The sequence below is a fragment of the Helianthus annuus genome, chromosome 3 (assembly GCF_002127325.2).
Source record: "Helianthus annuus cultivar XRQ/B chromosome 3, HanXRQr2.0-SUNRISE, whole genome shotgun sequence".
Lineage (NCBI taxonomy): Eukaryota > Viridiplantae > Streptophyta > Magnoliopsida > Asterales > Asteraceae > Helianthus > Helianthus annuus.
The window spans coordinates 173265038-173337126 of NC_035435.2; the positions used below are offsets into that span (position 1 = coordinate 173265038).

At 35.5% G+C, this 72089-nt stretch overlaps 4 protein-coding genes and 1 long non-coding RNA gene across 7 annotated transcripts; 3 read left to right on the plus strand and 2 right to left on the minus strand.

Annotated features, from left to right (window-relative positions):
• Positions 1-6359: 6359 nt before the first annotated feature.
• LOC110930954 (uncharacterized protein At4g14450, chloroplastic) lies at positions 6360-6982 on the plus strand. Its single transcript, XM_022174342.2, has one exon. The coding sequence runs from the start codon at positions 6471-6473 to the stop codon at positions 6771-6773; it is 303 nt and encodes a 100-aa protein (XP_022030034.1). The 5' UTR covers positions 6360-6470; the 3' UTR covers positions 6774-6982.
• An 11152-nt stretch (positions 6983-18134) lies between these two features.
• Positions 18135-20350, plus strand: LOC110930955. Its single transcript, XM_022174343.2, has one exon. The coding sequence runs from the start codon at positions 18416-18418 to the stop codon at positions 20105-20107; it is 1692 nt and encodes a 563-aa protein (XP_022030035.1). The 5' UTR covers positions 18135-18415; the 3' UTR covers positions 20108-20350.
• An 11185-nt stretch (positions 20351-31535) lies between these two features.
• LOC110930957 (UDP-glycosyltransferase 87A2) lies at positions 31536-33793 on the plus strand. Its single transcript, XM_022174345.2, has 2 exons — positions 31536-32082; positions 32928-33793. The coding sequence occupies exons 1-2, from the start codon at positions 31602-31604 to the stop codon at positions 33791-33793; spliced, it is 1347 nt and encodes a 448-aa protein (XP_022030037.1). The 5' UTR covers positions 31536-31601.
• A 7945-nt stretch (positions 33794-41738) lies between these two features.
• On the minus strand, positions 41739-46001 carry LOC110930956 (ethylene receptor 2). Its single transcript, XM_022174344.2, has 3 exons — positions 45644-46001; positions 43531-45302; positions 41739-42439 (listed from the first exon to the last, which is right to left on the minus strand). Exons 2-3 carry the CDS (start codon positions 45280-45282, stop codon positions 41894-41896), a joined length of 2298 nt encoding a protein of 765 aa, XP_022030036.1. The 5' UTR covers positions 45283-45302; positions 45644-46001; the 3' UTR covers positions 41739-41893.
• A 3232-nt stretch (positions 46002-49233) lies between these two features.
• LOC110930958 lies at positions 49234-51869 on the minus strand. Of its 3 annotated transcripts, none has more exons than XR_004888968.1 (4): positions 51552-51869; positions 51230-51471; positions 50134-51148; positions 49234-49424 (listed from the first exon to the last, which is right to left on the minus strand). It is a non-coding gene; the product is annotated as an uncharacterized LOC110930958 (long non-coding RNA). The 3 variants fall into 3 exon arrangements; XR_002588130.2 differs by having other exon boundaries at positions 49235-49424; positions 51035-51148; XR_002588131.2 differs by lacking the exon at positions 50134-51148 and having other exon boundaries at positions 49236-49424.
• Between the last annotated feature and the right edge of the window lie 20220 nt (positions 51870-72089).

A 72089-nucleotide genomic window follows, 5' to 3' on the forward strand; every position in this document is an offset into this window, starting at 1 on the left:
CGTGGCGGGGTGAACAAATGAGAGTCCGCCAGCTTGCTTGGCCAAACCGCCCCACGCCCGGCTTGAAAGCCAAGCCCCAAGGGGCCACGCCATAACCCAAGCTCACCCGGGGTGGTGACTTGGACGTTTTGCCCCAGCCCACGCTCAAACTCCCGCCCAATACCCCACGGCCTAAACAACTCCAAGCTGTTAATAATATTAATTAATAATTAATAATATCCAGCTGGCAGTCAAACCACGACTCCTTTTCCGTGTACCCAATATTATATCACCTTCTTTTCAAGCCGAGAGAATGAGCATGAGGATTTGAAAGGGAGAATGAGTGAGAGAGAGAGAGAGAGAGAGAGCGAGAGTGAGAGAGAGGAAGATCGAGAGTTTGAGAGAGATCGTGAGCAGGAGAGAAACCGAGAGAATGAGCATGAGGAAACAGGTGCTGGAGAAGGAGAAGAGGGCTGGGAGATTCCCCGGCGCCGCAAAAGACCTCAGCCGTGTATGCAACCAAACCAGTACATCGAGAATGAAAGAACAACCACCTTCTTTGTCACCAATCTTCCGGGCTGGTGCTCACGGGAAGACTTATGGAGAGTATTCAAAGACTTCGGTCTCATGGTTGACGCATATCTCACAAAGAGAAAGGATAAGTTGGGAAGATACTTTGCATTCATTAGATATGAAGATATAATCAACAGTGAAGAAACTGCAAATCTGTTGAGCCAAGTCATCCTTGGTAGAAATCGGGTAGTTGCTAATATAGCTAAGTTCCGGAAAACAGACAAGAAACCACCTCAGCCTCCGTTTGCCAACTTTGCCCACCATCCCTTCCAACCTGCTCCACCTCTCCGTCCCCCCCCTCCCCCTCCCCCTCCCAGCTCCGTCCACCCATCCTGGTCCCCCCATGTCGGCCCGTCGTTTCGCGCCGTTGTCTCTGGTATCCCTGACCATAACCCGGAAACCCTTTCGATCCATCTCCCTATTCGTCCCCCCCCCCCCGTTACCCTTTTCTTGGCACAAACGCTCCCTCATCGGTAAAGCCCTTGACCTCAACATGCTATCTTGCATGGAACAATTCTTGTCATTGTCCTGTTCGAGTGGTATCTCCCTCCGCTATGTGGGAGGCCTTTATGTTCTTCTGTCCTTCCAAAGCTCCTTCGAAGCAAAAGCGTTCCTTGCCACTAAAATGGAGCTGTATAAATCATGGTTCTCCTATCTAGAGATCTGGTCTGGCCAAACTATCGAATTTGAAAGAGTTGCATGGATTAAAATCATGGGCGTGCCGACACAATTCTGGGATAAACAAGTGTTGAATATGATCGGTGGAAAATTCGGTTCGGTGGTCTATGAATCCCAAGTGTCGACAAAAGATGGCAATCTATCGTTTGATAATGTGGGAATCCTGATCAATCATGGTAATACGGTCAAAGGAGAACTCCGAGTCACAGTTCAAGAACAAACGTTCACGGTCTGGATTCAGGAAGTAGATAAACTATGGGTACCGGACTTCTGTTTATCAAAGGAGAATACTGATAAATTAGTCTCCAGGGATCCTAACGATTCGGAACTAGAGATTGAAGAAGGCGAATTCATCACGGTAAATTCTGAAACAAAAGACCAGGAGGGTAACGATAACAACATGAACGTGGACAATCAGGTGATCGGTAACACTCCGGCAAAGTCGGTTCATATTCCGACAACATTAGAAACGGAGCAAAATATTACGATGGAGCAACTCAACAGTCCCACCTTGGAAGTCGGAACATCAAACTCATTGGAAAAAGAATCTCAAAAGTCGGCTGGCATGGGCTCGGATTCTCAAGTCAATAATGCATGCATGGAAAATACTCCAAACAAGGATCTGGATACTTCAATCTTTACGGCTGGGGTGTCCCCACCTAGGGCAAATGGATTTCCCCACAGGAAACGGCCCAGGTTAGCATCACCTAACTCTTTGGATTCGGATGACTGTTCTGATCTCCTTTTTGGGCCCAACATTCTTTCTTCAGCCCTCTCTACCCCTCCATTGGCCCCATTCATCCCACCTCCCCCCCCCACCTGTTTCTCATTCTCACCGACCTAAATCTGTTTCCCGTCGTCTCTCTTCTTCGCTTTGCTCCCCTGTTCCGCTTTCTTCTGCCCCCCCCCCCTGCTCCCTCCTCCCCCTCTCGTTGCTTTGCTTTTAATTTCTCTGCGGGCTCCGTCGCCCCTGTCGCATCATCCAGTATATCGAATCCAACCCCTGGGCCAGCGGTTCTTTCTGAAACCATCGAAACATCTAAGGTGGGTGAATCCGTTGGAATCCAAACAGCTAATTTCGAAGAATTAATCGCAAAAACCATCAGGGATGAAGGTGAATCCATTGTGCCCTAATGATTTTTCTATCTTACAATGTCCGTGGGGTGGGAGAGGACCACAAAATGCTCTCCATTGGTGAAACAATCAGAGATCACAAGGCAAATTTCGTTGCAATTTAGGAAACAATGCGCAGTGAAGGATCAAGAATCCCGGTCATCAAAATTTGGGGAAAAAGACCTATGCAGGCAGATTGGGTAAATGCTGAAGGTACATCAGGTGGAATTCTAAGCATCTGGGACCCAGGTTTTTTCCATTGTTCTAATTCTTTCAAACATCGAAATGTTTTGATTCTCTCCGGTACAATTACGCAATATGGGATACCTGTTCATATTGCTAATATATATGCGCCCCAAAGTTTAAATGCAAAAAAGGATCTTTGGAAATTAATTTCAGACCAGTTAGATGCCAATCCAGGGTTTTGGATATTAATGGGTGACTATAATGCGGTTCGACAACCAGACGAACGAATGAACTCAATTTTTAACCCGGCCTGTGCGGAGGCTCTTAACAGCTTCATTGAGGATAATGGTCTTTTTGAATACCCAATGGGGGGCCGTAAATACACAAGAGTCTCTGGCGGTGGTGAAAAATTCAGCAAAATTGATAGAATATTGGTATCGCAAGATTTTTGGGAGAAATGGCCGAGTGCCGCCTTGGTAGCTCACCCTAGGAGAGAATCCGATCACAGCCCCCTCACACTATCCACTGATGTGGTATCATTTGGCCCCTCGTCCTTTCATTTCTACAACTCATGGCTCACAGATCCGGGATTCGAAGAGTTGGTCAATAACGCATTTGGAAGCATAATTCAAACGGGCAGAAGTGATGAGATTCTGGGGAAAAAACTAAAAGCAATCAAAGAAGCAATCAAGAAATGGTTAGTAGTGGAAAGGGACAAGAAAAAACGAAGGCAATTGGAATGTATGAAAAGCCTGAATTTTTTTGATGAAACGGCAGAGCAAAGGACACTATCAGATCTGGAAAAGAACTCGTGGAGTGAAACAAAACGGGAATGGGAAGTTTTAAAAACTGAAGAAGCAAAAGATCTTAAACAAAAATCAAGAACAAAATGGGCGTTAGACGGTGATGAAAATTCCAGCTTCTTCCACGCCATGGTAAACTTCAATAACAGCAGCAAACGTATCAATGGTTTTTTGGTTAATGATGAATGGTGCTCCGATCCGACCAAACTGAAGCGGGAAGCAAGGAAATTTTTTGCTAAAAAGTTCAGTGAGCCTTTGCTGGTGCGGCCACCTTTTTTATGCCCCAACATTAACCAAATCGACTCGGTGAGTTCCAATACATTAATTGAACCTTTCACTTTGGCGGAAATCAAGTCTGCAATTTGGGACTGCGCGAGCGACAAAGCCCCCGGCCCGGATGGTTTCAACTTTGGCTTCTTTAAACATTTCTGGGACACACTCAAAGGTGACATTTTCAAGGTTATGCAAGACTTCCATGAATCCGGTCACATCAGTCAAAGCTGCGCGTCTTCATTCCTTGTCCTCATTCCAAAATGTGTCGATCCGGTCTCACTCAATGAATATCGGCCGATTAGCCTGCTTGGGAGCATTCCCAAGATCATCTCAAAAATCCTTGCGAACCGCTTAAGGCCTGTTCTGAAAAGTATTATATCGGAAAACCAGTCCGGCTTCCTTTCTCACCGTAACATCCTTGATGGCCCACTAATGGTGAACGAAGTCATTGGTTGGGCCAAGAAATACAAGAAGCCCATGTTCATGCTCAAAGTGGATCTGGAAAAGGCTTTCGATAGCATCAATTGGGGTTTCATCTTGGAAGTATTGTCTCAAATGGGATTTCCGGCCAAATGGAGACAATGGATTAAAGGTATTCTAACCTCCGCAAGGGCTTCAGTGCTTCTTAACGGCTCTCCAACTTGGGAATTTCAGTGCTACCGCGGGGTAAGACAAGGTGACCCCCTCTCACCTTACTTGTTCATTATTGCCATGGAGGCATTAACTTGCTTCTTGAAAAAAGCCGAATCAATGAATCTCATTAAAGGTGTAACACTTCCGCATTCGGGTCCCTCCATCTCACACTTAATATATGCGGATGATGTTATCATATTAGGCGATTGGGAGGAAACAAAGATAAGGAACGTGGTCCGCTTATTTAGATGCTTTCATCTAATCTCCGGACTTAAAATAAATCTCCACAAATCAGATCTTTATGGCTTCGGCATTGCCGAAGAATTAATTGAAGGGATGGCCGAGAGCATAAACGTGCATAAAGGGAACCTTCCTTGTAAGTACCTTGGGGTCCCTATCGGGGCAAATATGAACCAGGCAAAAAATTGGAAGTACGTAATAGACATTTGCAACTCAAGACTATCCAAATGGAAAGCCAAAAACCTTTCAATCGGTGGGCGTGTGGTGTTGCTAAAAGCAGTTTTGGATAGCCTCCCAATTTATCATTTCTCCCTATTTCGAGCTCCGAACGGTGTTATTGACCACCTAGAAAAACTGAGAAGGAGATTCTTTTGGGGGGGCTCGGACGAAAAAAACAAAACATCTTGGGTTTCGTGGGAAAGGGTAATCGGACCCAAAGACAAAGGTGGTATTGGACTCGGTTCTCTCCATCATATGAACATGAGCCTTCTTCTAAAGTGGTGGTGGCGGTATAAATGTGATGGCACTGGTTTATGGAAAAAAGTCATAGAATCAATTCATCACAATGAGAGAGCCTGGGCATTTTTGCCCATAAAAGCATCTATACCCGGTGTTTGGAACTCGATCAATAAAGTGGGGAAAGACTTTGAGAAGGTAAATATCAGGGTTGAAAACTTATTCAAAGGGGTTACTGGCAATGGTTTGCATACACGGTTCTGGCTCGACTGCTGGCTCGGGGAAACACCGCTCAGGTACACCTTTCCAAACCTGTTTGCCTTAGAATCTAACAAAGGCTGCACTGTTGCAGCCCGTTTATCTGTACCGGGTAATTTTCAGGGCGGGGGTTGGGCATGGAAAAGAGAACCTTTGCAGGTACTGGAACGAGACGAACTGGCAGCTTGTAATAACTTAATCCGGACGTGCACGTTATCATCAGCAAGAGACGAATGGAAGTGGCTGGCCGACTCATCTGGATCTTTCACAACAGCTTCATGTCGTGACTTGTTGGCTGCAAACGCAGCCCCGTTCTATCCATTCAAGTGGTCATCCTGGGTGCCAAAGAAAGTAAACATACTAGCTTGGCGAGCGGAACAAGATAGACTATCAACAATGGAAGGTCTCATCAAAAGAAACATCGTTCAATCCTCTCCATTATGCAGCCTTTGTGGAGACTATCCCGAAAACGCCGATCATCTACTAATTCATTGTTACGTGGCTTCAAACATATGGCAAAAGGTGGCGGAATGGTGCAACATCTCTCCAATATTCGCCTTCAACTTCCGAGAGCTCTTGGAAAGCAGCAACATAAATGGACTCAAAAAATCAAAGAAAAAAGCTCTATATGCAATCATTCTTACAACATGCTGGATCATCTGGAAAGGCAGAAATGACAAGATCTTTCGCGGGAAAAAAGTTAACTACGAAGAACTACTAAGTGAAATAAAGGCACAATCACACCTATGGATAACAAACAGAGCTAAAGAAATCACAAAAGACTGGGGGAAATGGCGCTCCTTTGACATTTGATCGAATAATTTTTGCGGACACTAAAAATGGGCAATCTGTAACATGGGTTGGGTTTAGATTTTGTAATCGAGTCTAATGTAATTTGGGCTGGAGCGATATGTGGGATTCTGATCAAATAAGCTCCTTGCTTATTGTTGTGTACTGTATGTATATTGGTTACGAAATGAAGTGTTGTTTGCCTTTCAAAAAAAAAAACCTTCTTTTCAAGCCGAGCCGAGCGCGTACCCAATATTATATCACCTAATCACCTACTTCTCAAGCCGAGCTGAGCTGAAACTTTAAACCACTCGTCATCGGCTCAGCGTGCTCACCACACGCATCTCTCTGTATCTATATATCACATATCGCCCACAGATCTTAACCATCAACATTCTCTCTCTCTAAGAAAACCTAATCATATCCTCTCTCATCCTTTCATCCTGTTACTGATTCAATCGATATTCAATCTCTGATTCTTTGTTAATAATGGCGGATCGATCGGCGAAATCGAGAACTCAACCGAGTCGTTTACAGCGGCGAGCTCCGGCGTCGATTCAGGTAACTCCGGTGAGTAACTGGAACGTTGCGATTCCGTTATTATCTCCGTTAGCTACGTCACCTGACGTGAAGAGAAATTGTGTTGATATTAGTGACGATAAAACCGTGGCGGAGCCGGAGAAGGCTCCGGTTGTGTGTAAACAGTGGCAACATCCGGCTGCTCCGTTTTATTATGAGCCGGCGCCGACGTTGTTGCAATCGATCTGTAGTGGTGGTGTTGATAGAAGTTGATTGTTGATTGATAGATTTAGTAGGTTTAGGTTTTGTGATTGCAACGTGTATTTTGATCTAGAAGTTAGATCTAACGGTGAATGATTATCAGTTTTCTCCTGTTTTTGATTGATTTGTTTTTAATAAGTTATGATGTGGAGGATATTGATGTCTGCACTGATGAACACTGGTTTGATTGTTTATTATGTGATTAGTATTACTAGTTAGCTTAATCTAGCAGTTGAACTTTTTGAATTGTTAAGTTAATTAGCAGTTGGAATTATTGAATTGTTAAGTGAATCTAGTAGTGGAAATTTTGTATGTGAGATGTTTTTGGCATGTGATTGCTGGTAGGGGTGAAAACGAGCTGAGTCGAGTCCGAGTTTGACCAAAGTCGAGCTTGAGTTCGTTTAACTTATGAAAGCTTGAACTCGGCTTGAAGGTAATTTTTCAAGCTCGAGATCGGGCTTGACTCGTTTAGTATTCGTTAATTAATTTACATTAATTATAATTATTATTATACATATAATTTAGTTTTTTTTATATTTATATAAACGGTAATTATTAATTATTAATATATAAATATATGTTTAATATATTAATAAAAAATATATAAACAAAAAGCTCGTTTAGGCTCGCGAGCCGGCTAGAGCTCGAGAAGCTCAGGCTCGGGCTCGTTTACTAAATGAGCTTATTTCTAGGCTCGAGCTCGAGCTCATTTAAGCTCGGCTCGTTCGAGCTTTTTTTCGAGCCGAGCTCGAGTAGCTCGCGAGTGGCTCGGCTCGTTTGCACCCCTAAAATTTGCTAGTTAACTCACTCCAGCAGATGTCCTAAGTGGGATGAATCGGGGCTTTAATCCCGAGCTCGAACTAGACAGGGGGGCGAAAGTTAACAGATTCCATCCGGTTTCCGCGCATCGTGGGCACGGTCTCATGAGGGTCCATGAGTCGACTTTTGACATAGCCCCAAGCAGGGTGGGGGTTTACACGTTAGATTCTTTACTTTTCAAAAAAAATGTTTTTGGCACTTAATTACATGATAAATGGAATCAACAATCAGACAAGCTGAAGTCAAGAATCCAAATAAAGGATGCATAGTAATCCTAAAGATTCCTTTTGGGGGCTGCACAAGAGGCATACTGTGTAATATAAGAATTAAGAACACTCATTTTCGCGTGCCGAGCCATGGCATTTATCAACTGAAGCTTGACTTGAATTTGTTACGAGCCAGCTCGGACCGGCTCGAAATATTTGAACGAGGTAAGAATTGAGCTTGAACTTGACTCGTCAACAAACCGAGTCATCTTGTGGCTCTATGAGCAGTGGCGGATCTTGCCCGTTGAACATGCCAGGGCCGAAAGACACGGGCACTAAAAAAAGCCCGATAGTATATATAAAAAATTTCGATCGAAATGCGAAAAATTAGCACTACGGCCGAAAAACTTGCCCGGGTCGTGGCCCTCCCACAACCCTATAAAGAACCGCCCCTGTCTATGAGGCGATTTGAAATGATCAAGCAGTGGTGAACGAAGGTGTTTTAGATCAGATCAAAGTTAGCACTGCCATTGGCGAAGCATAGTGGGGGCGGGAGCGGGCGGCCGACCCCCCGAACTTTTCGCTCAGTAGTGCAGAGTATGTAGTTTTCGTATAGAAAGTTTTGGGTATATACGTTTTCGACCCCCCATTTTATAGAAATTTTTGGGTATATACGTTTTCGACCCCCCGGTTGGAAATCTCAAGCTTCGCCACTGAGCAGTGCTATGATTGAAAACAAGTCGATGTTTCAGAGCGGATCGAAGAGGAGCGAGTTTGGGCTATTGTAGATCTGATTGAGCAGTGGTGGAGGATAAGGAAAGTTTTTTGGCTAAAACAAAAACATTTACTCAAATAAAAATATAAATATAAATCCAATTGAAAATTAGATAAACTCGGCTTGAGTTCGAATTCATCTTTTTTCCCATGGAGATATTTGATCATACTCACCTATAAACTTGAATACTCTAATTTATTGTTAAAGAGAGGCCTTGTGAGACTTGGGTTTGAGAGAACGTTTGTCTGAAATCATGAAATTTACATATAAGCTTGATGGTTTACAATCCTATTGTTGCTATTTGGTTCTAAGATAAAAACCTATATGAGTTTGTATGTTGGGTTTGGGCGGTTTGTCAAGATTTGGGCTAGTCATGAATCTCATGATTGTTACACATGGGAAGCTAAAGAGGGTTCTGTGTGTTTTAAATGGCTTACATGGGATGTATAATGTATTGGTGTCATGTGGGCTCTTGACTACCCGTTGGTATGGATAGGGTATACATTTTGAGTTTAATATTTGTACCTAATTTATACCCGAAAATATCTAGAACTGGTATACCTGAACCCAATTATATTCTATATCCGTTAAATTTTTTTATAATACCCGGATTTTTAAAGTATATGTTTATGTTTGTTTTACAACTTTATATTTAAGTTTTTTAAAAATGCATATTATAAAGCAAATAAGTTGTAGTTAAGTGAATTTATGTTATTGTAATTTATTATAAATATATTTCAAATTACAAACCAAATTTTATTTTTAAAAGAATTTATATTTGTGTAAAATAATTAAAAAAACTTATGTTTTATAACTAGGTATTAATGCCCGGACCCATACCCGGTTATACCCGAACCCGATCATACCCGGATACATTGGGTATGGTTTTTCTCCACAATACACGTACCCAGACCCTACCTCATTATCCAATACCAGATCATACCTAGAACTTGTTCCATACCCGGAACTGGGTATTAAAGAAAACCTGAATTGTGCACCTCTACTCCTTTTGAGTCTTTGGCTTGGCGATGGGTTGGTGTCATGCTCTATTGTGGAGTCGCAAATGCTATCAGCTCATCAAATAATGAGATGGGCAATCGAATGAAGATTCAGATGATTTTTTTTTTCGATTTTGTTACTTTTGTATGCACTCCTTGATGCCACAAGCATTATGCTTGGACTGAGCTGGGACTCGAGCAACAATGCAAGAAGAAGGCATGTTTGGTTTATGTATATCTCAAAGATGGTTTGGTGTTCTTTATCTTCCGACGTCGGAGTTGACTTACAAATACAAGCAACTCGTTCGATAGTCCAAGGGGATGAAACCCCATGGATGCTTTGACGTTCAAGTCAATCAATTGTTTCACATGTATGGACTTTTATGTGCATGTGTATGACAAGTATTTTATAACCCAGGATATATATATATATATATATATATATATATATATATATATATATATATATATATATATATATATATATATATATATATATATAGAGAGAGAGAGAGAGAGAGAGAGAGAGACTGGAGAAATCTCATAAATGGAAGTCCCTTCATAAAATGTTGGGCGTAACCCTAATAGGCCGATTCGAGACAGGTCTAGACTTACTGGGTGAGGCCTAAGTTGAGATAGTAGTTCCACTTTATAGGTTAGATCTTAGTCCAGACTTCGCTCGACTTTGTGGCCCGGACCTAAGTCCTCCTTCCCTGCGTTTAATAATTTTATTTTTAAACGCTTTGCCTTTGCCAATGGACCACCACCCCATTAATTTATTATTATTATCCTCTTGACAATACTTTAAATGACTGTAACTAAAACTAAAATATATAATGCGTCTGAAAGTTGATAAATATATATATATATATATATATATATATATATATATATATATATATATATAGAGAGAGAGGAAGGTTAACGTACATTACGGCTTAACGTACATCACGTACGACAGGTAATTACGCACGTTCATTTTAAAATCACGCACGTTATAACTTAAAAATCCAAAATCACGCATGTTGAAACACAATAATCACGCATATTGAAAACATTAATCACGCATGTTATATAACAAATCACGCACGTTGTTGTACGTGAAGTACGTTAAGCCGTAATGTACGATATACTTTTTCTATATATATATATATATATATATATATATATATATATATATAGGGGAGGGTTATCTTGAGAACGCTAAATATTGCGAGAACCGTGAGAACGAATGAAAAAACCAATTAAAACCAATTTTTTTAATACAAAACTCATTGTAATTAAGATACAACACCAAAAAAAGAATTTACAACATCAAATAATTCATTTCTCCTTTCAAAATCACTCTTTTTAGATTTTTTACACATGTGTAAATATAACAGATTTACACATGTGTAAATGGCAAACTTACACATGTGTAAATTTTTATTATTTATGAATTCACGTAAATTTAAACGTGTAAATTAAATTTCTAACATTGTATTCGAATAATAATGATAAGTGCAGAAATTTTTTTTGAATTTGAATTGTTTTTTACCAAGTTCTCGCGGTTTTTTCATTTGTTCTCATGGTTCTCACAATATTTAGCGTTCTCATTTAAACCCTCCCCTATATATATATATATATATATATATATATCAAATAAATCAATCGAATAACAAGAGGCTCAAATTATTAGTCGGGTTATGATGCATGATCTGCTACGGCTGCATTCACAGTTGCAAACGATAGTTGCCATATGGATTTCCCCGCCAAGATACAAATTGTGTCTACACAATCCGATCTTTTCAAAATCATCACACAGATCTACAGGCCTGGTCTGATTTATTCAAAATTATCATCATCTTGACAATAAAACATCAATAGTTCGTCCCAAATCTCACCCAGACTCGAAGATCAAACAACCACATATCCTAAAATCATAGTGCATCCAAAATGTGGTGCTCAAACAACCAAAAATCCAAAACCAATTCAAACAACATTTACAGCTTCGAAGATCAAACATTATTTACAACTCTAAAGATCAAACAACATTTACAGGTCTGAAGATCAAACAACGGATCACAAATCCATACGTGGCGTCCGAGGATGAGCTCACATGCAATGATAAATCTCACGAAGATTCAAAGACCGTTAAGATCCAAAGATCGGAATTCCGGACTAATTCTTTGGACTCTACCATTGGATGCCACCCACATCGTTACGGATGCACCCACAAGGCATACATTGTGGGTTCTATAACCCCACATTTATATATTTTTCAATCATTAGTACCTAGTAACTCTTAGGGTGGTGGAAGTGGTTAGACATTTGAAAGTGGTAAACTTCAAAATCAACCAATGAGAGTGTGCCGTGTCAAAGTGGTAAACTATACTCAAAAGTGTTGGCAATAGTTAGACATTTGATGAATTGGTAAACTATTTAAAAAAAGGAAAATATGTGATTGGTTGAGATGGCATGGACCCCACCCCACACACCCTTCTCTCTCTCCTCCCCTCCCTCTCCCCGCATCGGCAACCCCTCACCGATTTCTTCCCCAAAATCGGTAACACTTGTGCAGCAAAGGGGTTGGCATTGGTTGTCGCTCGGTGCCAAACCATTTTGCCGACTCCACTCCGGATCCCCTTAGATTATGTTATAGATTAGGCCATGTGTAGTCATAAAACCCATTTGGGGGCGTTGTGCGACAAATGGCGCATCACGTCATACAGAGGCTTTATGGGACGTTATATCACTAGAGCGCGATAAAGCCCTTACCCATCATTACCTAATTATTAATTTTCATTTTTATTAATTAATTAAAAAAACACTTAACTATTTTTTATTGGTCAAAATTTTGAAACTCTCCTTCACGCCGCTATCAACATACCGCCCCAACATTTTGAGTCCCCATAGCGCCGCCTGTTTTTGTGTGCCCATGCGCTATGGGGCGCTATGGGTGAGATTGGGGGTGATATACCGCCTCATTACACATGATCTTAGTAACGTAGATGATGCCAACCATTTAGATAATTCATTAGATCATAAAAAAATTAAGTTTTTTAACGATTTGTAAAAGTTATAGTACTCGCATCAAAATCACGAATTAAGTAAACTCAATTCTACCTAAGTACCTAACCATAAAATACAAAACTTAAATGACTCAATTTTGAACTTTCGACATGCTTGATACTAATTCTAACTTTTCTTTCAAATTTGATTTCATAAAAAGAGTATATTGCCAAAATAGTAAGCTAGTGAAAATGTACCATTTACAGTGTAAATATAGATAAGAAAACATCCACCGAATACATTTAAACAACATTACCAACATTTTTTTTTCTGAAACTGGATAAGAACATTCAGATCCTTTCTATTATTTTCTACCCTATAATTTAACTAAAAATTATATTTTTCAAAATTTATCATCATTTTAGAAAACCTCCTACACCCATCCACAATTTGTATCTTTATCTTACTTACCGACGTATTAGATTTCTCATTTTTATAAACTCGCAATAATTTGATGGCGGATAAATAGTTGCTTTTCATAGTGTAACAATTTTCAAAATATAGAGGTAGGGTAGAAGAATGGTGGATGAGACGTAGTGAGTTTCTAGTAGATTTTGTTAAGTTTTAAAGATTGGGAGGGGTTGATGGATGAAATGTGAATGCTCTAAGACACGATTATGTGAAACTAAATACGTTTTCATGTGATTCATTGTTGAAAATGGGTATGAAATTGGAAAACCATGTGAATTTTCTATACATGGTTGTAAAAAAATGAAACGAAGACGCATGATCCCAACTTCCCAAATCCCAAGTACGCAAACTGTAATTTTGAAATAAAGAAAATGACTATATGAATGGTTAAAAAAATTCAACTTTTACATAAAGTGTATGGCACAATCATGTAAAAACCCACACATATGTCAAGGGCTAGCTAAAAGATGAAATTTTTGCTTACCAAATGTATTGTTTAATCTCAATAAACTCCTACAACATGTTAGAAACATGCTAATATTCATCTTTCTATCTTAAAAATTGGCATTCAACTTTGATATAGAACTATCAACATAATCAATATCAGTATTTTCAACATAGAGCGAATGCCTCGTACAAGCAGATGGGTTGGTAAAAAGAATGATTTGTTTGCGTAGCAACTTAAGAATAAACCTTGGGGCTAAGAGAGTTTTTACTAACAAAAGTGTTAGATTGGACTTGTGAATTGAAAAAAAGATCCCTTGATTTACTTAATCTATGACTTTGATAGACTCTTGCTATTATTATTTAATTGGGTAAATTACTTTTTGAGTCGTTGTGTTTTATTGGTTTTAACTAGTTGAGTCCAAATGCAAAAAGTTTAACGACCGAGTCCCTATAAGCATTTTCCTTAACCATTTGAGTCCAAATTTCTAACACTGTTAGATTTTTTGATTAACTATTGTTAAATGACCAAAATACCCTTATAATTAAAAAATCAAGAAAATATTTCTCTGTATCTCTTATATCCTGTTATCTCTTTCTCTCTCTAAATTCTCATCCTCATCTCTCCCTCTCATCTTTCTTTCTCTCTCTAGACCACCATCAACACCACCACCGTCACCACCACAACCACAACCACCTCCGTCTCCAACCACCACCTCAACCATAAACCTCCAGACCACCATCTCTTTCTCTCTCTAAACATTCTCATCTCTCTCTCATCTTTCTTTCTCTCTCTCTCTCTCTCTACACCCCCTACATCCCCACCACCGTCACCACCACAACTACAAAATTCAAACAAAAAACATCCAGAAAGAAACACATATTTAAGTTTTGACACACCAAACACTCAGATAAAACATTAAACACTAAAAAGTAAAAACCCTAATCTTCTTTATTACCACAAACTGCAACCTTCAATCAGTAACGATTCACAGAAATCAAAACCCTCCCAATCTCAAAACTTACAAACGCATCAATAGCCGCTGCTACTGTTGCCATAAAATTGCTTGGCCCTTCTCCTTCCTCATCCGATCTTTCTCTCTCTAACCCTCTCTCTCTCATGCGCTTAACTGCCGCCGCACGCCACCAGCGGTTGGTGGTGGTTGGCCGTCTAACCGAGGGTAACAGGGAGGTGTTGGGGGTTTACAGAGGTGCGTGTGGAGTGTGGCTCACCGGAGAAGAAGAAGACGTCGGAGATCGCCATAGGTGCGACTCCGTTCGCCTGAGTTGCAACAGAGAAAAAGGGGGTTTAGGTGAACGGGTTGTAAGGGTGACGCTTGTCGGAGAAGATAGCCGGAGCTCCGATCTCCGGTGTGTACTCGAGAGAAAACAGAGAGTGGGTTTGTGTGCGGCTGTAAGTTTGGGAGAGATGTAGAACTTTTAGGTTTTTATAAGGGTAAAGAAGAAGATACAGGGGCATTTTAGTCTTTTAATAGAAAACTAACAGAAAATATGGATGGTGTTAGAAATTTGGACTCAAATGGTTAAGGAAAATACTTATAGGGACTCAGATCGTTAAATTTTTTACTTTTAGATTCAACTTGTTAAAACTCATAAAACATAGGGACTTAAAAAGTAATTTACCCTATTTAATTTGATTTTTTTATAAGATCTTTCTATTTTGTGTGTCATGTTAACTACAAGTGTTTTTAAACACACATATTTTATGTAATTAGACATCGGTGTGTATGCATAGTATGTGTATCAATGTGTTTTGACAATTTTACACACACATTGTGTGTGATGTCTATCATATGGATTTTGTTGATTGCATTTGGTGAAAAGACATATGGTGAAAAGAAAAAAAGTAGTCAACCATTTTGACATCTTCTGCTAATGGCAACCCCTCCATTAAGCCATAATCGACTTTTAATTTCCATATGTTTGACTTATAATTTAAATTTGTTTTTTATAATATATCATATTCTTTCAAACATTATACTCATAAACCTTTTTATATTTATTTTAGTTACCAAATTATGGGTTTTCATCTCTAATTTTTTATCACTAATTGTTGCCCTAAAACTAAGATGTTCTATGTAGACACTACTTGACTTTAACTTAGTATTTTATTTTAATATTATAGTTCTTTAAAAATTATTATGAGAAGTAAACCACTAAACCACTTGTTTACATACAAGAAAATATTAAGAATTACATCTGTCTTAACTTTTAATTTACACCAGAAATGGTAAGGGAATAAGGAATTGTTGGTTGACTTAAACCAAATTTTTATAATTAGGAAAAGATCAATACATTAAAAGGAAAGTCAACAATATTGACATTGCAAGTTGCTTAATAATCACAACCTCTCTAATTCTATTCTGTATTCCTGTATGCGAGATGGTGATGCTTGGACAGTCTTTATAGTTTATACCCACTTGCCCCATTCCAAAATTCCCTACTTTTAATTATTTTATTCTCCCATGGTTTTTATTTAATTTGATTATATTAACATAAATAACAAAAAATATATTGCAAATCTGTTTTTTCATTAATTACTCAAAGTTGATAAGAATGACTTCAATTAGAGGTGTGCACGGTTCGGTTTAGTTTTTGGGTAAAACCGAAACCGTAACCGAAAGTTCGGTTTTCGGTTTTCGAAAACCATTCGATTTCGGTTTCTTTCGGTTTTAGCAACGGTTCAGTTCAGTTTTTGAAACAAATTACGTAAAATTTAAAAATAAAAATATAATTCAAAGTTTAAGAATCTTTCTTAAATTTTTACATTTGCGTTAATATATTTAGTCTTTTTAATCAATTGTTGTTGACGATTTTTTATAATACTTTAAAAATCATTTAATTTTATATTAATTATTTCTTTTAAACAATGGATAAATCATTTCAATGATAAAGAAACATGCTATTATTCTTCTTATAAATATTTGACAATCAAGAATAAAATTAATAATTCTTAGTAGCGTGAGTAAAACACATAACTTAAAGTTAAACATAAAAATATATGGATTTGGCCTATTATTATAACTTATCGATTCGGTTCGGTTATTGAAAATGGCTATTCAAAAACCGAAACAAGATTTATGGTTATTAAAAATCCGAAAATCAAACTTTCGGTTTTTGTTTCGGTTCGGTTTGGATTTTTCGATTATTTCGATTTTCTGTTCACCCCTAACTTCAATAATATTTCAAATGTAAATTTATAGGCTCCCTCTAATATATTGGTAAAACTAATTATCAAATCCAATAAACCAAAATAATTATTAGAATTTCAAATTCAGATTTTAATAGTTCATTTTCCTCATATTTATTGGGTTTCCTCCTGAATTGATGTATAGGCATTATGTCTAGTGGAGATGGATATGATCAGGTGGTTCCGCTGGTAGCGCGATAATACTACAGTGGTCCGTCAGTGATCCAAATTTGCCGTTAAAAAATAGTTATTTTTTTTTTATTTGGAAAACCATTATCAAACCAAACTACACCCAAATTGTTAGTATGACTTCAATAATCACTTCTAATGTAAATTCAAAGTCACCCTCTAATATATTGATAAAACTAATTATCAGGGGTCGAGATTTTGTTTTTAGTAGATTAGGGTTTTCTATTCAGAAAGGGATGGCGGCGTAGTTTGTTGCTCGTCTACCTGCTATCCTTATGTAATTTGCCCTGGTGATTGAAATGAAATATTGGTTCTACTAAAAAAAATAGAAAGATTGAAAAAAAATTCAGATTTTAATATATGTTTTTTTATTTGGAAACACCATTATCAAACCATACAATAACTTAGATGTCTCAAAGAAAAGATACATACATATTACACCTTACATTGATTCATTATAGAATCCGAATACATATTTGTGGTTGCTATTAAACTACTCCAAATCAAACTGAATCGAATACCAAAATCTATGGTCGTATCGTTTCCCACATATACCACCATTAATTTATCAAAAAAGAAGTTCAATTACACAACCAGTGTCAACCACTAAAATACAAATACCATAACCCACAACAACAAAAAAACATAAATAAATCAAAGCATCATTCCATTTTACATAAAGCAATGAAAACACATAATCCAACATGGATTAGTTAGTTCTAAAGCATACAAATCCAAAACAACTTGAAACATTTTACAAAATACACACCACCTTTTTGCTAATTTAATAATAATATTAATAATATTAAAATTAATAATAATATATTAAGAGTTAATTACCATTTTAGGCCCTACGATTTGAACCATTTTGGCAGGTTAGTCCAAAGATTTTATTTTTCGCTTGTGGGTCCAAAAAGATTTCACCGTTGCCATTTTAATCCACTGAGTTAACTTAATCAATTTTTTCTGTTAACTAGAAAGACAATTCGGTCATTTTATATGTAGTTATGTTAACTAGAAAGAAAATTCAGTCATATAAAATGACCGAATCGCCCTTCTCGTTAACAAAAATAATGAATGAAGTTAACTTAGTGAACTAAAATGGCAACAGTGAAACCTTTTTAAACTCACAGGCGAAAAATGAAAATTAGGACTAAACTGACAAAATAGTACTAACCACAGACTAAAATGAAATTTAACTTTAATATTAATAATATTAAAATTAATAATATAATAATAATTATTATTATTATAATATTGCACAGAAAGACAGTGGTGCAGTTGAGTTAGCATTGTCTTCATTCAAACTGTCATTTCCCCTCTTCAAATATCCCCCAAATTCTCCCTCCATCTTCACCTCCAAAACCCTAATTTCACCATTCATTCTTCCAAATTCTCCATTTCTCAACACAATTCAATCACATATTTCTCAATTAAACCTCCAATTCCACCCCATTCACCCTCCAACACATCACAATCGCTCCAATTCTGACCAGATCTACTGCGTTTTTCTGTGTGTTGAACATCTCACAGATCTCTTACACTCAACAATGGTAGCTGAACCATGGCTAGTCAGATTAGGCAATCAAATGACTTCGAAACACTCGAATCAATCGAAACAATCGAAACAATCGAAGAACAACAAGCATGAAGCTAATCAAGCCGTTGAAACGATCGGAATCTTATCATTCGAAGTGGCGAACGTGTTGTCAAAAACCGTTCATCTCCACAAATCGTTAACAAACGCCGAAATCTACAAATTGAAAACCAAGATTATTAACACAGAGGGTGTAAAAACCCTAGTTTCGTCAGACGAAACGTATCTTCTAGAACTCGCGGTATCCGAGAAGCTAGAGGATTTGAATATCATTGCTGGAGTTGTATCCAGGCTTGGTAGGAAGTGTACGGTCACACAACTGCAAGGGTTTCAGCATGTGTATAATGATATTGTTACTGGAGTTATCGATGTTGGTGAATTAGGGTTTTTAGTGAAGGATATGGATGCAATGGTGAGGAAAATGGAGAGGTTTGTTAATACAACTGCTAGTTTGTATAGTGAAATGGAGGTGTTGAATCAGTTAGAGGTCGCGAAGAATAAGTTTCAGCAGAATCAGCACGAGGAAAGCCGGAAAGCGTTTGAGCAGAAAGTGGTGTGGCAGAAGCAGGATGTGAGGCAGTTGAAGGATGTTAGTTTGTGGAATCAGAGTTTTGATAAGATTGTAGAGATGCTTGCTAGAACGGTTTGTACGCTTTATGCGCGTATTTGTTTGGTTTTTGGTGAGACCATTGCGAGACGAGAGATGTTTTCGAATAGTTCGGGTTCGGTTTCGAGGGGAAATTTGGGAAGTTTACAGTCGCGCAGTGTGAAATCTGGTGGTGGTTTTAGTAAGGTTTCTAAGGCTCAGGCGGGATTGAAAAAGGGGGAAATGTCGTCGTTTAAAGGAGAAGATTTTAGTTTTGCTTGCGGGTTGGGACCGGGGAGATTGTTTATGGAATGTTTAAATAGGAACGCTTCGGTTTCAAAGTTGGATGATTTTGACGATGGTTCTGTTACAAAAGGTGATGATGTAAGCAGCCAGGTTTCCGGTTCTTGTAGTGTGGCAAGCAGCGTAAGAAAAGATATCACGAATCATCCGGATTTACAAACTCGGGTTCCAGGAGAACAAAGACGGGTTAAAACGAACGGGGTGAGCGGGTTTAAAACGGATCCGAAAAACCAGCTAGTGGTACAAGCTTCTCAAAACACTATTGGAGGGTCTGCGTTAGCGTTGCATTATGCTAATGTTATTATCGTGATCGAGAAATTACTTCAATACCCGCATTTAGTAGGTGAGGAAGCTAGAGATGATTTGTATCAAATGTTACCAACAAGCTTACGGTTGGCGTTGAAGACGAGTTTAAAGTCTTACGTGAAAGATCTAGCGATATACGATGCGCCCCTTGCCCATGATTGGAAAGATAGGCTTGACGGGATTCTCGCTTGGCTTGCACCTTTAGCACACAACATGATTCGGTGGCAAAACGAGAGAAATTTCGAGCAACAACAAATTGTTTCACGAACCAACGTTCTTCTTCTGCAAACGTTGTATTTTGCAGATAGAACGAAAACAGAGGCAGCCATTTGCGAGCTTCTTGTGGGGTTGAATTATATTTGTCGTTACGAGCATCAACAAAACGCGTTATTGGATTGCGCAAGCAGTTTTGACTTTGAAGACTGCGTGGAATGGCAAACGCAATATTGAGCTTCGTGGTGGATATATTGGATTTGTGTGAGTGACGTTTTCGCTTTCTCCCATTATATGTTGTGAATATTAGAAGTTTTGGCTTTGAATAGATTTTTAGCCATTGTAATTTGTATGCATGAGTTGTTTTATGTACTTTGTTACAAGGCATATCATATCTCTTTGCCTTTGAAGTACATAATTTAACTTGACAACAGTCTACCTTATTTAAACCTATAACATATTTAACTGTTTGTCAGTTTCTTCCGTTAAATCTTGTTTGTTTAATTTGATTAACAACTAGGGGTGCAAAACGAGCCGAGCCGAGCCCGAGTTCGGCCAGGCTCGAGCTCGAGCTCGATTAACTTATGAGAGTTCGACTCGATTCGAGCTTTGTTTTCAAAGCTCGAGCTCGGCTCGTTTGTATTTTATCAAGCTCGGGCTCAGCTCGTTTATTATCTATTAATTAGTATATTAAATAAAAATAATATAAATAATAGACTTTTTAGGCTTGCGAGCTCGATAAGTAAAGCTCGGGCTCGGGCTCGTTTACTAAATAAGCTTATTTTTAGGTTCGAGGTTGGCTTGTAAACAAGTTTAAATAAGCTCGACTCGACTTGGCTCGTTTACACTAAGGCTCGATGAGCCTAACGAGCTTCACATGTGAGGCTCGAGTTCGATAAACAAACGAGCTTTGTTTTGAGGCTCAAGCTCGGCTCGGGCTCGATAAGGCTCGGCTCGTTTCGAGCTTTTTCTCGAGCCGATCTCGAGTAGCTCGTGAGCCGTTCGGCTCGTTTGCACCCCTATTAACAACCTTACGCTTCATCACACGCGTCTCTCTTTGAATAAATGCGTTCGTTGTTCTGCGAAATGAGATACAGTTTGACTTTGCGAAATCATTTCGTTTGCGTAGATGTTTTAAAACTTATTCTGTTATGTTAGCTAAAAACATGTAATCATGATATGTTTGCACTTTTTTTTTTTTGAACGGCAAATTTGGATCACTGACGGACCACTGGAGTATCATCGTGCCACCAGCAGAACAACCCGATCATATCCATCTCCACTAGGCAATAATGCCTATACACCAATTCAGGAGGAAACCCAATAAATCTGGGAAAACCCCCTTTGTGGGAATCGAACCCATGACCTAATGGTCATAAGCCTTATCCCACCCCCAAGATACCACTAGGCTGATCGGGTGGTTCCTCTAGTGGCACGATGATACTCCAGTGGTCCGTCAGTGATCCAAATTTGCCGTTCAAAAAAAAATGATATGTTTGCACTATATCTATCACACTGATAACTCTTGTGAAGAACATGTAATCATGTGAAGTTATGATTCTGATACTTGAATTGCCTAACATGCTATACCAGCATCATTGAAGTGCTCACTGGACCATCTTTTGTAAGCTCGTAGATTCTCATTCTACTACTAGTTAGCATTTGATTGTACTGTACAACACGCCAATGCATACAACGCGTGATCGGGTCCGTGGGGTCCCCTGCAAAATGGATCAACTTTTAGTTGCTGATAATGGTGTGGCTGGTGGTGGTTTAGTTGAAAAGAAAAAGGTTAAAAATATCAAAGTAGGTGAAGCAAGCAAACAGCTTTAGAACCTTTATTGAACCATGGTGAGATCATATGTCTTATCCTATACACTTTTAAGTGGGTCCCAGATAATGTTACTAGAAGAATGAAATGAAATGAAATGAAGATGTAGGTGTGAATTTGATTTGCTAAACTCAAAGTGGACCAAAAGACAAGTAGACAACTATGAAGAGTGTTCCCATTTATAGGACTTTGAGTTTGAACCTTCATCATATTTCTCATGCTTGTTGCCTGCTCAAATTCCTGACCATTTTCCTTACTTTTTTCTTTACCATTGTATGATCTTCCCAACACAATGTACTACTTGTTACTTCATTTGAAAAGGGGTTGATTCTTTTGTGGAATTGGAGCTTGTCAAACAAGTAGGGATGGTACAATAACCCAAAACTCGATGAAAACCCGAAATCCAAAATTTGAGACAAGTATATGGAATTAGTTTCAATTTTTCTCGTGGGTTTGGGGCAGGTATGGTATCAGGTAATAGTTGATACCCGCTTGAATACTGCACCTTTTTTTCCTGTATTAAACCGAACATATTATTTTATAATATAATTTCAAAATAAATAACATGTTGAAGTTGGTAAAAGTTAAAAGTTATTATACGCGTAGTTGATTATATCATATTAAAGTCAGTTTTTGAAATGAGTTCAGATCAAGTCTCGGGCGATGAGCACCGAGTGATCTTTAACTGCATAAGATCATAAACAGGTATAATTGATAGACAGGTACCTGTTAATATGCTAGTATGTCCAAAAACCCGGTGGGTACTATTGTACTAATGGATATAGTGATGGATAGAAACATAATTGGGTATGAGATTGAAATTACATATTTCTAGATTTATTCTCATCGCTACAAACAAATTTAGGAAATAAAAACGTGACTTTAGTAGGCCACAACTTTCAAACAAAGGCACCATCATGTGAAATCAATAGGTTTTGACTTTTAATTTTCACTTGTTTATTTGGGTGATATTTTTACATTATTCAATGAGATTACCAATATTGAGGATTTAGACTCTACAGTCTACATACAATGGCTTATATAGGTGTTCTTTGTAATCTTGATAATTCATCAAGTCATATTACAAATATTTTCTGCACGAGTTCACACAAAGTTCGGTTAGAAAAAAAAAAAAAAAAAAAAAAAAACCATGCAGAAGGCCGTGTGAGATGTAACAAATCCATTTTGTTGCATAAATTTGTGAAAAAAATGGCAACAACTTTAAACATCAAGGCACTAAACAGTGAAATATCCACTTAGTTGTGTAAGTTGGTAAAAAAAGATATTAGATTAATTAACTTTCCTCAATTGATCAATAACACTCTCAACTTTCGATTTGTACTACACCACTTATAACTTTCAACCTATTTTTCTCTGACACTCTCAAACTAACTGAACCCTAACTTAGTTAGATTTTTGCTGACGTGTCACTTTGTTTAGTGATGTGACCTTTTTTTTTGCTAACGTGGCATTTGATGTGGCAATTATTTAGTGACTTGCATCTGACATGGATTTTTTGATGATGTGGCAGTGGCATCTGATGTGGCACTTGTTTTGCTGATGTGACATTTGATGTGACACTTGTTTTGATGACATGGCACTTGTTTTGCTGACATGGCATTTGATGTGGCAATTATTTATGGACATGGCATCTGATATGGATTTTTTTTTATAATGTTGGCTTTATTTTATGCATAGCGTGTATTTTTCCAGTGTCAAGGTTATTGAATCATTTCATTACTGTTCATGGCGTTTTTGTTGTTTTAGAAGAGAGTGTTGCGTTGAATGACAAAATTTGCTCAAAAACTGGTTCTACATTCAAGATTCCCGTCGGTAGAGACGATCTAAAACCAAAGTCAGGAATAATTTTCGGAAGCCTTGATGATTGCTATTCTTTGTATCTTAAGTATGCGACGGCTGGGGGGTTTGGTGTAAGGAAAGGGACTAGAATGATAACGTAAAAGGAGAAAAGCATATAAAGTATTACCTGTATACGGGATCTGGGCATTACAAGAATAAGAAGGTTGATACATTGAGAAAGGATGTAACACCCCGTGTTTTCCAAAGTCAAAGTCAAAGTCAAGTGTTGACTGTTATTGGAATTAAAGATTAATAAAGATTAATTTCATTTTAGTTTCATTTTGATTTTCATGTTATTTGGAGTAAGTGTTGTATAATCAAACTAATCGACCGATAATCGAACTGTGAATCAACGACCGACTGTGAATGATAGGAAGTAACAATGCAATAAAGCTAGTCAATTAATAATCAAGCTAATCAAATCAATCATCAAACTCAAGTGTGGGGATTTTAGTACTTTTTATACATGTGTGTGTGCCTTATGTGTTACTTGTGCATGTTTACTTTTATGTTAAAGTGTGTGGTGAATCAATCAAATCAATCAAGACTCAAAGGTGAATCAAACTCTATCGAACTCGAATCCAAATCGTGGTGTAAGGATGCTTGTATGTTAGATATAGTAGTTGGGACTAAAAGTAATTTGGTTAGGAAAATTCTATCATCCTCAAATCATCGTTCTAAGTCGAAATGTCAAAAATCGTCGCGAAATACTCAAAACCAGGCAAGCCGATCGAACAGGGCAACCTGATCGAACAGGCTAGCCGATCGAACAGGGCAACCTGATCGAACAGACTAGCCGATCGAACAGGGCAACCTGATCGAACAGGCTAGCCGATCGAACAGGCTGTTCGATCGGACAGCTGCTCGATCAGGAATGCTGTTCGATCAGCTGACCCTTTCCTCTTTTAGAAGCCTATAAATAGGGCTGTCCTTGTCAAACTTTCCACTTTTGGAAAAGCTCTGACCGACCAGCCTCTTCTTCTCACTAAATCTCAGATTTCTCTCAAACCGGTAAGTATTTCACTCTAATCCTTGTACGTTTTTGTTCATTAATCGATTCTCCACCTTTCTATCTTTCAAAACTTGGATTTCAACCATGAAATCACCAAGATCTAGGTGTTCTTGAGTGATGTCATCATGGTGCTCTTGGTGTTCATCAAGAACTTCATGTTCTTGACTTCATTCAACCATGAATAAGCTAGATCTAACCGATTTCCACATCAATAACTTAAAATCTACCAAAGATCTTAACATTTCACGGAGGAAAAGGATTGGAAGATGGGTTTTCATCTATCTTTCAACTCTTTTACACTCAAAAAGGTGAAAACGAGACTTGAACCGATTTACAATCAAACACATGGTTCAAGATTCGGGTTTTACCGAGAGATATACCGATTTCGGGTTAAACGTTAAACTTAGGTTCCAAACCGTCTCTGACTGAGTTTGGGTGATTCCTGCTCGAGTCAGTAGACTAAGTAGGGACTTCAGTTTTGTGGTTCAACTCGTAGTCAAAATATCTCTAAAACATCAACAATTAACGGGAATAACCAAGTGTTAAGTGAAAGGTTAACCGAATCGAGAAGCTGGCCGAACGGCTAGGCTGTTCGATCGAACAGCCCAACCGAACGACTATGCCAGCCGATCGACTAGGCTAACCGATCGACTAGCACTTAGACCCACCAACTCACAAAGTGTAGTATTGACGAGGTACTGTTCGATCGACTACGCCACTCGATTGTAATCATTACTACTCGAATCATGAGATACTACACTTCAACACTTAGACTTTTCGAAACATTGGAATGTCACCCGATCGAACATGCCAACCGATCGAGTGACATATTTGAAAACAATAAAGTGCTAGCCGATCGGTTGGGCTAACCGATCGAACAGCTGTTCGATCGGCCAACTTGAAAGGTAGTACAAACCATCATACACAAACACCTCCTTCACATCAAAGGAAGAAACAATCCACTTGAAGGAACCAGCCGATCGAGCCAGCCGGCCGATCGAATGGATGTTCGAACGGACTTTCAAACCAATCGAACAGCCCACTCGATCGAACTGCTGTTCGATCGAATGGCCTACTCGATCCAAGTACATTGTTTACTTTTTCCGCGTTACTCATCGTTGTGCTATCAAACTATTCAGGCTAACCTATTCTCAGTGCTCCCTTCAATCCACAACCAACCACTGTGAGTATACTCGATCCCTTTTTGCTTTCAGCACTTTTGGGTGTTACATACGTAATCTATCAAATTCACAAACAACACAAACTATTTGAACGCTAACCTACTTGCATGTATTACTTGTCTAAATGATTGCTGTTTATTATGTTTACACGTGGAGTGCTATCTGCCTGCTTTAGCAACGTAGTACTATAGTTTGGACTCAGCACCCGTTCACACGGGGGTTGCTAAGGACAATTACTTGCATGGATTACGGTGGTAATCATGTATTGCGAACTGTCTCGGACAGTCAACTTGAAGTCATTGGTATCGATGGTCCCATGTTGATAATTTACATGCATCGTTTGCCCTTGTGTACGTGCTTGGTTATGCGTAAACTATTCAAACTCTATATGCTATATCAAACTTGTGTACTCACCTTTACATTATATGTATTGACTTTTATTTTAACGTATGTGACAGGTGTTTAAGCTACTAGCGTGCTAGGGAAGCGAGGCAATAATAAGCTTCTAGGAGCCTGTGACCTTAGGACAGTGTCCATATACCTGCTCCAGGGCCATAATTATCTGTAGATCTTGTACTGGCACCTGTAGTCAGTAAGATCTATAGCTAGCCGTCTAGAAGTCTTAAAACAATATTTAAATTCGGTCTGTAATAATTAAGAACATGAGTTGTCGGAACAGTTCCCATATTGTTTGGTTGATTTCTATGATAACTTGTTATTATTTGGGACACGGTATGGGACGTGTTATATAACTGAATTGTATGATAGTTGTTGTGGAAACTTCTGAACAATCTGTTTCGCTCAGTGCCGCGCCCCGATGATTCCGCCATCGGTTGGGGTGTGACAAAGGAATGTGCGGTCTAATTTTTTGCAGAGGACGTCTAATATATTACCTGTGTATAGGGTTCAGACCTAGTATATTTACATACTATAAATTTTCAAGATGTATATGTATTGTGGTGTTGTACACAAGGCTTAGGGGTATTTTCAAAAAAAATGTTAATATTCCACTTTTAGTCCAAAATTTATTTGATTTTTCATTTTTAACCTAAAAGTTTTCATTTTTTTTCAATTTAATCTCATTTACATACTATAATTTTTCAACATGTATGTATATGTATTGTGGTGTTATACACAAGGCTTAGGGGTATTTTCAAAAAAAAAATGTTAATATTCCACTTTTAGTCCACAATTTATTTGATTTTTCATTTTTAACCTAAAAGTTTTCATTTTTTTTTCAATTTAATCTCACATTTTTTTGCTTTGAACTTTGGTCCCTATACTTATCATATTTCACATTTTTTTTGTTTAACGTTTCATTCTAAATTTTCCGAGTTAACACGGTGCAACATGTGTGTGTGGTTCAACGTTATTATGTTTCGTTTAACACTTCGTTCTCATTTGCGAGTTAATACGACGTAACGTACGTGTATGGTTCAACGTTTTTACGTTGTTGTTTTCCCGTTTAACATAACAAGTTGGTCGCAACGAGCGGTACTAAGTCAACTTAGTTATTATTTTCTGTGTTTTACGTTACGATCTAATTTCTTCACATTAATACATGTTGGTTGTTGGCAGTGGTGTGACATTGGTCCTATTTGAAACAGTCTTACACCCCACCACAACACGGTGGGGCTTAATACTAGTTATAAATGAATTCCAAATACTACACAACATCAATTTTTTTTTTTGAACGGCAAAATATAAATTCAACTACACAACATCAAATAAGAACAAGTATTTTGGCTCCACGTTAACTAGCATCACATATCTCCACGTTGCACAATTTAGCCAGGTTTCAATTTACGTTGCAACGTGTGGATCGACGGCCCATTATCGTATTTGATTTATATCTTTATGTAAAGCTATATATATTCACATATGTAAAGCTTCAAAAATAAAAAATAAAAAGGGAGTACATATTATAGTGAACTAGTTTTTGCCCCACCCGCGTTGCGGGGCAATAAGCCGAATATTTCTCTCTCATAACATGTATGTCTTTACAGAGGGCAAAATCGTAAATTATATTTTGAACTGTAGGCGAAATCATAATTTTAAACTGAGAGCAAAGTCATAATTTTGAGCTAGGGGGAAAACATAATTTTATTTTGAACTGTGGGCAAAAACGTAATTTTGAGCTGAGGGCAGAATCATAATTTTGAGCTAGAGGAAAAAACAAATTTTATTTTGAACTTGGGGCAAAAACGTAATTTTAAACGGAGGGCGAAACCGTAATTTGAAACTGGGAACAGAATTAAAAGTGAGTTTTTGAACCGAGGGCAAAAGCGTAATTTTGAGCTAGGGGCAAAATTATAATTTTATTTTGAGTTGGGGGCAAAAACGTAATTTTAAACAAAGGACGAAAGCGTAATTTTAAACTGGAAATAAAATTAAATTAAAAAAAAGTTGGTCCAATAGGGAAGTGCGCTGTGGGCAAAAACGTAATTTTGAGCTGAGAGCAGAATCGTAATTTTGAGCTAGAGGAAAAAACAACATTTTATTTTGAACTGGGTGCGAAAACGTAATTTTAAATGGAGGGCGAAACCGTAATTTGAAACTGGGAACAAAATTAAAAGTGAGTTTTTGTACCGAGGGCAAAAACGTAATTTTGAGCTAGGGGCAAAATTATAATTTTATTTTGAATCGGGGGCAAAAACGTAATTTTAGACAAAGGACGAAAGCGTAATTTTAAACTGGAAATAAAATTAAATTAAAAAAAGTTGGTCCAATAGGGAAGTGACAGGCAATAGCACTATTCCCCTAACTTAGAAAGGAGGGTTATGCGCCGCCCGCGTTGCGGGCGCCAAACCAAATATTTCCTAGTTTAATAACATGTACGCCTTTATTTCGGCTACTTATACATGCTACTTGTAACACGATCTAAAAACAAGATGCATTGAGTCAACCAATTAAACCAAAACACTATCATAGTTATGCTTAAGAAATAACTAAAACAATGGCAAGCATGTAATTTAGAGCTGGGGGCAAAACAATAATTTGTCAGTACCAATTAGCGAGTGCTAGGCTGTTGGCACGAATAAAAACTATATTGAGTGAGCCAAGTAAAATAAAACACTACCATAGTTTTGCCAAAAAAACGATGGCAAGATTGCAATTTTGAACCGGGGTGAAATCGTAATTTTGAAATGGAGGCAAAATCATATTTTGAACTGAGTACAGACCATAATTTTATTTTGAACTGGGGGCAAAAATCGTAATTTTTAGATGAGTGCAAAATCATAATTTTTAACGCGAGGCAAAACCAAAATTTTATTTTGAACTGGGGACGAAATCGTAATTTCAATCTGGGGATAAAATCGTAATTTCGCAGGACTATAGCGGGGGCAAAAGCATAAATTTATTTTGAAATGAGGGCAAAAGCGTAATTTTAACTGAGGGGAAAAATTTTTATTTTTAACGGGGGGAAAATCGTAATTTTAAACTTGGGATAAAGTTGTAATTCAGCAGAAGTTATAAACAACTATTATAAACTCATTAATAAAAGAAAATAGCACCGGCACTTTTAGCCAATCACAAAACAAAACTATTAAAAAAAAAAAAAGCAAGCAGCTAAGCTAGCCGCCAAAACCCACCAATAACAATTTGGAAATATTGCTGGCCATGTTAATTGTATACGTAGGTAATTGGTGCTCTGAGCAAAGTAAGAAGAATAGTGTTCGGGATATACGATAGTGGTTAGTGGGGAACTTTGGTTACGAAAAATAGTCGGGTAGCAACCACAACTCTTATTGAGCCATCAATATTGGCAGGTAAAATACCTATCTGACTAATTTTCTATATAATAATAATAATATTATTATATAGAAATTTAGTCAGATAGGTATTTTACCTGCCAATATTGATGGCTCAGTTACACAAGAGTTGTGGTTGCTACCCGACTATTATTGTTATTATTACTACTATTATTATTTTTTTTGAACGACAAATTTGAATCACTGACGGACCAGTGGAGTATTATCGTGCCACCAGCGGAACCACCAGATCATATCCATCTCCATTAGGCATAAAACCTATACACCGATTCAGGAGGAAACCCAATAAATATGGGAAAACCCCCATTGTGGGAATCGAACCCAGGACCTATTGGTCCCAAAGCCTTATCCCATCCCCAAGATACCACTAGGCTATAAAGCCATGGGCACTATTACTATTACTATTAGTATTATCTCATCTCCAAGATACCACTAGGCTATAAAACCATGTGCACTATTACTATTACTATTACTATTAGTATTATCTCATCCCTAAGATACCACTAGGCTATAAAGCCATGTGCACTATTACTATTCCTCTTACTATTACTATTACTATTATTATTAGTAGTAGTTGGTGGGCATTAATAGGGTATATGTACAATTTAGTTTAGCATGGGTACTAGATATTAAAGTTTATGTATAATACTTGGTTATAGGAGATAAAAAGTGATTAGGACTTACCAGAAGGATTCTCTAGACGTTCAGGTGAATTCATACGACTCATCTAACATTATTTAATGTGCTACCAGTTGTATGCTATGTGTGTAGCATAGTTGGTGTAAATGTTATCATTTTATATGATTAGTTATAAAATGATATTAGTTGTAAAATGGGAGAAACACATTTGATGCCACGAAATTCACGTAGTAAGTTGTTAATATAACCCTCGAGTTATCAGTTGTTAAGTTACCATTGGTTAACAAGTCGTTTAGCCACCTTTGAGTGGTCAGCCTCGTTATATCACCGTCGGGTGAATAGTTGTTAAAATCACAGTTAATTATAAAATTGCCATAAGTGGAATATGGTGGGGTAGAAAACTATGACCTGGAAAACATTATAGTTGATTTATGAATTCACTTAACGTTGGCTAATAGTTGTTTAAATAATGTTTTCCAGGTAAACCACCAGTGCGGGGTTGAAGGAGTCGACTTTCGGTACGTTTAAGGATCGAACATATGTTTATAACCCACTTTTGATGTATAAAGAATGGGTTATCTAAATAAGTTGTGGTGTAGTAAACTAACTCGACTTATCAAATAAATATATAATGTGAAATTTTAAGATAGTTATTTTATCACATTATTTTATTACGAATGCTTTCGCTCTCGTTTAAAAGAGAAAAAATATAGGACCAGTTTTGGTGAAATATAATATAAAAAAAGACATATTTTATACGGGTGTTACACATAAACCATTTTCTTAATTATAAATATAAAAACATGCTTCAAAGCTTTCCTACTAAAAGGCATATATTTTAGAGTTAGGCTATATGTAATGGGTAACGCCTGGGTGATCTGACGGTGAAGCGTCAATAAACATTCTCTCTTAGGCCGTTACTTGTAAAATAATTACACCCTAAAGGTGAAAAGAGTGAGTGAAAGATCATGCCTATGTAGCAGTAGTAGTAGTAGCAGTATACACTCACTTTATGATGTAACAGTAAAAACGAATGAACCCCTTACATATAGCCATGCTTGCGAGTCCACAAAACGGTTAATTGTTTCACTCTCACTACGTATAATTTTATTGTATATTTAAATATAATATAATACAAAAATATTATAAAATAATTCCAGTTTAATGGACAAACTTGACCAACAGATAAAATATTATATATTTTTATATAAAATATTTCCAATTTAACGGACAAAACCGACTAACAAATATCCAATTCAATTTCATATAAAAATATCATATAATAAATCCAATTTTTTGGACAAAACTGACGAATACATAAAGATTTGTGTAGTTGATGTTTGGAACAAATATAATTCAGGTACACCACCAAACAACCTATCCTCCACCGTCATCATCACCATACTCGGTAAATTCCACAAATATACAATCAACAATGACGGAGCCCATCAGCCACCATGTGGTGGCGATACCATACCCCGGCAGGGGCCACATTAACCCTATGATGAACCTTTGCAAGCTCATTGCTTTGCGCCGACCTTCAGACTTTCTCATCACCTTCATCGTCACCGAAGAATGGTTGGGCTTCATCGAATGCGAGCCTAAACCGCCTAACGTCCAATTCGCTACTATCCCCAATGTTATTCCATCGGAGGTGTACCGAGCCGCTGATTTCCCAGGGTTTGTAAAAGCCACCCAAACAAAAATGGAACATCCGGTGGAGCAGTTGCTCCACCGGATGAGGGTACCAATAAGTGTACTCTTATACGATACTTACTTTACATGGGTGTTGGGTATAGGCAACCGGATGAATATTCCGGTTGCCAGTTTGTTCACAATGTCCGCGACTGTGTTTTCCATGATGTATCATTACCATCTTCTCGTTGAAAATGGCCATGTTGGTGAAAACTTCTCAGGTGGGTTAGACGAAAATCTTGTATTTTGTGAGTCCAAGGAATAAGTAAAAATGAGCCCTTAAAATAAGTGTTTTTATAATTGAACCGGATGTTAAACCGGTTGTCTTACTGGTCCACAAATGAGACCTGATTCAAAAAATGATTCATATATAGGTAAAACGGTTCATATATAGGTCCACTGGTCAGACCGGTCTAACAGAAGTATCCCACAAAATTAGGGGTGCAAACGAGCCGAGCCGAGCCCGAGCTCGACCAGGCTCGAGCTCGAGCTCGTTTAACATATGAAAGCTCGAGCTCGGCTTGATTCGAGCTTTATTTCTAAAGCTCGAGCTCGGCTCGAAGGTAAATCTTCAAGCTCGAGTTCGGCTCGGGCTCGACTCGTTTAGTATTTGTTTATTAATTTTTATTAATTATAATTATTGTTATACATATAATTTAGTCATTTTTTTATATTTATATAAATCGTAAATATTATTATTTAAATATATGTTTAATATATTAATAAAAAATATATAAAAAGAAAGCTCGTTAGGGCTCGCGAGCCGGCTTGAGCTCGATAAGGGAAGCTCGGGCTCGGGCTCGTTTACTAAACGAGCTTGTTTTTAGGCTCGGGCTTGAGCTCGAGCTCGTTTAAGCTCAGCTCGTTCGAGTTTTTTTTTGAGTCGAGCTCGAGTAGCTCGCGAGTAGCTCGGCTCGCTTGCACCCTACACAAAATCATTTTTTTTGTGGAATTTGTTGGAGAATATTCGTTTCCTACGCATTTCGAATGAATTTTAACGTAGAAAACGAACAATTCTCTAGTCGTGTATACGAATATATCTGAAATTTAATATGCTATTGTACAGGAAATACCGAAGAAATAGTAGATTACATACCTGGAGTTCCTCCGATTCGGGTGGCCGATTTGGTGACAGGCTTTAATGGCAAGAGCAAGGAAACTACGTCGATAGCTTTAGATGCCATTTTGATGTCCGCAAAAGCTCAGTTCCTTATATTCGTATCGGTTTACGAGCTCGAAGCTGAAGTTATTGATGCGTTAAAATCGACTCTTTCCATTCCCACATACACTATCGGACCTTCTATTCCTTACTTTAGTTTGAACGACGTACAAAATGACGAAAATACTCCTGACTACATAAAATGGTTAAACCGTCAACCAAAGGGTTCAGTGTTGTACATTTCCCAAGGGAGTTTTCTCTCGGTGTCAAGTGCCCAACTGGATGAAATCGTAGCGGGTGTGCAAGATAGTGGAATACGATACATGTGGATTGCACGTGGGGAAACATCTCGTTTTAAACCGGAAAATGACGAAAAAGGGATCGTTATACCTTGGTGCGACCAACTACGCGTGTTGTGCCATAGTTCGGTAGGAGCATTTTGGTCACATTGCGGGTGGAATTCAACGAAAGAAGCCGCTTTTTCGGGAAAGCCGATGATCACTTTTCCAATAGTTTGGGATCAAGTTCCGAATAGTAAGATGATAGTTGAAGATTGGAAAACCGGAAGGAGGGTGATGATCGATGAGCGTACTATGGTCACTCGAGCAGAAATCTCAAAACTCATAAGTAGTTTTATGGATCCGGATAGTAAAACGGGGAAAGAAATTAGAAAACGTGCGAAAGAAGTCGAAAGGATTTGTCGAAGAGCGACACGAGAAGGAAGTTCTTGTCAAATAGATATTGATTCTTTTATTCGTGACATTTCAAAATAGTAATAAGTGTACGTAGTCATGTATGTGTTAAAGATGGCTTTGTTGTGTAAGTTGAATAGTGTGTTAAAATGGGTTCAACTTAAAACTTCTTAATGGATGTTGAAATGTGCCAGATTAATTTGAGTCACCAAACTTGTGTCTACTTTGTTCGTTCGTTTTATGATTATATTAAACACTAGTGGGATTCTCTCGCGTTTTGCGACGGACTTTTGGTCATTATCGGTTTTGGTTAAATATAGAAATAAATAAGATATATCGTAGAAATAAATAATTGTCAACTTCGGTAGACGGTAAGCAATTTTATTACGATTGAATGAACGTCTACGACCATATTTATATTCTTGTGATAAAGATCAGATACAAATTGGTATTAATATAAGTGAAGGAAAAAAGTTACTGAAATTTTTAAAAATAATAATAATAATAAGGGAATATGCTACAGAATAGTAATGAAGTTTTAGGAGTGTTCTAATTAGGTCACTAATAAAATTTATTGTCCCAATTAGATCATTCAATTTTATTTTGGTGTTCTAATGCTAGATATTTTACCTGAAGAGCAAGTCATAGTCCTACATGACATTTATTTAACTTTTTTTTTTAAACATGATGACATGGAATAAAAAAAAAAGAAATATAATAAATCAAAACAAAATCAAAACCCAAAAGGATCAAATATTACAAATCGTAAATCAAATCAAATCAAACAAATATAAAAAAAAAAAATTACAAACAAATCAAAACCCAAAACAATCAACTATAACAATTGTAAACCCTACCCTGCATTCGTACGTGATTCTACTTTATTCGCACTGTCGGTTTGTGTTTTGAACGAGATTCAGATCTCGTTAGGGTTGAGTTTCGGTGATTTGCGTGGACATATTTTGGTGTTTTTTGACTTGTTTGGACGTATTTGGTTTATTTTGACTCATTTGGACGTATTTGGTGTATTAAGGCCCGTTTTGGCATTCTATTTGTAATGGGATAATGGCTAAAGTTGAAATTTTTATCATTAGTTGTTTATCTTCTTTTATAACTTTTTAGATATTTTGAAAAAAAAATCACATTTTTTAATTTTTTTCGCATTTTTTTACCTTTTCTACAATTTTTTAAAATTTTTTTAAACCTATTTCGTATTTTTTTCTAATCCATTTGGCATTTATGTGCCATGTCAACAATTTTTTTAAATAAAAAACCTAAATATATGTCATGTAGGATGAATGACCTTCTATTTAGGTAAAATATCTAGGATTGAAACATCAAATAAAACTTGAATGACCTAATTGGAACAAAAAAAAATTATGAATGACCTAATTAGAACACTATTGAAACTTGGTTACTATTGTACAAAGTTAACCCTAATAATAATAATAATAATAATAATAATAATAATAATAATAATAATAATAATAATAATAATAATAATAATAATAATAATAATAATAATAATAATAATAATAATAATAATAATAATAATTTACTCTACCAAGTGTAATTATTTTTATGTTTTATTTATCTTTTAGATTTTAGGTCTAAAATACATGCTCGAATAGATTGGAAAAAATTAAAAAAAAATAAAAATCTTTCATTTCTCAAGATTAATATACTAAAACCATTAGTACAAAAACCTTACCGTATATTCTAAAATATGACCTCAGTAGACCATCATCTGTGTAACTTTCTCATAAATTAAATTGGTGCATTTTTAGGTGCCAATGAAGCCCAGCTCAGCTGGGTGGAGGTGTGAGGGTTTTACCCTCTGGTCACGGGTTCGATCCCGGGCTAGAGCGGTTTTCCCGCACGGGTGAGCTAAGGGGTCGACTACCAGCCGGTCGAAAGCTGGTGTGGGCTGGACCTTAGGGGGGGCCCGGGGGTCGATCCCGGGGGGCGGAGGTACTTCGTCTAGGTGTGTTCCGCTGAGCCATTCAAAAAAAAAAAAAAAAGTAAAAAATAAGACAAAAAGGACATCGATCAATTTTCGTGTTAATCCAGCTGTTTAACTAGTAACCTAACCCTCTTTTACGAACTTTAAACCACTAATTATGCGAAAGTTTTTGAAGTTTTATTTTGGTTAAAGAGAGTTGGGCCTAGCGTAAAAAAATGGATCCATTGGGCTTACGGCTGGATCATCCACATTTAGGGCTACAAGCCTACAACTGAATAACTTGATGACTGGACTCTCGAGGTTTTGAGGTTGGCCTTGGGCCAACATCTTTCCAAAACTTTCTTTTCTAAAAAATAACATTTAGTTATTTATAATCCATATTTATAAAAAATAAATAACACGAATGAAGATAATACATATATTTTTAATTGGGATATTGGATTTAGATAATCTAAACTTTCACCAATTGACCGATAGCACTATCAAATTTTGATTTGTACCACACCACTACCAACTTTCAACTTATTGGCAGATAGAATTCCCAAACTAACTGAACCCTAACCCAGTTGCGTGTTGACGTGGCATCTGACGTGGAATTTTTTTGATGACATGGCAGTTGAAATTACATATGACTTGGCTTTTTTGATGATGTGGCATCTTACTTGGCTTTTTGATGACGTGTTAGCTGATGCGGCACTGGTTTTGGTGATGTGGCAGCTGATGTCAACAAGCTGGGTTAGTGTTGGGTTAGTTTGGGAGTGCTATCAGCTAATAAGTTGAAAGTTGGGAGCGGTGTGGTACAAATCGAAAGTTATGACTGTTATCGGCCAATTGGTGAAAGTTTGGGTTATTTAAATCCAATATCCCCTTTTAATTTTAAATGTAATATAATTAGTATATAAAAAGAAGTTACATTAACTGATGTGTAGTATAATATAAGTAGTTATTTGTTACAAAAGTACATGGCGTAGCCGTGCTTTGCGGCGGGTGCAATGTTATACCGAACATTTGTAAAGACCACCACCACGTAAACTTGTTTGTGTATGGTGATATAAATTGTTACCTGTATGGGATGTTTTACAACAGATCTAACGTGTATTGTGGTAGATCCAGGAATTCTTTTCAGTGGGTTTGTTTTGGTAGATTCTCACTAATTTTTTTCAAATCATACAAGGTTCTCACTAGTTTTTTTTTTTTTTTTTTTTTTCATTTTTTTTAAACCAAGTGGGTTCCTGGGAACCAATAAAAGAAGGCTAGATCCGCCCCTGATGTATATGATCATGTTGGTTAATATTATGTGAAATTTAGAATGCTAGAAGATAAAAATACCCCAACATTATGCTAAGGTTTTTTGTTCACATACAAACTACTATCTAATAGGTTGTGTAGTACCATTAATGAAAAGTATCAAAAGTTAAGCTAATTACCTTCCTTGGTTATAGGCTTATAGCTATTGCACTAAATTTATTGTACCTCTGTGGTTCAATCTACTGTGGAATTCAAAGGTAAAAAACATACTTGTTCTAGTTGGGTTGCTCCACTTAGGCTGGGCTGCTCCTCTAATTTAATTCCCATCCTAATTTATTCACAAAGATCCAGCCAACCCTATACAAAAGCCAACATTATTCATATATCAAGTGTAAAATGTGTATAGAGTAAAATTTATTTTTTTTAATGACAAATTATCTACATCGATTCATTGCACCTTCTCATTGGAGGTTTGGTCCTACTAAGGCCAGACAATCGATCATTGCAATAGAGCCATGCTGGCACAAAGAGTGACACGACGTTCAACTAGATAAAAACCCCTAAAGACTACCAAGCCAGTTGAGTGCCCCCACCCAAAGTGCAATAGGTGGGACTCGAACCCGAGCTTCAGGGTTAAAACCAGGATGGCTCAACCATGTTACCATGACATCATTTGCAGAGTAATATTTATTTTATTTAGGAATTGGTTACTTTTGTACACCTTTTTCATTCTGGTTATATATGAGGAGAAGCAGATAGTTTTTAATTGCCTAATTTTATGAAAATAAGAATTTATATTTTATCTTGTGTTGATCAATAATAATCATTAATATAGAAAAAGAGGCAGATTTCCATTTTCTGTGGCCTCTACTTCTTTATACACTTAGATCTTATGTTAAAATAGAAAACGGCAATTTGTCTAATTTTGACTTGGATTCCAATGACCTTAATTACGTGTTTGCTCAAAATATTTGAAATTAACATTTTAACTTTTATTCAAAGAAAAGAAAGTGTGAAGTTGAAATATCACGTAGAATGCTTTTTTTTTTCAAAAGTTAATAAGTTATTTTAAAATAAATAATGAGTATAATTCTTTATTTTATTACTCATGTCTAATCCATAACTATTATACTAGCTTTATATTACATCTTCTTCAACACCAATCTATTAGTTTATTGGATTACAAAACATTTTAAACATCCAATCAAAATCCATTTGTGCAAGTTTGATGGCAATACTTCATGCTTGTATTGACATCATGTCAATTTGACTTATCAAGAAGAGTCAAGACACGATTTTCTTTCTTATTATTATTAGTATTATTACTTTCTAGAAATCATTTCATATCATAATTATTATTATTAGTATTATTACTTTCTAGAAATCATTTCATATCATAAAGGATTTTTTATATACGCGTGATTTAGTAATTTTTCCCTCTTTGTAATGATTTTATCTAAGCTTCAAAAAAGAGAATAACATGATGAAGTAGACATTCACTTTGATGGACTCTATAAACTTACCATTCTTATCATTTTTTTAGAAAAAAAGTGTGTAATTTGTGAAGGAAAAAATTGATAAAATTTAGTGGTTGAATCAGAACGACTGTACCAGTCATAAAGTTATCGTAAGTTTTTCTCTATTTCAACTATAGCTATGAATTTAACTAATTTTTTTAAAAGAACTTAAATTTTATAAAAAAAAAAAACCTGCTGAATTTTGGTGATTGACCCACGTTCGGTCCTTGTGATCGAGATAATCCGTCATGCTATTGAAAAATAAAATTAATAATCTTTGTAAATTAATAGTTCTTGTCATATGTATTTTTATTTTGCTGAAAACAATAATTCCAATTATTATATTAAGACAAACCGTGAACAAAATTTGAAAAGTAAGAAACACGACCTTAGCATCGGAAGACTATTAAAAAGGTAGTTGGACAAATTGTAGTTTGAACAATCATTCTTTTAGGATATTTTCAATGTTTGTACCAAATAATCAAATCATTTTGGAATAGAAATCAGGGGTATTTTTTTTAATATACTTACACTACAAAAAAATCAAGGTCAATGCTATAGACCAAATTCATGTTTATAATTCCATATGAGTTGTTTAATTTAATTATTTATTTAAAAAACAGAAATTATTTGATTTATTTTATGAACTTATTTTAAAAATCTTTTCTTATAAGATAGATAACACATAGATTTTGTAAACAAAATTACTTTTTATAAAAGAAATTACTTATTTTTAAAATCACTATATGATATTGTTTTAAAATGTAACTTTTATTAATTAAAATTACTTATTTAGTTTAGTTATTTAGCACACATGTAAAATAAGAAAAATACAATAAAGGGTATATAAAATAAGAAAAATACAATAAAGGGTATATAAATAAGGGAGTTAATTACATAGTTAGTCCCTGTGGTTTGCACAAAATAACATACTTAGGTACTAATAGTTTAAAATCACCTTCTAGGGTATTATCTTTTCATTTTGTAACGTTTGGAGGTATTAACTTCTAGGGTATTAACATAGTTAGTCCCTGTGGTTTGCACAAAATAACATACTTGGGTACTAATAGAATGTGATTTTAAACCTACAAATAACGTTAATACCTCCAAACGTTACAAAATGAAAAGTTAATACCCTAGAATGTGATTTTAAAATATTAGTACCGGTACCTAAGTATGTTACTTTGGGCAAACCACAGAGACTAACTATGTAATTAACTCTAAATAAGGATCATATTATCGTGTGATAATTAGTGTCACCAAATATGATCAAAACTGTTCGAGTGAATATTGTTACATAAAATTTTACACCAATTTTGTGTGTTAGTTCGAAGTTGTAGAAGGTTAAGTATGCACCATTTTGGTGTCATGAACATAAAACGACTATACACATAAAAGGATAAAATCGTAACACCAATGAGTAACGACCCAGTTGATTCTACACAATTTTGGGTACAATCACATGCTTAAAATATAAAATCACGAATATTTGTTTCACAACAAATTATGTATAATTTTTTTCGTATTATGAATTTACATCGAGACAGTTGAAGAGTAACTCCCAATATATGCAATTGAGATGTGGAAATCCGAACTAACCACCAATTTGGTTCAACCATTTGACGCCATAATAGATCGGCCCAAATTTAAATAATTCAAGAATACTGAATTGGACACGGTATATAGACCGTTTCCAATCCAATTATGAAAAAGACAGAATTTATGTCTCCAAACCCTTGGAATATATTAAATTACTATGATATTTCTTTGGTGAATACCTACTTCTTGTCCAACAATGATGTAAAAGCCATTCATAACAATGAACGTTCTAGTTATATCCATTTCTGTTATCTTTTGTCTCCAAACTATCAAAATATAATATAAAATATTATCTCGTTGATTCAGTTACATGATATTTTTAGTTTTATTGTGCATACCTACGACTTGTTCAACAACAATGACGTAAAAGCTACTCATACCATACAATGAACATCCGATGAAAATGACAAGGGATATAAATTTATATTTATTTATATAAAATAATACTAAAATAAACCTTAAATCAAGAAATGGACCAATAAGGAAGGTGGGCCCCACTTAGCCTCTAATATTGAAACACATAGAAACTCATTATCATATCTTTACTTGACCAAATTCATGCATGCTTTCTCTTCTCTCTCCTTTGGTCAATAATATAATATAATATAATTAGGGATGTAAATCAAACCTGAATCCGTCGGGTAAACCCGAACCCGACACATTTGAAACGGGTTTGGAGTCGGTTAATCGGGTTTGGGACAAGTTTGGGAATAGTTTTTATTCTTTTCACGGGTTTGGGATTTAGTGATATACCCATTTACCCGACTCAATTATCTGATAAAGTGTACCCTTTTACCCGATTGTATACCTGATATAATTTCTTTTATATTATTAAATATGTATATATATATGATACAATGATACATCCATTTTTTACACATATATGCAAGGTTGGAGAACTCGTTAGTCGCTAGCGGGTCGGTGAGGTAGGGACTAGTGACTACTCGGGATTAATCGGGATAATCGAATCGGACTTTTTATGTATAATTTTAAGTTTTTATACATATATACATATATTTTTATACGTAATTTTTAAGTGGACAAGTTTTGACCGGAATCTGAGAGGTTTTGGCCCAAATATGTGTTTTTTTCCGATTTTTTCTTATTTTTTCCGATTTTTCTGATTTTTTTTTGTTTTTTCCCGATTTTTTCTGATTTTTCCCGACCGACTAGTCGCGATTAGGGCCGACTAGCAATTTTTTTACTGATTAGCTGAAAATTACTCAGTTGATGGGCGACTAGCGACTAGTCAGCGATTAATCGCCGGCTAGTAGCGATTTTTGCAACCATACATATATGTATTCTATTCCGTATACATTGTAGTTATTTGATATATTTTTATAATGACAATACAAAATGTAACCGGTTAGTAGTTACCCGATAGATACCCAATGAGTTTTGAGATGAGTATACCCAACGAGTAATCTTTTTAAATTAGCGGGTTTACCCGAAACCCGCGGTATACCCGATACCCGATGGGTATTTACCCGCTAGAAACCCAACGGGTTTTGGGAGGGATTTGAGACAAGCTTATCTAACCGGGTTTGGGTTTAGGATTACCTAAACCTGTCCCAAACCCGACTCATTGCCATCCCTGAATATAATATCATGTTGATATTGGGCTCCTCAAGTTATATGACACCATGTGCATGTCACGTGTCATTTTCCAATATTGAATAATGGATTTTGTTCTTCATCCTCATCTAGTAATCATTTATTCAACAAAATCATGCAGAAGATCAAAATCTTCATTTACAAATCCATCTTTACACTATACATATATTCATATATTGCAGTTAGACATGTTAGTTTATTAATCAACCTTCAACGTTGACTTTTACTTTGACTTTGACTTCATGAGACCTTTTGTGAATGACTCAATACTCTCCTTAGTTCATCAGCTATACCCTTTAAAAGAACAGGTTTTTGAATAATTCCATTCATCCCAATTTGTATGCATCTTTCCCACAAATCTTCATCAGCGCTAGACGTTAAACCGATGATCAACGGCCAGTTTCGGCTTCTAAACTTGCGTATACGCGATGCAACTTCAAACCCGTCTAGATCGGGCATATGTAAATCCAGAATCAAGACTTGGTACGCGGATACAGGCTGCGTGAGAGCTGCGAGACAGTCGGAACCCGACGTCACGGTCGTGACCACACAGCCGAGCTTTTCAAGTAGCTTACGGGTTACGACTCGATTTAAATTGTCTTCGTCAGCGAAAAGAACTTGAAGGCCCGTAAAGATTGAGTTTGATTGCGGGTCGTGATCTGATGATTCGCCTGTTTCGGATAGCGCGGTCATGATTGAAGGCCGAAGCTGGAACCGAAGAACAAGTGACATGCTTTGGTCAAACCCTAATGGATTCGGGACTACCCTAATGCTCCCTTGCATCATCTGCCAAAAAAACAATATTTATCTTAAACTATTGGTTGAGTGTCGAATATAGTCACTAGAGGTGGCTAAATTAATGGCTCGACACAAGTCGAAACGGGTTGGGTTGACCAAAAACACTTTTTGACCAAGATTATTTATTTATTTATTTATGCATTAGAAATGCACTTTGGGCAACATATGAAGCATATGACCCACTTAAGGGTGCAATCGAGCTCGATTAACTTATGAGAGCTTGAGCTCGAGCTCGGCTCAGTTCGAGCTTTATTTTCAAAGCTCAAACTTGGCTCGTTGGTAGTTTCTCAAGCTCGAGCTCGGCTCGTTTATTATCTGTTAATTAATATATTAAATAAAAATAATAAAAATAAAAGATTTATTTAGGCTCGCAAGCTCGATAAGTAAAGCTCGGGCTCGGCTTGCAAACAAATTAAATAAGCTCGGCTCAGGTCGTTTACTATACAACTTTAAATAAGAGGTAAATGTTATAAAATATTAATAAAAGAGTAAATTACGTTTTTGGCCTCTGTGGTTATATCACTTTTACTATATTAGCCCAAAATAAGAATTTTTAACATATCTGCCCCCATGGTCTCTATAACTAACCATTTTGGCCCCAGTCTAACCATTTTAGCCCCCATGGTCTCTATAACTAACCATTTTGGCCCCCCTGATCTCTAGACTTGGGGGCCAAAATGGTTAGTTATAGAAACCATAGGGGCAGATACGTTAAAAATTCTTATTTTAGGCTAATATGGTAAAAGTGATATAACCACAGGGGCCAAAAACGTAATTTACTCTTAATAAAAACTAAATTACACTAAGGCTTGACAAGCCTGGCGAGCTTCACATGTCAGGCTCGAGCTCGATAAATAAACGAGCTTAATTTTAGGCTCAAGCCCGGCTCGGGCTCGATAAGGCTCGGCTCGTTTCAAGTTTTTTTTCTAGCTGCTTGGCTCGCTTGCACCCCTAGACACGCTTCCTTTTTGGCTATTAATTTTAACCCGTTTGACCCATCATATATATATAACGAAACTACAAAGATCATGCAACAATTTTCTTGATAAAGATTTAGAAAAAAAGGTTTGAATACTAACCTGAACCAACTTTTTGCACATACTGAAGCTCAAGCTTTCCTCCGCCACAACTCTTGGGTTTCTCCGATCACTCGAAGACCGTTCCAACGTAGAAAAATCACCATTCAACCCAATTTCAAATTTAACGATAACATATCCATCGTTTGAATTCGATCTCCAGGAACGCCATTGTTGATCGTTTCTCCCATGGCTTCCGCTCTCCTTAAAAATCCTTAATGTTACGCATCCACCGCCATTACCCCGACTCAAAAGATTCCCGACCATATGCAAGATCACTTGTAAAACCCTTCGTTCATTTCCCATTACATTATCAGGTAAATACTTATCGGCTTTGATGTCAAAGTCATAACCTTTATAAACACATAGACACTTTGCAAGATACGCAACTTCTCGGATCATGTTATGCAGCCGAAAAGATCTCATTTCTAGCGGAAACTTGCCGTTGTCTTTAGGATAATCGTCCATTACGTCGTTTATTAGCATGGAAAGAACATTGCTTGTTTTGACCATTGTGTTAACTAGCCCACGTTGTTGACCGTTTGAATCGTTAAAATTCTCATCTTGTAGAACCGAAAGCAAGCCCATGATGGAATGCATCGGTTTTCTTAAACCTTTGCTCATAACCGTTTGAAACGCGCTTCTAGCTTGGCTTGCCCTCAACGCATCTTGTTTAGCTTGTTGTAATGCTCGGTTTTGAGCCACTAATTTGTCTCTCATGAGTCGTGATTCTTCTAAAACCGCAGCGTGTGATAGAGCAACGGCTACCTGGTCAGCAACTACTTTGACTATTTCAAGCTCGGAATTCGTCCAAGATCGAACATTTCCGTTGGGAAGAACCAAAACTAAAATCGCGTAACACGTTTGAATCATCTCGGGGGTCCCACCTTTAAAGTCGGCAACTCGAAGCATTGGCATACGGATAGCGGCCACAGCTCCTGGTTGACTCAATCCACTCGATCCACCACTGCTTAACTCAGCTAATCTTGACTCAGGTTCTAATAACTTCACATCTTCACTTGTTTTGATTTCTTGAACATCGGAGTCGTCGATCGGGATATAAAACTGATCAGCGGTCGACAATTCTCCGCCTTTTAACTGATGGGTGAGATTCATTACGTTTTTATCCTCGTCCGGCATCCAAATCGCGCAATTTTGCAAATCTAAAGTCTCCGATAACTTATCAAGAGTCGTGTAAAGAATCGTGTGGCGATCGAGAGACTTTCGTATCTCTTGCGTGAGCATACGAACGTGCCATCCGGCTTCCTTTTGTTTCTTGATCATTCCCATTTCTCTACCGAGATCCCAAAACTTCTTTCTCAACATAAGTTCTCTAACTTTAACCTTTAAAAGCAACGGAATGAGAGTGAATAGAGTAATAGCGGTCGCAAACGACACTAACGCTGTAAGGAACTTGAAAACGGTGAGTGCGAGCATTAGTTGAAACGGGTGGGCATCGTACGTCCAACCGTTGAGTAAATGCGTCATTCCACATAGAACAATGAAAAGAATGAATTGAACAAGTACCCATTTGAAAGGCACATTTGAGCAGCTAACAAAGTATAGAAGTTCAACGGGGATCGAAAAATAAGCAACTGCTATTAAGAAATCACTAACTCTTTGTGTCTCCATTATGTTTCTGTACCCGAAGAACCCTTCGAGCTCACAGTTACACCCTGAGAACCCGTTATCAGATGCCGAAACACAGACTAATAACAAGAAAATCATCCACAAAGACGGTGATGTTTTCGACATTCGGGTTATCGAAATTGAGTCTTGAATCCACATATGAACAGAGAAAAAAATGAAAAAGATTAATTAACCAGAAATCGAAATTAACAAAGTAATTGACTAATTCTACAAATCAAGAAACTCTTTTAGACATTTAATCAAACAGTTGGTGTGCTAAATTTCACCTCAAGTGGTAATTCCAGATTCCAGCATATAAAACAGTTCTAAATTGTTTAATTCATTGATTCTCACCCAAAATTCTACACAAAATCCAATTTAACAAAACCAAGATTGCCAACAAATGATTATTAATCTAAAAAACCCACAAAAAATGGATCAAAAGTGAAACAAAAAATGAATAATGTAGGTAAAAAGTGAGCCGTACCTTACAAGAACACATTACACACCCTGAGCGGCTTTTTTCAGATCGCAACAATAAAAAGTCTCAAAATTTACAGACTTTACAAACGCGGCATCTGGTTAATTCTCTCAGTTGTGAATCAATTTCATATAGGTTTGAATAATTTACAGGAAAACCCAAAATGGAAAGAGTGTTTGCATGATCCAGATGGTGGAAACCGAGAGAGAAATTATGAGTCTTTTATGGGGTTGAAGGATGCGGAAAAACTATTGAATGTAGAGATGCATGCACCAACCTCAGTACCTGCACTTTCAAAACTAGATTTCTAGAGAGAGAGAGAGAGGGGGGGGGGGGGGGGAGAGAGAGAGAGAGATTTGTCCGCGCCGTTGTTTTGGTTAAGGTGGAAAGGAAAAACGGTATACCAAAGAAAAGAAATCAACAAAATAAATAAATAATTTAATATCAAGTTTAAATAACCGACGGATTACTATCTGTGAAATCATTTGATCATATCCATCTTTACTAAGCAGTAATAGCCATACGCTAATTTAAAAACCCAGGAAATCCGAAAAAATACCTTGTAAGAATTGAACACAGAACTTAATAATCCCTAAATCTTATCTGATCTACAAAATATCACTACTAGGATATAATGTCATGGGCAGAAGCTCTCTTGTATGGTAAAAGAGATTTGGGATAAGATAATTATTCAAAATCTAATGCGTGTAAATCAATAATTTTCGTGTATTAAATAGAATTGTATAACATAAACGATAGACTCGTGTATTAGATGTGATTGTGTAACATAAACAATATAATTATATGTATCTATATTAAACATCATATAACTCATACAACTAACTTAAATATATAAAAAACGATTGAATACTGAAAAATATGTTTTATATATGTGTGTGTAACGTATTACCTTACATATAATAATGCATATTAATAGTATTATTTTTTATTATTTTGCATCTTTTAAATAAGACTTTTTAAAGTAAATGAAAATAATCTGATTGATATCTCATAAATTAGATTTATTATTTATTATTATATTTATATTTATATTTATATTTATATTTATATCTATTTAGGGTAGGGATCCTGTACATTAATCCAGAAGTGTGAGAAGTGTATTATAACACTATATAACACCATATAAACACCGTATAACACTGTGTAACACCATATAACACTATGTAGCACTATATAACAAATATATCACTATACATCTATGATAGACATACTATCAGACAAAATATAGTGTTATATTTGTTATATAGTGTTACATAGTGTTATATGGTGTTATACAGTGTTATATAGTGTTATACGGTGTTTATAAGGTGTTATATAGTGTTATATATAGTGTTATAATACACTTCTGGATTAATGTACAAGATCCCCTATCTATTTACTAGTGGGAATGCCCGCGTGTTGCGGCGGGTGTCCTAACTGATATAAGATTCAATTATGATGTCCATTACAAATGTTGAAGTTACACAATCCGTATGACATTTTTCGCCTGTCACACAATCCATACCTGTGACTCATTTTCATCCGACGACCTGTGTGACCACTTTTTGCCCATCATACGGCCCATATGACCATAACTTTCACCCATACGACCATATGTAGAAAAAGAAAACAAAACTATAATTATTATTATTATTATTAACAAAACAAGTAACTATATATTAAACTGTTTTGATTTTGAATTATTAAAATCACGAAACATAGTTGCAATGAGCATCAAATTCAGTACATTTTGGTCCAATGCGGCAATTCCCAATTTCAATTCACATCACATAGAAATAAAAATTACTTGATTCTTCATTGGTCATGAGGGCTTGATATGGTGTTGGAAGTGAAATAAAAACAAGGTGTGCAGTATACCCTTTTATTGAGATCCAAGCGAAACACATGAGATCCAAATAACAAGTTACGCGATAGGTTTCCTGAACAAGCCACCACCAATCATTTGAAATAGATATAAAGCGAACTACAGAATGTATCCATTACCCTATTTATTTGCAACTCTTGTAGTAAATTTATCTATACAAAAAAAAAAACCAGCTCGACAAATTTGTTTGTCCCTTCGCTGAGCCTTCTTCATGAACAAGCCACGACCAATCATTTGAAGACGTGATCGGTGCGTTTTACGTACACTCTATTTTATATTGACTATAATAAAAATGCATCGATAAGAATATGAAATACGCTATTTTAATGGATTTTTATTATCAAGCGAGTTAAGATAAAAACGTGTTAAAACAATAAAAATAAACGCAACTTAGAATGTTAATGAAAGCTATGTAACGTTACTTCAAGAAATATATGTTTGTTATGATATGTGGCAATTCATCAAAATGAGTTAAATGTTGGTTAAACACATAGAATTAAAGGAAAACTAAAGTGTTTGTTTTGCCACTTACAGGTGCATCGAGAATCATCATTAATTAGATAATTAGCATTATTGATGGGCTGAAGTTTATATCTAAATTGGGCTTGTGTTTGGTTGTTGGCATGTTGAAAATCAAATTGTATCACTAATTGCATTCCCTGGCCCACAAGAGAAGTATACAGGAAAAGAAACAACGGAAGTCGGCGCATTTGAGGGAATATAAAAGAACATCAGACGCAACTTTTGTGGGGGGATCTTTTGGCATACGGCTGAGGACGCAAGACAGGAGTGACGCACGGAGAAGGCAGCCGCCTTCGGGCGGTTGTGCACGGTTTAAGGCATGAATGTTTAGGTGACTTTCTTCAAGCGTACGGTTCATAGGGTTTGATACTTTTCTTAATTTTATTCATGATTGGACTTGTTTTTGACATTGACAACGTTGTTAAACAATTTGATGTGTTGGTTTCTTTGAACTATTTTTATGTGTTTTGAGTTCTTACTTTACAACTTGCTCGGTTGTTGACAAAACTTTGTAGCTCGTTGGGTGACATAGAGTAGGTTGACTCACACTAGTAAATAGGGTAATTGAACTGTAAAAGATCTGATGACAAAGACCTATTTTTGATTACCACTTAAATTAACCGACTTTTCAGCACCATGTCTATGTGGTGTCCAATTAATGATTAAATTGAGTTTGGTGTGAACCTAGAATCTGAAACTTGGAGGCGTTACCTTTATCTTTTTGCTTGTGGCGTCTGCCCGGATGAACGATTACTTTGTTTTTCATTAAACTTTGTTTGCGGATTCTTTTTAACTGGTAAAGCTTGACCACTTGTGTTGAATTCTTGGTAAACATTTTTTTATATTTGAATTATTTGTCGTTTATCAAGCGTATTGGCGATATACTTGCATCGTTAGCGGGTTGGTAAATTGGTGGGTAGTTGGTATAAATAAATGGGTTATTAGGTTGTATGGTGAATCTTAAAAACTATCCCTAATAATTAATCAAATTCATTAATTCCAAGGCCATGTCTATGTGGTGTTATGAATCTGTAAACGGGTTTTTGTGTTAAACTTGCAATTGGGATTCTAGGTGGGAGTTGCTTTCATTTAATATATAATAATTCTCTAGTTAAACACTAACCACAAATTCCCCGTGGATACGATACCCTACTTACGCTATCTACGTAGTTTAATTAGGTTTTTGATTGTCACTAACGACAGACATCAAGACGATATAAAGCGAACTACAGAATGTATCAATTACACTATTTATTTGCAACTCTTGTAGTAAATTTATATATACAAAAAAACCAGCTCGACAAATTTGTTCGTCCCTTCACTGAGCCTTCTTCATGAACAAGCCACGACCAATCATTTCCGATCCACGTCTGCATTTAACTGAAGAAAAGAAACCATTAATAATCTAGATTAATAAAAACAGTACATTTATATATAAACGTTAGCGGGTCAACCCAAATCAACCTGCTCAAAAATCTACCCATTTTGAATTGTTATCCAACCCACCTAACAGGTCCGTTTTGCCGTCTCTAGTTTCAAGACTGAAAGATAACAGTAGTGCTAATCCATGCTTTAAGAGAACTGACCTTAACCATAACCATGTCATCATTGACACAAGTTGCATAATGGAAATGTTAGGTTTAAAAGTAAGCTATGATTCTCACACAAATAGTTTCAAGGCCAGGTGAAATCAAAATTCAAATCTTGTTCTTTTTCCACTTATATTACTATAAATAACTCAAACTTTTATTCACTCCCAGTTATGAGATGGTGCCATGGCATTATCATCAAAAGATCTGCATATATTATCGCCTCAGTAGACACATAAGTATTTGGATATACTAAACCTAAAAATACAGAAAGAAAAAAGAAATTACATTTTACCTTACATTCAGGGGCGAAGCTTAGTGGGAACCGAGGGGTGCATCCGCCCCCCAATGTTTCGGTTAGAAGTGTAAAATTTCCGATTTTTCGTACGAAATTTTAAAATTATATAGGATCGCCCCATTACAAAACAAAACGATGTTAAGCAAATCCAAAAAAAAAAAAAAAAAAACTAAACTAAAAACAATTGTTTCTTCTTACCAACCTCGTTTGGCCTTACTGCTACCCAAGGAAAAAAACTCGCCTTTTACGATGTTCATTAATCTTCCTAATTGAAGTACATATTGCTTCATCACAAGCTTCAATCTCTTTACCTTTCTCAGTAGCAGCTAGTAAAGCATTTAGTTCCCTTTGTAACTGGAAATGGGACATCCACCAACACATCATAACACGCATTTCCAACTGGACTATTTCCCGAAAGTTTAATCTTATATTCCAAATGTGTAGGCTGTGGTCCATACGTACATGCAATCCATTTTTTTACTACTGAGACATACGTTTTTAGTTCTGGGTTTTCTATCTTGTTCATAGCTAAGAACCACCTAAACCGGCTTTGTGGTAAAAAAAAAAAAAAAACCTATGAAGTATGGGTTTCTTCAGGCCTATTGTTAGGAATGAGTTTTCTTTGCACTTTTCTTTCCATTAATCATGTTTATTTCCCATCCCTAACATGGTCACCATTAGTATATTTGCACAATAAATATTAGTGGATTTGCAAGAAAATTGAGAACAGACCCAACATTTATAAAACTAATGCCACATACAAAATCTAATTACCAATAGAAATAACATACCTTATGATCCAGACATCACAAAAAGAACAGCAAACATATGACAAATACTATTTCTAAATTGGAATCCAGAACTATTGAACCAGTTAAGAGCTCTTAATTTTTAACTACAACTTTCATCTCCAGTTAAGAGCTCTTAATTTTTAACTACAACTCCTAACTAAGTTCCAAACTTCCAACCCTACAACATAAATTGGAGTTCAACAAACAAAGCTAACCTAAAGCGACGCATAATTCGAATGCGAGAACAAAGATGGAGATTGAGCATACTATGATCAACAACATTAAGAGTAAATATATGAAAATGTCCAATACCGACACAGTTGCCGTTCTTTTATTGTTGTACAGTCGCCGGAAAAGCAAGCTCGAGTAGTCGCGTGGATTTAATCATTAATAATCACACTTGATCTTAGCCAAAAAAACATAACCCTAACATCATACACTACAAAAATATCAAAACTGTAAAATATATATATACATATATATATATATATATATCAAACCCATCACCTGGTAAATGATATATCCACATCCTTTCTTTCTTCCCTATCAAACATCCTTCCTTAGCGATCGAAATACCCAACAGATGTGTAAACATACGAACCTTAAGATTTCACCCTGAAATTAGAACAAAAACGACAACAAATTAGGTAAAAATAAAGCCTGGGAATAACCTAGAAATTCGTCTCGCCTGCTGAGACGCAAAGGAAACTTCAAACTCAGCGAATCATCCTAAACCATATTTAGAAACCCTAAATCAGAAACACAAAGGAAAAATTGAGCCCATAACAAACAATAATGATTGCGTATCTAATATACAAAATCGCATTACCTTAACACCGTCGTATGAAACAAACAAAAAGGCATATCGGCTGGTCCAAGTGCTGGAGAAGGAGAATTGATCGGATTTATGGGATTGAAATCGTAGGGTTTTGGTGGCTTTTGGTGTGATATCAGTTTCATCGATCAAACCTTAATGATGATATCAGTAATTGATTTCAGTTTCATGGGGAAGAATTGATTTCAAAGTTGACTGTATTAGTAATTGAACTGACGTTTGCTTCTCCCCTGTTCGGCTGGTTGATTTCCTTAACCATGGTATACTCAAGAAAGACAATGAGTTGGAGGCTGGTTTCTAGGGGAAGGGGGGCAATAATGGAAGAAAATGGGGGAAAAAATAGCGATTTTAACTGACTTTTCACATGCCATCTTAAAATTAGGGGGTAAAATTACATCTTAGTCCTAAGGAGATGTATTATATAGTTATATAGATATATATAAAAATTTCATGAAAGGTGTTATTAATAGTGGGTTTGTTTGTTTTTTGATCTTTTTGTCTTAAATGTTTTTTTTTTTTTTTACTTTTAGTGTTTTTTATTTTTTTTTATTTTTTACTTTTAGTGGTTTTTTAAGTGATATCAACAGAAATGGTAAGAGTTGGCTACAAAGTCCAAATTTCCTAAAAAGTGTAAAAAAATAATAAAAAGCCAAAATGTCAACCATAAAACACACCTAAGACCCACAAATAACAAAATAAAGATTACTAAAACATCATATATGTTGGTTGCGTTTTTGTGTTTTGGATCATAAGCCTCTAATTATTGAATGACAAACATTAATGTGTTTTATGTTGATTAACATGTTGTGTTTTATATTCATAGTTCTACGATTGTGTTTTTGAATTTTTTATGGACTAGTACGGTTTGAATATGATGTTTTAGTAGTCTTCACTCTGTTATTTGTGGGTTTTAAATGTGTTTTTATGACTTTTTACACTTTTTAGGAAATTTGGACTTTCTAGCCAAACCACACCCCTGGTATTGATATTTGCTTTATCGATCTTCACTTTTATAAATATTAAACTCGAATTAGTACATAAAACGAATAAAAATAACCATATTTTCGTATACACACTTTCGCACATCATGGCCAAAGAAGATCGGGTCAAAAGTGTTCTCCGAGCGTGTCATGCGGGGTTGAGTGGGTTCCCCCGCGTGGAGTGGGTGAGCGGAAAATCCAGCAGGTTTGTTTATATGGCATGTTTAGTCCCGGTACTTTGTTTAACCACCAAAAATGTAATATTTAACCAAATTAACGAATGTTTCAAGTGTAGAGACTCGTGTATAGCATGTATAAGACTTTGATTTCGCATGTATAATGGTGTGTGTCATAATAAAATAAAATTAATAAAATGACATATAATTCCAATGTTTTATTGCATGGATAATAGATTGAATAACATCGACTACGAAAATGGATAGGGTTACATATACGGATAGTTGCCGGAAGTCACATTGCATGTGGAGGGTTTTCACATCGAGGGTTTGTGAGTAGAGGGTTTAACCGATGACATATGATGATATAAGGTTTGATGTTCCTACTGCTTCGATCAGAAATTCATTACCGCCACCCGTATCTTTGAAAATTGTAGCTCTCAGGTATAATTTCCGTAGCTATGGGGTAGAAGAAGATGTGCAACTCTAGGGTAGAAGAAGAAGTTCATTTATAGACAGTAGAATATGGTCGTTGGAATATAGCCATTGTATAAATGTTATAATATTTAAATGTTTCTGTATATTTTCATTATATGTTTTAAATTAAAATATAGCCGTTGGAATATAACTTATGTAATATTCAAATAATTTTTTAAATACCTTTAATTTCATTTAATATTTTAAATTTCAATTTATATTTTAAATTAAAATATAGCCGTTGGAATATAACTGATGTATTATTCAAATAATTTTTTAAATACCTTTAATATATTTTCATTTAATATTTTAAATTATAATATAACCGTTGTAATATTTAAATAATTTGTTTAAATATTTTTTTTACATATATTCAATTTATATTTTAAATTAAAATATAGCTGTTTGAATATAGTTGTTGTTATAATTAAATAATTTTTAAATATTTTTAATATATTTTCATTTTATAGTGGAATGTAATAAATAAGAAAAGTACGTAATGAAAATTTTAACAAACTAAATAATTAAACCTAAACAAACTAGATAACTAATTCTAAACAAACTACATAATTTAACTAAGAGTAAAGTACAATTTTCACCTGGGGTTTACAAAGGGCCTCTGTGATTGGCTGATCACTTCCGCCATTACTGCGAGCCATCATGGATGTTGAAAAGTCGGTTAAATGTGAAAACCTCTGTTCTTGAATCCTTTAACCTTGAAGCAAATTAGCTACAAACCGATAGATTTTGCTTACACGCGGACGAAATTCTTGAAATAAAGCTCTTACAAACGAGTCGGTTCCTTGTGGCATGTTCTCAGACACGTTAATCCAAGATGTGACCAAAGCGATGTCTTTTTTTCACTCCAAGGTCTTCTTTCCATTTTTTAGAAAAAAATATATAAAAGTGTGAGTTTGAATATGTGTGGTATATGTGTATAGATATACAAGAAATGGTTTTATTTTTTTAACTTGAATTCACTAGCAGTTGGAAGGCCCCCACCCAACTCCCCCTCTCACGTCATTGGCCGCCCCACGCCCCACCGTCTTCACCCTCCTTTAACGCCCAGTTGGCAGTTGCCGGTGTTCAACTCCCCATCACGGCGCCACCCTTTTCGCCTGGCATGTGCGTTATACAATAACTAATGGTCTTATAAGAATAAGTTTTTAATTGTAGCAATAAACTTGGTGCAAGACTTCACGATTTGACACATTTGCACTTTAAAACCATACATAACATGTTTAAAATCGTTAACAAGAGGAGGCCAAATAAAACATATCAGACCTTAAAGTTATTAAGAAAAATTCTTGGAGAGTTGCTACGATCTGTGTAATAGTTTTATGTACACATATGGTATGTGAGTTCAGAAATTCCTTAAGAACCTGACACCTTACATGTCCATGACGAGCGAATGATTTATTTAAGTTTTTAGAATGAACCCCTTAGAGAATCATTGCTTTTGACGAGGTTTGCATCATCGTTCATGATCAATGTAATATTTAGCAAAGATTTTATAATTTATTTCATACTCAAACGAGGCCTTCTTTGGAGGTTGCAAGTTCAAATCCGAGCCAACATAGGTTTTCTTATCATCGTGCGTTACGCCAGAGAGTCTCGGCTGTTGTGACGGCGGAACGTCTGTTAAGTGGCAGTCGGTGATATGGTTTCCCATGGGACACAGAAAGGTCTTGTGTGCCGGTGTAATTGCCCCTTCGTGGAGAAACCCGGTGGGCTCCGATCCCGGGGTGGGCCTCACAGCCGTACCTGCCCAATCTCAACCGTACAATGAATGATATCTTAACAGTCACTGATGAAGATAAAAAAAAGTTTTAATTTTATTCCCTCTTGTGTGGTAACATTTTCTTGCTAAAAGCTAGACACGATTGATTGCATCACTTCATTAACATAATTATCAATTTTACTTTGCATCTATTTTTTATAGTTTGAAAGATAATATTATGTTAATTATGCAAGAAACATAACAATATATGTTTATAAAGATCAATAGAAATATAGTAATGGATACAAATACGCAGTATAGTACTATTGTTTAAATGTAAAACTATGAAACAAATATATTTACATAACAAAGGTGTCCACCAATGTCACATACTCACATTGACTATTGTAACAAATATTAAAGTGTTTTGAGGGTAACATCGTCATTATAACTACAAAATCTTCCAAGATTTTGGCCATGATTGTGCTTTAAGCTGGATTACCAAACGTGCATATACTTATTTATCTAGCAATAAATTTTTAGGTTCCTATATTTTTAATTTTATACCAAGTATATAATGCTCATTAGTTATTAATGATATTAATTTTTTAAATATCTGTTTATATTTTTCAATATTCTAATAAGGCTTGGATTATATCAAACCACCCTAATATAGTTGGCCAACCCTTCTAAATGGACAAAACTAATGCAAATGGAATCACACTAGAGGCAGAAAGTCCATATTTGGGAACTTATAATATATCGGCAGCGGCAGGCCAGCATTAGATTTGTAATCACTTATTTAAATATTTTAATTAAGTTAGTTTTTTTTTTTTTTTTTTGAACGGCAAATTTGGATCACTGACGGACCACTGGAGTATCATCGTGCCACCAGCGGAACCACCCGATCATATCCATCTCCACTAGGCATAATGCCTATACACCAATTCAGGAGGAAACCCAATAAATATTGGAAAAACCCCCTTGTGAGAATCGAACCCAGGACCTATTGGTCCAAAGTCTTATCTCACCCCCAAGATACCACTAGGCTATAAAGCCATGGGTATTTTAATTAAGTTAGTGCTCGTGCTAAACCAAAATATCCGAACTCAAAGTAGGTGGGGTTTCCTAAAATAGAAGATATTATTGTTTTGATACATTCATACTTGCTAGTTGATATCCCCCGCGTTTGCGGCGACGGGATTTCGGTTGGTATCGATTGGGCTTATTTTGATATCAATATGATACATGTATTCGGTATAGCAATTAACCCGTGTTTTACATTGATCGAATACCATAAAAATAATACGGAACTGGTACCGATATTGTTTGGATGATATTGGTTCAGTTCATCACGGTATTAGTATTGGTTCATAGATGGAGTTGTATAAAAGAAATGTTATTGAAACCGAAAATCATAAAAATTAATACAAGCACTGATACCGATGTTGTTCCATTCGGCTCGGTACGATACAATACAGTAGTAATACGGTGTTAGTTATCGAAACAAAAACCATAGAAATAAATACGGATACCAATACCGATGTTATTTGGTCGGGTATACGTTCAGTATAGTATTGGCATGGTATCCATTTTCAATAGAATTTACCAAAAAGCATTAAATTGAATACCAATATCGATATTGATCGGTCGGTTTTTTGTTCGCTATGGTAGCGACACGGTATTCGTTTCAATAAGATTTTTATCGGAATGTTAAAAAAATCAAACGTAGACTACATAGTTGCGTATGTAAATTATTTTATAAAAGTTAACGTACGCAAGTTATTAGAAAAAAATAAATCAATTGATGAAATAAATATTATTATAAAATAAATAAATGTTTACAAAATAGAACCAAAAAATAAATAAACATTATGCTATAATTATTATTTGAGAAAAATGGCCAGATATGCGGGTTTCCTAAATTTCACATTTAGAGTAGTTTTCAACTTTCTAAAATTACACTCTTGTTCTTTGTGGTTTGACAAATTATTACTCAGATAGTCACTACACTGGATATCAGTTAGTTTTCATAGTTAATTGGGTGTGAAATAACAAAGATACTCTTTATATTAAAAAAAAAAAAACTAATAAATAATCCCACACCTTAAAATCTTAATTTCACACCCTGTATACGGGCCGTATAACGTTATACGGCTCGTATAGAATAATTTAACATGACAAATATTTGGCCGTATAATGTTATATGGCTCGTATAATGTTATACGACTCGTATACATAGAGAAAATATTAGGCCGTATAACATTTTATACGGGTCGTATAATGTTATAATGACCCGTATACATGGACAAAAAACATTCACTGACATTTTTTTGTGCAACAATCAGTTATACGGCCCATATAACTCTATACGGTGTGATGGTATGGAGAGGGGAGGGCAGAGCCCCTCCACGCCACAACATCGCTCCGTCCATGCCTATACATGGACGTTGCTCCTTGACCCACTTAATTTCTTTTCAAAACATACGGGGGTTTTGCCGTTGCTTTTGACTACCCTGTGCTTTTTGTGATGTGGAGGATAAAACTCACATGGTCTACGTGGCGCCTACTTGACAAAGTGAAGGCTTTATCCTTACCCTCATGACTCCTTGTAGTTTAAGAATGATTCCTATCACAAATAATTTGTTTTAAATTACTAATTTATACATCCACTAAAATTACTCTTAAATCTACCCTAATGTTCGTCATAAAAGTTAACCATTTAAGAAGAAACACGTATACTACACTTCTTGAAACTACTAGATTTGATATAGATAACTTTTCAAATAAAAAGATTTGGAGATCATTTTTCTCATCATTTCTTTAACCTACATGGTGATTGGTGACCATGTTCCATACCATGATTACTTATAATACATGATGAGAAGTGTCAATGGCATCCTTGAACATCACATATTACCTATATGATGATTGGTTTCCTCTGATTGCTCGTCAAATGGTCCTTTTCATTTTCATTATTTTGCATTTCGCCTCTCTTCATTTTCAAACTTTTACTCATACTTTTTGAAGATGAGAGTAGATTAATTATTTCTAATGATATCTTATATTCAAAATAAATATAACAGTAACAAAGATAATGCAAGCATATCCTCTAAAAAAATCAGTATTAGTTTCATAACCATCTTGATGAACATCCTTAACATAAATTTATGCTCACGTGTATGCATGACTCAATGTGTGTGTCGATACTCGTAGACATACTTATGAAACATCAATCCCATTTTCAGTAATAATGTCATAGAAGTGATACCAAGACAAAACGCGAAATTTTGATCGATAGAAAAATATCGTAGATCAGATTTAGTTGCTCAACCTCAACGAAAACATAAATTGTTAATAACATGTTCGTAATTAGAAACCGTGTTCTAAATTTATAAATATCGAGCCAGGGGTCTCACTGGAAGCAGACTCTCTACTCCTACGGGGTAGAGGTAAAGATGTCTACATCTTATCCTCCTCAGACCCTACCTTAGCTTTATTATTGGTAGGATTTACTGAGTATGATGATGATGTTCTTAATTTATAAATATATGCCCCTACCGACAAGCATCAAAATGCTTGGTGTGCAATAAATATAAGAAAGGAGCACTAAAAATGGAATGAAACTAACAACATAAGGGCCCTCCTTATGTCCCAATGATGCTAAGGCAAAGTAAAAGAAGATGGGCTAGGCTCTTTCCATTTTTTTTACTTTAGGACACATATTGCAAAGAAAGTCAAGGTTATCGTGTTCATTGTCTCTTCCAACCACATGTTTTTCAAATTAAGCATCTATAAGCAAGGCTGGATATAGCTTTAGGTCACTTCGGAGAAAGACTGTATACACGCCACCATAAATGGATGAGGTTAAGGGAGATGGACTGTAATTGTTACGAAAGTGAAATCACCGGGACTGTTTTGGCAAATTTTAAACTAATGGACTAAAATAGTGATTTTTAGCAAACCACATGGATGAAAAACGTAATTAACTCTTAATAATATTTTGGATCTTTTTCGTTAGCAAACCACATGATTTTTAGCAAATTTCTAACACGGACTTACTAACACAATGCGAAGTTAAACAAGTTTGGTTTTGAGCTTAACATGTTTCGTGTCTTAAACAGGTCGACTTGTTAACGACCTGTTTAAATTCGTGTATAAACATGTTAAACACATATGAACATGTTAATGACATGTTTTTATTTTTAATTTTTTAAAGATAAATTTATGGCATATGCCTTAGTTACCTTATGGCTTACGCCCTCCTGCCCCTTATATCGTAATTCTAAACCAAATCATAGTTTTACTTTTGCCTCGTGTGCTCCAATTCTACACAACCACAAACAACGGTTGGCAGTGGCGACGCCAATCTTGAGTCAAGCCCTAGCTCCCCCGACTCCGAGTTGAGTTTTAGGATTTTTTTTTCCCAGTTTTTTATTTCACTATATTTTTTTTGTTTCGTGTCCTTAAACAGGTCCCTAAGAAGGTTGTGTTGTGTTAACCTGTTTAGAAACAAGTTTGTGTTCGTGTTTGGAAAAAAATATACAATTAGTTATCATATGATCGTGTCGTCTCTAATCTGTTATAGCAGCACCAATATAATGTTTATTCATTTTTTCTTTTAAGATATCAGTTAATTCCAACGCAGTTTGTTTTTGAAAATAATGATACTTTAAATATACTTCTTATCGATTAAATTTACAAAAAGAATATTGACGATTTGAAACCTCATCCAATCTAAAGATCCCATGTTTATTTATGCAATATGATTTAACAGCCGAGTCAGCCCATTCAGTATATTGGCCCCCATGTACAAGGCAACAAGAGTAGATTTTTATGTAATTATAAACTAGGTTAGAACCCGTGTATTACACGGGTTGAATAAATATAATTTTATATATTAAATTAAAACAATTATTCTTTAAAAATCTCGTTTATTACACGGGTTGAACAAATGTAATTTTATATATTAAATAATAAAAAAAATTATATCTCTAAGAACCTCATGTATTGTACTGAATAAATGTAATTATATATACCAAATAATAAAAACCTACGGGTTGAATAAATCTAACTATATATACTAAATAATAAAAAAAGTTATATATTTAAAAACACTGTGTATTACACGGGTTAAATAAATGTAATTTTGTAACCTTATATATTACACGGGTTGGATAAATGTAATTTTATAAACTAAATAATAATAAAAAAATTATATCTTTATAAACCCCGTGTATTATACGAGTTGAATAAATCTAATTATATATACTAAATCATCATCATCATCATACTCAGTAAATACCACAAATAGCAAAGCTAAGGTAGGGTCTGAGGAGAGTAAGATGTAGAGGCTGCTTTCAGTAAGACCCCCGACTCGATAGTAGTTTTGCATCAAGCTTTGGACATAAGGCACATAACACTTAGCAATCGGGACAAAGACCGATTAGTGCATGTTCCCTTTTGTCTTTCTGCTATCAACGCCACCACATGATTATGATGCATGATTAACCGTCCGCCGCTTTTAACGTTATTTTCACAAATTTAGTGAAATAACGTTAAAATTAGTGCAATTTCACTTTTGCCTTCCGAGCGTCCACACATATATACATTATTAAAAGTTAGATTAGATTATATATGAAATTAAGTGTATAACAAAAAGTCTTTATAAATTTCACGTAGAATTAATTGGAATCCTTTATTAAAAGTAGATTAGATTATATATGGGCTTATACGTGTGAGTAATTGTGATTATTGAATGGTTGAATTTTGAGGGTTTTGAAATGTGAATTTGATTATGATAGATTATATTTTAGTTTTAAAACTTCTAGAATGATTGAATCAAATAGAAGAATTATGATTTCCTAGAAACAAAAATAACTGAGGTTTTTTTTTTTCTGAACATTTTGAACATGAGCAAACAGAACGATAGCATCTTAATAAAAAAATAACTAATTACAAATGTGAAACCCAATAATTTTACTTCTGTCCCAACTGAACGGAAAAGATAAGTACAAACTAAATTTAAAAAAAATGCAATATGAAAATAAGAGATAGAATAATCGATATTTTTTTTTTCATAAAATAAAATATGAGATAAGGGTAAACTAACTAAAAAGTGTCAATTTGGTAAATAATAATATTAAGTATGAAAATGTAGGAAATCATAAATGTAGACATCTTCAATGAATGACACGTGTTCAAAATCAGGTTTCTTTTATTATATAGTATAGATATAAACTAGGTTATAACCCTGTGTATTACACGGGTTAAGTAAATAAAAAATCAAATAGTTAATAGCGAAGATTTAGGTTCTGTTTGTTTTTGCAGACATAAACTGTCTGCAAGCTGATTTCATCTGTTTTCATGTCTGCAACTGAAGATGTGGTCTGAAGCTCTTCAAGCTGAAAATATAAGACTGTTTGTTTTTATAAATTGATAGTGTCTGTACAATCTACATGAACTTTGTTTTATTTTCCAATATTACTAACATATGGAATTAGAATCTAATTCACAAGATCTCATTTGTCATTTCAAAACAAACAGCAATACAAATTGTTTAGATAAAACGCAATTCAACTAACATATGAAATTAGAATTTTATTCAAAACATGTTATTTGGCATTTTCAAGACAAACACCATACAAAAAAGATATACAAGAACAAAAAAGAAAAATGTACCAACAGCTTCGATTTATCCAAAACATCCAATGGAATCTTCTCAATCTATCACAAAAATAAACACAAATTTCATTTATTCAATCTATCACAACATGAACATTTGTAATCGTCGATTCATCCATCGTACGACAGCTTCGATTCATGGTGAATATCTGCATCGTTTTGATGTTCGTTCGACAACTCCGGCCTTGTCGCCGCCTCTGTTAGTGGTGGCGGAGTCTGACTTTCGCCTGGATTTCTTTGGCCATGTGCTTCTTCAGCTTAGCTTTGCCGGTAATGGTGGTTTGATGGGGTAGAGGGTTTCGATAGTTGTTGAGGAGAAGATGAAAACAGAGAAAATAAAGGGGTATTAGGGGTGATATGAGCAGTGGTGGTGGTCTAGTTTTGAAGGAGGAGGGGTTTTTTGTGAAGACGAAGAGGAGGGTTTTTTTGTGAAGATGAAAGAAGAAAGGGTGTTATAGCTTATTTTTTAAGCTGAAAAAAGCTTTTTACAGATCTGTTTAAGAAAAAAAAACAAACAATCTTCAAGGGTAACGTCTGCGCGCCTGCAGACATCAGCTCCCTTGAAGATGTTTGAAGAAAAAACAAACACCCCCTTAACAATTATAAAATGATATTTTTAAGACGTTTTTCTGATATCCAAACAAAATTTTGTGTTATATACCCATTTTTTGTAAAATACACGAAGAAGGCGTGTATCGATGAGGGAGTTGCAGGTGGTGAGGGTGAGGGTGGGGTGAGGCCACTTGAGTTAATTTTATCTTTTAATATTTTAATATTGAGTTAATTACTGTTTTCGTCCCTGTGGTTTCTCAAAAATCACTATTTCAGTCCATTAGTTTAAAAATTGCGATTTCAGTCCCTGTGGTTTCACTTTCGTAACCATTTCAGCTCCCTGTGGTTTAAAAATCGCAATTTTTAATATAGTAAGGGCATTAAAGTCATTTCACACCCACTTAACAGAGAAAACTAACCCACATCCACTCCAGGGACTATCCGAGTAACAAACTGTCAAACCACAGGGAGCACCACTGTAATTTTCAAAAGTTGGGGACTATTGGTGTTATTATACAAAACCACAGGGACTATCCGTGCATTTTACTCAAAATTTAATAATTTAAATTAAATAATAATTATCTACAATTAAGAAATTAAAATATAATTTCTAACCTAATAATTAATATAAATAAATAATAAGATATTTTATGGAACTTTATCCGTAATTTCTTAAATATTTGAAACATATTAAATTTAATAATTTAAATTAAATAAGAATTATATACAATTAATGATGGTCTAGAATAATGACAAGTGTCCCTATATTGGTTTCTTTTATTATATAGTATAGATGTAGAAAATCTAAATTGTGGGTGGATGACATAAGAATATGAGCTATTTGGCTTATAAACAACTAAAACTCTTGATAGGATATATGCTAGAATTCCCGTTTACTATCATCACATTTTAGGAGTTAGTTTCAGCTCTTAATGGTTTAGACTTCTTACGGGTATAACATTTAATGGTTTAGACTGTTTATTTCGCGAGCAGATGTCTGAATGGTCAGACATTTGCCTCTGTATGGTTAAAAATTATACTGAGTCCGGATGGTTAAGGCCTCTTATCTGAATTGGTTGTTTCGCGAGCGAATGTCTTAATGATTTAGACATTTGCCTCTGTATGGTTAAACATTATACCGAGTCCGGATGGTTAAGACCTCTTATCTGAATTGGTCAGACATTTTTTTCTGAATGGTTAAGCATTATACAGGTTCTTAATGGTTCAGACCTCTAACTGATTCAACACTTAATGGTTCAGATCTCTTACTGGTTCAACAATTACCCATTCAGAAGTTGCCAAACAGCCCCTTACTTGAGAATGATAATAAAGGGGCTGTTTGGCTAAGCTTTTCAAAATGACTTATTTGCTTTTCTGAAAAGCAAATAAGTCAATAAGCTGTTTTGAAAAGCTTTAAAATGGAGCTTTTCAAAATGACTTATTTGCTTATTTGCTTTTCAGAAGGCAAATAAGCAAATAAGTCATTTTGAAAAACTTAGCCAAACAGCCCCAAAGACCAACTTGTTAAATGCTCGGATATATTGATGATTTGGTTAATTTATGATGAGAATTTAAATATGGGGTATCCCCATAAATTGGGTCTCTACCAGGCCAACGATTGCCAAAACTTCTTTATCCAGCCCACCCTTTGCAGCCCATCAAACCTGTTTTAGAATACCTCTGGGCCATGGCAATCTGGCATGGCCCAGTCTCCGGCCTGTCCACGCGAATAATGTCAGGAAAATTGAAATATTATCTTTTAGTCTTTGGAAGTTGTTAATCATTTTTTAGGTTTTTAGATTTTTATTACGGATTGTTTTCAGTTACAAACATTTTGGTTATCTAAAGGGAGAGTTTGATTAATTCGGTTAAGCACCGGGTAACAACCGATTCTAGGTGTTGCCAATTCAAGCTCATTACGGTTAATAAATACGAATAAGTTTTTGATTGGTCCGGGAATCCATTCTTGGATGCAGTATGGATCAAAGATGTTTGCATGTTATACTATTCAAATCTCAATGACGAATTAATCTAATAGCTCATATATTGATCTGATTCAAGATTATTGATAGGTAATGCATTCATTGAATTGGTAGGTGAAAAATTTATTATTTCTATGGGCTTAATACCGATTTATTGTGAAATAAAGAAAATGTTGAGATTATGGAAGTAGACATTCTTGCATTTATTTATTTAATTAATTTAAAGGTAAAGGATAAGACAAGTTAATCATATATATAGGTAAAGGATAGCGCAATCAGAGGTTGTGGGTTCAGGCAAGCAATAGATTATTATTTATAAAAGAATCTACAAGTTTTTGGACACAAAATATTTTTTATATAAAAACTAAACAAATTATAAATTTTGGTTTTAGTTATTTTTTTGTTATTTCAGCTATGTATACATATATAAGCATAATTAAACCATAAGACTAGTTTATAAATACACTATAACTGAACTATCGGTTTCTCAATCACTTTGTGTTTAAGGCTTTTGGTTATGGTTTAGTCATTTGGTTTTCTCCCCCGGCCTAACCGCAAGTTTCTATATCAAATGGGTCAATTTGATGAGTTTGTGTAGTTAGCGTTTTTACTTTTGTGGCACTGGTTCTTTGTAGGTGAGATTTTCATTCATGATTAACTTCCTCTCGAGTGTGGTAGTATTGGGACGTTTCATAACTTGTGATTTGTGTTTTATAGTTTATTTATGTATAAGGTTGTTAAAAATGTTTTTGTGTGTGTGTTTATTTAACAGTTTTAGGAGTTTGTATCCTTAACAACCTTATCTAATCTGATCCAAACTATCCGATATCTGAATCCAAAGTATTTGATATCCGAATTTTTGGATTCGAATTCGGATAGTGATTTTAAAATTTATTGGATATTTTGGATATCCAAAAATTTAATTTTTACTTTTTATGGGATATTTGAAAATATCCGGAAAATGTCCGAAATACTCGGTTCCGGAAATATTAAAAAATAAAAAAGCTTGAAAATTGAATAAAAAATTGGATATTCGGGTATCCGATTCATTATGCGATCGGACATGCGAAATTCCGGATATGGGTTCGGATAGTGAAACCAAGTATCCGAAAATTTTGGAAGGATCAACAATGTAGGTAATTGACAGGAGGTTTGAATATATTTAGCGATGCACTTGAATTACGTTGCTTGCATTTTGGAAGGATCAACAATGTGGAGGGCAACATTTAAAGGAGACGCACGTACTTACATGTGGTGTATTTATGAGGTGGTGCGTCAGACGTTTAATAAAAGAATAGGGTAAATTACATTTTTCGTCCTTTATGTTTGTAGCGGGTTGCAACGGATACCCTTTAACTTCAATAATTAAGTTACAATCCTTTATTTTAAAAACTCATTACACCTTTCGTCCTTTACTAACCCAATTAAAATTTTGAGTTAAGTCATAACACGTAAGGGTAGTTTAGTCTTTTTATCGATTTAATTAAAAATAGTTTAATAAACAAAAGCAAAAACCTAAAAAGTGAGTTTGGTAATCATATTTGAGCCCTACCCACCTCCCACCAAAGGCCCTCTAAACCCACCTTTCCTTCCCCAACCAATCCCACCATCATCTGCCACCACACTTAATTTCATCTTCCACCAACCGTATCCAGTCACCGCCGCCAGAAGAATCACCATGTCCCCCTCCTTCCATTTCTCACCTCCCCTCTCATTTTTTCCTGCCAACAACTACCGAGCACTACCACACCCCATCGGCCTTAGTAAAGTGAATGGCCATCACCACTACTCCAAAGAACACCATGTGCATAAGCTCTAGTTTTTCCGGCAAATAAAAATCGATCTGAGAAGCAAATTTCTTTCCACGATTTCTTTCCTTTGTTCTTCAGATTTCCTAAATGGATCGGAAGGTGAGATTCAGATCTGCAACAACTTTACATATTTTCGTCTAGTTGATACGAGATGGGGGTTCGATCGCTACAAATCACGTTTTTTTTTTAAAAGAAACCCAATCTATGTCTTTTTCTTCATTTTCATAAGTTTACTTGGTTAATTTAAGAAGTACTTACTTGGGTTTGATGTCTGATCTTGATTTTTACCGGTAATGGTCGACGACATAGGCTTCCGGTGAACGACCTTTGTTTTTGTTGTTGGTGACGACGACGTAATCTTTAGGGATATAGGTGCAGTACTAGTAGAGAATTTATATAATAAAGAGGCATACATCAAGGATATTGTTCATGATGATGGGAGAGTAACTTTCCCTTGTGAATGAATCATTCAAAACTTGAAGATGAAGTGTTGCTGATAATTAGGGCTTGCTTCTTCTTTAATAATTAGGGCGTGTATATGTTATTTTTGATAAAAACCAAAGGGAAATAGAGATAAACTGAATTCTCATCATTCATTCTATTCAACATTACAATATATAGATAAACATAACTATAAACCCTAAAGCCCATAAGTAATGGGTTGGGCCTAAAATGTCTGGTTTATAACACTCCCCCTCAGACATTTAGAATTATACACAGTTTAACAACATAATTCAGGATGATGTTAAATGGGTACTTCAGGACCTGAATAAATAAACTGATACTACTGGATCAGCTATGCTGCCTCATTAAAAACCTTACTAAGAAAACCCAGTGGGACAAAACTTAGTTAAGGGAAAAAGAGTACAGCGTGTATAATTCTCCCCCTGAATTCAACAAACATCTTTCAATCTACGAAGACCGATCTTGTGTGATAGTTGCTCGAAACTGCTTCTAGGTAAAGATTTCGTGAACAGGTCAGCTAGATTTTCACTTGACTTAATCTGGCGAACATCAATTTCCCCTTCCTTTTGCAAGTCATATGTTGAGAAAAATTTTGGTGAGATGTTCTTTGTTCGATCATCCTTGATATAACCTTCTCTGATCTGAGCTATGCAAGCAGCATTGTCTTCATAAATAATTGTCGGCTCCTTCTTGATCTGTTCTAATCCGCATACTTCTTGTATGTGATTAATCATTGATCTCAACCACACGCATTCTTGACCAGAATCATATAGTGCTATCAATTTGGCATGATTTGATGATGTTACTGTAAGTGTTTGCTTAGTTGACTTCCAAGAAATTGTTGTGCCACCGTATGTGAATAAATAACCTGTCTGAGATTTTGCTTTGTGGGGATCTGATAGATATCTGGCATCCTCATACCCAACAAGCTGGGACTTTTGATCTTTCTGATAGAAAAGACCCAAGTTTTGTGTCCCGCAAATATACCGGAGTATATGTTTTACACCATTCCAGTGTCTACGTGTTGGATTCGAACTGTATCTCGCTAGTACATGTACTTCAAATGCAATGTCAGGTCTTGTGTTATTTGCGAGATACATAAGAGCACCGATCGCGCTTAAGTACGGTACTTCTGGACCAAGTACTTCTTCGCCTTCTTCTTGAGGGCGATAAGGATCCTTGTGTGGATCTAGCGGTCGGACAACCATAGGTACGCTAAACGGATGTGCTTTGTCCATATTGAAACGTACTAACATCTTCTGGATGTAGTTTGATTGATGGACAAATGTGCCATTGCACAGATACTCAAATTGTAGTCTGATGCATACTTTTGTCATACCAAGATCTTTCATCTCAAATTCCTTCTTTAATAACTGAGCAGCTTTCTCTATCTGTTCAGGAGATCCGATGATGTTGATATCAACATAGACTGCTATTATAGTGAAATTTGAGAGTGATCTTTTTATAAAAACACATGGACTGATTAAATCAGACTTGTATCCTTCTTTTTCGAGATATTCACTAAGTCGATTGTACCACATACGACCAGATTGTTTGAGAACATATAAAGATCTCTGGAGCTTTATAGAACACATTTATCGAGGTGTTGATTTTAATGCTTCAGGCAATTTTAATCCTTTAGAGATTTTCATGTAGATGTCATTTTCAAGTGTCCCGTATAAGTATGCGGTGACGACATCCATTAGTCTCATATGAAGTCCTTCAGAGATTGTGAGGCCGATTAGGAACCTAAGGGTTATCGCATCCACTACAGGGGAATACGTTTCCTCATAATCAACTCCTGGGATTTGGGAAAACCCTTGCGCTACAAGTCGAGCCTTATATCGTACAATCTCATTCTTTTCATTTCTCTTTATTGCCAACACCCATTTATAACCTACTGGTTTGACGTCTATGGGCGTTCGGACTACAGGTCCGAAAATATGTCACTTTTCGAGCGAATTCAATTCGGCGTTTATGGCTTCTTGCCATCTTGGCTAATCATTTCTGTGCATGCACTCTTCTAAAGTTTAGGTACGTAATCATTTTCATTGATTACATCCGTTGCTATAGCATATGCGAATATATCATCAACATGTGTTTTATTACGGTTCTACATTGTACTATCTTGTACATAATTAATAGAGATCTCATTTTCGTTCGGTAACGGTGTTTCTTCTGAAACTTCATTTTCCTCTGGATTCATAGTTGTCTCTTCTGGGACATTTACCTCTACCGGGGTTTCACTTATAATCTTTTGTGAGTTTTCACCAGCTGCGTTACTTTGCTTTTTTTTTTGTTTCCGTGGGTTTTTGTCTTTGGAACCGATTGGTCTCCCACGTTTTCGTTGTATAGTAATCGCTTCTGGCATTACTTCAATTCGAGCAGGTGCATTTGATGCTGGTACATGTGACTTTGTCACTCTATTCGTGTAAGTGAATGCATCTGGTAATTCATTCGCTATTCTTTGCAAATGTATGATCTTTTGGACTTCATATTCACATTGACCACTTCGGGGGTCGAGATTTGATAACGATGATGCATTCCACGTTATTTCTTGTGTTACCAGTTTTTCTTTGTCAACGGCATGCAAAATAGCATGACCCCATGCAGAAGATGGTAATTTACATCTCATTAAAAGTGGTATAGCGATTATTTGTAATCGTTTAATCAGAGATTCAGCTAAACCGTTTTGTGTGTGAACATGAGGTACTGAATGTTCAACATTGATCCCAATTGGCATACAATAGTCATTAAAAGCTTGAGATGTGAACTCTCCCGCATTATCCATCCGGATGTTTTTAATTTGATTATCGGGGAAATTGGATCTCAATTGTATGATTTGAGCTAAAAGTCGGGCAAATGCTATATTTCGAGTAACTAAAAGGCTCACATGTGACCACCTTGAGGATGCGTCTATTAAGACCAAGAAATAGCGGAATGATCCACACGGAGGATGAATAGGCTCACAAATATCCACTTGGATTCTTTCTAAAAATGATGGGGTTTCATGTATCAATTTAGTTTGTGAGGGCCGAGTTATAAGTTTGCCCAGAGAGCATGCTGCACATGATAAGTCTTGTGGTAGCAAAACTTTTAAGTTTCTGAGAGGGTGCCCGATTGCACTTTTGATTATTCGTCTCATCATTATGCTACCAGGGTGACCTAAACGGTCATGCCAACTAATTAAATAATGATGATGTATAAACTTCTGGTTTATGATCAATATGTATCACTTGCACTCATGATAATTCAAGACATAACATATGAGAGAAGATCGTATCATCATTCCAAACTATATATTCTCATATAACATTCCTTTAGTTTGACACGTTTGGTGGTCGTTCTTATTATGACCATCACTACAGTTGTAATAGTCAATCTCATTATTAACTTGACCATTATATAATTCTCATGGTCGATCTCATCATTACAATTTTCTCAATTATGCCCATGATCACTAGCCTTTACAATGATCAATAGCTTTTCATTCTTTACTCGCATTCACTTCTGGGAATGGAGTAGAAAACAAAACAAGTTTCATAGCTTTTCATTCTTTACTCAGTCACACGAGTATATATCATTTCAAACTTTTCATGACTCTCATAATGATATGCTACTTCAGGAGCATATATCTTAGGTGTGACAATAAAAATTATTGTAGCCAAATTTTCCTTTTATACAATCTTTTCTTCACATAACATCAATAGGAAGTGACTAAACGTTCGAATCATATAAGATTTATCAATCATACATCTTATGACCCTTTATGACTAGATACTGAGACTTAGAGGATATGACACTCAGGTGTCATATCTAAACATTTTATACTTTTCATGCGAGTGCTAATAAAACATTTAGCTTTGGCCTTTAATTTTTTTTTATCCAATAAGATCGATATAAATGTTATAAAAGAATATAACTGCAATAGTGATAATCTTTCAATAAAAACCATTATACATCATTCTCTCTATTATCAATAGTAAGTATGTAACTTTCAAAATATTGTTTGTTCCATAACGAACAAAATTATATGTCGAAAGAACCCTGAAATCATTCATCTTGAATCATATATTACAGTTATAGAAGCAAACAAATATTTATAAAGATAAGAAAATCAACATATAATATGTAAAGATATGAAAATCAGCATATAATATGTAATATATATCTTGTCACTGGAATGTTTCATGCATTCATATATAATGCAATTCATGTATATTTTAATGAAGTTCAAATATCAACACATATATGATACATAAAAAAGAAGGTAATAAAACTAATTAAATTAAAAAACTATACATGTGATTTTCAATATTGAGTTTTGGTTTTCTTAAATTCGAAATAAGCATATCCTATATCGCACAAAAGATCATAGATTTAAAATCTTTTATCGAATTCATTCCTCAAATATTATTTTTCCGGATATTCATATCTAAAACAAGTCATTCGATTGTCCAGGAGAATAACATATTCAAGTCTTAACTCTTATACGATCTTTAAATACAAAGATAACATCCACTAATCCAAAAATATCATATGATAAAAGATGATAATCAGTTAATAACAACATATTGATTTGAATCCATATTTTATAAACCCAAAAGATTAACTAAGAATGATACGATTTCCACTAATCCAATCAAAGAATCCACCATATAACAACATAACCTAGTTCTTTTTGATAAGAAGATAGAATTAAATTAAAATAACTCAATAAAAGTAATCCAAAATATGTCTTCTTTTATCTTATTAAACATTCGAGAAAAATATTTTGGAAAAGTTTAACGACTTTATTGTCATTATATTATTTATGAGATTTCTACACGGTTTAAATCCAGTGTTTATTTGAAACAAAAATAACATCATTATATCATTAAATAAACTTTTTCTTTTTTTTTAATATACTCACAATTTTTAAATAAGTAATTTATTCATTAAAAGAATAATAAAATATATTCATAATCAACAAATTGTATCAAATCAGAAGCATATTCTATGTATTACTTTACCAATATTTTTATTTATCATTAAAATTATAATCAACAATAGATCATGATGTATCATATTAAAAAAATCAATGAATAAAAAGTGTCATATTAAAATAATATTGTTTATCAATTTCCATAGCCATGAATCACACAAAAAAAAATGATGTACCAAGTTTCAACTAATATTTAGTTATAACAAGATTTGCCACTTATTTAAAATCTCAACATCGATCAGTTGTTAATTTAAAAATAATTAGCTGGTCGCAAAAAGAGGATCAATGATTAGTCAACTTTTCAAAACCGATTTCCGCCGGACCTTGTTCCGATTAAAAATAATTAACTGATTTGCCTCTTCTTGATTTGCGAGCAAACAAAAATATCAGATAATCTTTTTTGACAACGTGATTCATTATTGGATGACAAAGCTATACTAATAACATGGAGGCATATTGAATATACTGTGGAGATTTTGATGACGTACCCGGATTGTGATGAATGGAAAATTATCTGAATTTAAAAGTGGTGTTGATGAATTCCTGATGTTGAAGATCGTTGGTAATTTTTTTTTTCGTGAAGAGTCAATTCGTGCTGATAACGTGATAAAAACCAAAGGGAAATAGAGATAAACTGAATTCTCATCATTCATTCTATTCAACATTACAATATATAGATAAACATAACTATAAACCCTAAA

Bases quoted from the DNA above. Each gene is read 5' to 3' on its own strand.
- LOC110930954 (XM_022174342.2), top strand. From the start codon at position 6,471: ATGGCGGATCGATCGGCGAAATCGAGAACTCAACCGAGTCGTTTACAG.
- LOC110930955 (XM_022174343.2), top strand. From the start codon at position 18,416: ATGGTAGCTGAACCATGGCTAGTCAGATTAGGCAATCAAATGACTTCG.
- LOC110930957 (XM_022174345.2), top strand. From the start codon at position 31,602: ATGACGGAGCCCATCAGCCACCATGTGGTGGCGATACCATACCCCGGC. The intron at 32,083-32,927 runs GTGGGTTAGACG...GCTATTGTACAG, and splicing joins TGTTGGTGAAAACTTCTCAG to GAAATACCGAAGAAATAGTA.
- LOC110930956 (XM_022174344.2), bottom strand. From the start codon at position 45,282: ATGTCGAAAACATCACCGTCTTTGTGGATGATTTTCTTGTTATTAGTC. The intron at 42,440-43,530 runs GTTAGTATTCAA...TTTTTTTGGCAG, and splicing joins TGTGCAAAAAGTTGGTTCAG to ATGATGCAAGGGAGCATTAG.